The sequence below is a fragment of the Nerophis lumbriciformis genome, linkage group LG32, assembly GCF_033978685.3.
Source record: "Nerophis lumbriciformis linkage group LG32, RoL_Nlum_v2.1, whole genome shotgun sequence".
Lineage (NCBI taxonomy): Eukaryota > Metazoa > Chordata > Actinopteri > Syngnathiformes > Syngnathidae > Nerophis > Nerophis lumbriciformis.
This window is the reverse complement of record NC_084579.2, coordinates 22066217-22138305: the sequence shown is the minus strand read 5'-3', so window position 1 is coordinate 22138305 and position 72089 is coordinate 22066217.

The window sequence follows — 72089 nt, the reverse complement described above, 5'->3', positions numbered from 1 at the left end:
CCCAGTAAAACTCACAAAGATACATTTCAACAGTCATTATTAGCCATTTTGCATGTGTGGTTTAGAAGTTATGTTTAAATAACTGTCATATGGAGTGTGACCGTAAAGTCATAGTGAGTAAAACAAACTAACTTGTGTCTTTGCAAACTTTACAAAATATAATCATTCTAGTAAAACAAACAAAGATACATTTCTCCAAGCATTAATAGCCGTTTTGCATTTGTTGGTTAGGAGTTATGTTTAAATAACTGTCAAAGTAAATAAAACCTAATTTTGGTATTTGAAAACCTTACAAAAACAACTGATTCTAGTAAAACTCACACATCTACAATATTACAGGCATTTTTAGACATAACACATGTTTGGTTTTGGAGTAATGTTTGGCGCAGTGGAAGAATGGCCGTGCGCGACCCGAGGGTCCGTGGTTCAATCCCCACCTAGTGCCAACCTCGTCATGTCCGTTGTGTCCTGAGCAAGACACTTCACCCTTGCTCCTGATGGGTGCTGGTTAGCGCCTTGCATGGCAGCTCCCTCCATCAGTGTGTGAATGTGTGTGTGAATGGGTAAATGTGGAAGTAGTGTCAACGCGCTTTGAGTACCTTGAAGGTAGAAAAGCGCTATACAAGTACAACCCATTTATTTATTTATTTATTTATAGTAAGACATATACCGTTATATTGAGTAAAAAAAACAACTAACTTGTGTCTTTACAAACCTTACACAATATATTTTTCTAGTAAAACTCACAAAGAGACATTTCCCCAGGTATTATTAGCCATTGTGCATGTGTGGTTTAGGAGTTATGTTTAAATAAATGTCAAATTGAATGTGGCAGGTATACTGTCATGAGTAAAACCAAATTTTTGTAATTGTAAACCTTACCAAAATACCTGATTCTGGTAAAACTCACATAGATTCAATATTACATGCATTTTTAGACGGATTGCTTGTTTGGTTTTGGAGTTATGATTTTACAACTTTCATATTTAGTATGACAGTTATACTGTCATATTGAGTAAAAAGAACTAACTTGTGTCTTTGAAAACCTTACAAAAGAACATTATTCTGGTAAAGACTTAGACTTTCTTTTTATTGTCATTCAAATTTGAACTTTACAGCACAGATAACACAATTTCGTTACATAAGCTCATGGTAGTGCAGGATAAAAAAGCAATAAGGTGCATATATAAATAAATATAAATAATAAATAAATATACACATAAAATAAATAAATATACTTAAATATATATAAATAAATAAAAAGATTACTGTGCAGATAAATACATTGCACTTTTTCCACATGCGCCCACGTTTATGGGTGTATGTTATATTGGGTTTTTTTTTTTATTCCAGCGAGTTAATCCATTTTGAGGGGAGTTGAGGGGATAATTTAATTATAATGCGTTCAAGAGTCTTACGGCCTGAGGGAAGAAGCTGGAGGTTCTGCTTCAGAGGCTGCGGAACCTCTTTCTAGAGTCCAGCAGTGAAAACAGTCCTTGGTGGGGGTGGGAGGAGTCTTTGCAAATTTTCTGAGCCCTGGTCAGGCAGCGCTTTTTGCGATCTCCTGGATAGGAGGAAGAGGATTCCTGAAGATCTTTTCCGCCGTCCTCACCACTCTCTGGAGAGACTTCCAGTCTGAGGCACTGCAGGCTCCAGTCCAGACAGAGATACTGTTGGTCAGCAGGCTCTCTATAACAAAGATACAGTTCTCCAAGCATTATTAGCTATTTGCATTTGTTGTTTAGGATTTATGTTTAAATAACTGTCATAGTGAGTAAAACCTAAATTTTGTATTTGCAAACCTTACAAAAACAATTGATTCTAGTAAAACTCACAGATACAATATCACAGTCATTTTTAGACATAATCCATGTTTGGTTTTGGAGTTGTGTTTATATAACTTTGATATTTAGTATTACAGTAATACTGTCATATTGAGTAAAAAAAAACAAAAACTAACTTGTGTCTTTACAAACCTTACAAAATATTTTTCTCAGTAAAACTCAAAGATACATTTCTACAGACATTATTAGCCATTTTGCATGTGCGGTTTAGGATTTATGTTTAAATAACTGTCATATTGAGTGTGACAGTAAAGTCATAGTGAGTAAAACAAACTAACTTGTGTCTTTGCAATGCTTACAAAAGAAAATGTTACTAGTAAAACTCACAAAAGATACATTTCTTCATGCATTATTAGAAAATGTTCATGTGTAGTTTAGGAGTTATGTTTTATTAACTGTCAAATTGAGTGTGGCAGTTATACTGTCATTAAGTGTTAAACCTAATTTTTGTATTTGCAAACCTTACAAAACAACTGATTCTAGTAAAACTCACATAGATTCAATATTGCAGGCATTTTACACATTTAACATGTTTGGTTTAGGAGTTGTGTTTGAATACATTTTAATTGCTTTTTTCGTTAGGGCAAGTCCGACCGGCAGGAGGCCACGGGGAAGCCCCAGGACACATTGGGAAGACTATGTCAGCCGGCTGGCCTGGGAACGCTTCGGGATCTCCCGAGAAGAGCTGGACGAAGTGGCTGGGGAGAGGGAAGTCTGGGCTTCTCTGCTTAGGCTGCTGCCCCCGCAACCCGACCTCGGATAAGCGGAAGAAAATGGATACATTTAGTATGACAGTTATACTATTATATTGAGTAAAAAAAACTAACTTGTGTCTTTAAAAACCTTACAAATTATATGTTTTCTAGTAAAACTCACAAAGATACATCTCCAGGCATTATAAGCCATTTTGCATGTGGTTTAGGGGTTATGTTTAAATAACTGCCATATTGAATGTGGCAGTTATACTGTCATTATGAGTAAAACCTAATTTTTGTAATTGTAAACCTTACCAAAATACCTGATTCTGGTAAAACTCACATAGATTCAATATTACAGGAATTTTTAGACGGATTGCATGTGTAGTTTTGAAATTATGTTTATACAACTTTCCTATTTAGTATGACAGTGACACTATCATATTGTGTAAAAAAAACTAACTTGTGTCTTTGCAAACCTTACAAAAGAACATTTTAGTAAAACTCACAAAGATACATTTCTTCATGCATTATTACAAAATGTTCATGTGTAGTTTTGAAGTTATGTTTATATAACTTTCATATATAGTATGACAGTTATACTGTTATATTGAGTAAAAAAAACTAACTTGTGTCTTTACAAACCTTACAAAATATTGTTTCCCAGTAAAACTCACAAAGATACATTTCTACAGGCATTATTAGCCATTTTGTATGTGTGGTTTAGGAGTTATGTTTAAATAACTGAAATTGAGTGTGACAGTATACTGTCAAAGTGAGTAAAAAAAACTAACTCGTGTCTTTGCAAACCTTACAAAAGAAAATGTTACTAGTAAAACTCACAGAGATACATTTCTTCATGCATTATTAGAAAATGGTCATGTGTAGTTTAAGAGTTATGTTTAAATAACTGTCATTTTGAGTGTGGTAGTATAACTGCCACACATATTGAGTTATAAAGTTAAGTGTAAAACCTATTTTTTGTGTTTGCAAACCTTACAAATACAACTGATTCTTGTAAAACTCACATAGATTCAATATTAAAGGCATTTTAGAAATGTTACATGTTTTGTTTAGGAGTTGTGTTTGAATACATTAGTATTGCTTTTTTCGTTAAGGCAAGTCCAAACGGCAGGAAGCCACGGGGAAGACACAGGACACATTGGGAAGATTATATCAGCTGGCTGGCCTGGGAACGCCTCGGGATCCCCCGAGAAGAGCTGGACGAAGTAGCTGGGCTTCTCTGCTTAGGCTGCAGCCCCCGCAACACGACCTCGGATAAGCGGAAGGAAATGGATGGATTTAGTATGACAGTTATACTATCATATTGAGTAAAAACAAACAAACTTTTGTTTTTGTATACATTCAAAATATATTTTTTCTAGTAAAACTCACAAAGATACATAGAGTTTAAATAACTGTCATAGTAAGTAAAACCTTACAAAAACAACTGATTCTAGTAAAACTCACATGGATTCAATGTTACAGGCATTTTTACAAATGTTGCATGTTTGGTTTAGAAATTATGATGGAACACATTTTTATTGCTTTTTTCGCATTATCTCAGGATTTTAAGAATATTACTGTCACATTGAGTAAAAACTACTTTCTGTGTTTGCAAGGATTAAAAAAAGCATATTTTTCGAGTAAAACTCCTAAGGATGCATTATTTCAGGCATCATTAGCCATTTAGCATTTGTAGTTTAGGAGTTATGTTTAAATAACTGTCATATTAAATGTAACAGTATACTCTCATATAGAGTAAAACCTAATTTTTGTATTTGCAAACCTTACAAAAACATCTGATTCTAGTAAAACTCACATGAATTCAATATTACAGTTATTTTTAGACATTTTGCCTGTTTGGTTTAAAAATTATGATGGAAAACATTTTTATTGCTTTTTTCGCATTATCTCAGGATTTTAGGAATATTACTGTCATATTGAGTAAAAAACTACTTTTTGTGTTTGCAAGCCTTAAAAAAGCATATGTTTCGAGTAAAACTCACAATAATGCATTATTTCAGGCAATATTATCTCATTTTTATGTGTAGTTTAGGAGTTATGTTTATTTACTGTCATATTGAGTGTACATTGTCATGGTGAAAAAAACCTAATTTTTTTCATTTGCAAACATTTCAAACACAACCGATTCTAGTAAAACTCACATGGATTCAATATTACAGGCATTTTTACACATTTTGCATGTTTGATTTAGGAAATATGATTGAATATATTTTCATTGCTTTTTTTCGCATTATCTCAGGATTTTAGGAATATTACTGTCATATTGAGTAAAAAACTACTTTTTTTGTTTGCAAGATTTGAAAAGGATTTGTTTCGAGTAAAACTCTGTAGAATGCATTATTTGAGGCATCATTAGCCATTTTGCATGTGTAGTCAGGAGTTATTTTTAAATAACTGTCATATTGAGTGTGACAGTATACTGCCATAGTGAGTAAAACTTAATTTTTGTATTTGCAAACCTTATAAAAACAACTGATTCTAGTAAAACTCACATGGATTTAATATTACAGGCATTTTTAGACATTTTGCCTGTTTGGTTTAAAAATTATGATGGAAAACATTTTTATTGCTTTTTTCGCATTATCTCAGGATTTTAGGAATATTACTGTCATATTGAGTAAAAAACTACTTTTTGTGTTTGCAAGCCTTAAAAAAGCATATGTTTCGAGTAAAACTCACAATTATGCATTATTTCAGGCAATATTAGCTCATTTTTATGAGTAGTTTAGGAGTTATGTTTAAATAACTGTCATTTTGAGTGTGGTAGTATAACTGCCACACATATTGAGTTATAAAGTTAAGTGTAAAACCTATTTTTTGTGTTTGCAAACCCTACAAATACAACTGATTCTTGTAAAACTCACATAGATTCAATATTAAAGGCATTTTAGACATTTTACATGTTTTGTTTAGGACTTGCGATGAGGTGGCGACTTGTCCAGGGTGTACCCCGCCTTCTGCCCGATTGTAGCTGAGATAGGCTCCAGCGCCCCCCGCGACCCCAAAGGGAATAAGCGGTAGAAAATGGATGGATGGATGGATGTTTAGGACTTGTGTTTGAATACATTAGTATTGCTTTTTTCGTTAAGGCAAGTCCAAACGGCAGGAAGCCACGGGGAAGACACAGGACACATTGGGAAGATTATATCAGCTGGCTGGCCTGGGAACGCCTCGGGATCCCCCGAGAAGAGCTGGACCAAGTAGCTGGGCTTCTCTGCTTAGGCTGCAGCCCCCGCAACACGACCTCGGATAAGCGGAAGGAAATGGATGGATTTAGTATGACAGTTATACTATCATATTGAGTAAAAAAAAAACTAACTTTTGTTTTTGTAAACATTCAAAATATATTTTTTCTAGTAAAACTCACAAAGATACATAGAGTTTAAATAACTGTCATAGTAAGTAAAACCTTACAAAAACAACTGATTCTAGTAAAACTCACATGGATTCAATATTACAGGCATTTTTACAAATTTTGCATGTTTGGTTTAGAAATTATGATGGAACACATTTTTATTGCTTTTTTCGCATTATCTCAGGATTTTAAGAATATTACTGTCACATTGAGTAAAAACTACTTTCTGTGTTTGCAAGGATTAAAAAAAGCACATTTTTCGAGTAAAACTCCTAAGGATGCATTATTTCAGGCATCATTAGCCATTTAGCATTTGTAGTTTAGGAGTTATGTTTAAATAACTGTCATATTAAATGTAACAGTATACTCTCATATAGAGTAAAACCTAATTTTTGTATTTGCAAACCTTACAACTGATTCTAGTAAAACTCACATGAATTCAATATTACAGTTATTTTTAGACATTTTGCCTGTTTGGTTTAAAAATTATGATGGAAAACATTTTTATTGCTTTTTTCGCATTATCTCAGGATTTTAGGAATATTACTGTCATATTGAGTAAAAAACTCACAAGAATGCATTATTTCAGGCAATATTAGCTCTTTTTTAAGTGTAGTTTAGGAGTTATGTTTAATTTACTGTCATATTGAGTGTACATTGTCATGGTGAAAAAAACCAAATTTTTGTATTTGCAAAAATTTCAAACACAACCGATTCTAGTAAAACTCACATGGATTATATATTACAGGCATTTTTACACATTTTGCATGTTTGATTTAGGAAATATGATTAAATATATTTTCATTGCTTTTTTCGCATTATCTCAGGATTTTAGGAATATTACTGTCATATTGAGTAAAAAACTACTTTTTGTGTTTGCAAGATTTGAAAAGCATATGTTCAGAGTAAAACTCCGTAGAATGCATTATTTGAGGCATCATTAGCCATTTTGCATGTGTAGTTAGGAGTTATGATTAAAAAACGGTCATATTGAGTGTGACAGTTTACTTTCATAAAGAGTAAAACCTAATTTTTGTTTTGCAAACTTTACTAAAACAACTGATTCTAGTAAAACTCACATGGATTCAATAATACAGGCATTTTTACACATTTTGCATGTTTAGTTTAGAAATTATGATTGAATACATTTTTATTGCTTTTTTCGCATTATCTCAGAATTTTAAGACCATTACTGTCATATTGAGTAAAAAACTACTTTTTGTGTTTAAAAGCCTTAAAAAAGCATATGTTTCGAGTAAAACTCACAAGAATGCATTATTTCAGGCAATATTAGCTCTTTTTTAAGTGTAGTTTAGGAGTTATGTTTAATTTACTGTCATATTGAGTGTACATTGTCATGGTGAAAAAAACCTAATTTTTGTATTTGCAAAAATTTCAAACACAACCGATTCTAGTAAAACTCACATGGATTCAATATTACAGGCATTTTTACACATTTTGCATGTTTGATTTAGGAAATATGATTGAATATATTTTCATTGCTTTTTTCGCATTATCTCAGGATTTTAGGATTATTACTGTCATATTGAGTAAAAAACTACTTTTTGTGTTTGCAAGATTTGAAAAGCATATGTTTCGAGTAAAACTCTGTAGAATGCATTATTTGAGGCATCATTAGCCATTTTGCATGTGTAGTCAGGAGTTATTTTTAAATAACTGTCATATTGAGTGTGACAGTATACTGTCATAGTGAGTAAAACTTAATTTTTGTATTTGCAAACCTTATAAAAACAACTGATTCTAGTAAAACTCACATGGATTTAATATTACAGGCATTTTTAGACATTTTGCATTGTTGGTTTAGGAATTATGTTGGAATACATTTTTATTGCTTTTTTCGCATTATCTCAGGATTTTAAGACCATTACTGTCATATTGAGTAAAAAACTACTTTATGTGTTTAAAAGCCTTAAAAAAGCTTATGTTTCGAGTAAAACTCACAATAATGCATTAGTTCAGGCAATATTAGCTCATTTTTATGTGTAGTTTAGGAGTTATGTTTATTTACTGTCATATTGAGTGTACTTGTCATGGTGAAAAAAACAGAATTTTTTATTTTCAAAAATTTCAAACACAACCGAAAACTCACATGGATTCAATATTACAGGCATTTTTACAAATTTTGCATGTTTAGTTAAGAAATTATGATTGAATACATTTTTATTGCTTTTTTCGCATTATCTCAGGATTTTAGGGTTATAACTGTCATATTGAGTAAAAAACTACTTTTTGTGTTTGCAAGATTTAAAAAAGCATATGTTCAGAGTAAAACTCCGTAGAATGCATTATTTGAGGCATCATTAGCCATTTTGCATGTGTAGTTAGGAGTTATGATTACAAAACTGTCATATTGATTGTGACAGTTTACTTTCATAAAGAGTAAAACCTAATTTTTGTTTTTGCAAACCTTACTAAAACAACTGATTCTAGTAAAACTCACATGGATTTAATATTACAGGCATTTTTAGACATTTTGCATTGTTGGTTTAGGAATTATGTTGGAATACATTTTTATTGCTTTTTTCGCAATATCTCAGTATTTTAGGAATATTACTGTCATATTGAGTAAAAAACGACTTTTTGTGTTTGCAAGATTTGAAAAAGCATATGTTTCGAGTAAAACTCCGGAGAATGCATTATTTGAGGCATCATTAGACATTTTGCATGTGTAGTTTAGGAGTTATGATTAAATAAATGTCATATTGAGTGTGACAGTTTACTTTCATAAAGAGTAAAACGTAATTTTTGTTTTTGCAAACCTTACTAAAACAACTGATTCTAGTTAAACTCACATGGATTCAAAAATACAGGCATTTTTACACATTTTGCATGTTTAGTTTAGAAATTATGATTGAATACATTTTTATTGCTTTTTTCGCATTATCTCAGGATTTTAAGAACATTACTGTCATATTGAGTGAAAAAATACCTTTTGTGTTTGCAAGCCTTAAGAAAGCATATGTTTCGAGGAAAACTCCCAAGAATCCATTATTTCAAACATTATTAGCCATTTTGCATGAGTAGTTTAGGAGTTATGATTAAAAAACTGTCATATTGAGTGTGACAGTTTACTTTCATAAAGAGTAAAACCTAATTTTTGTTTTGCAAACTTTACTAAAACAACTGATTCTTGTAAATCTCACATGGATTCAATAATACAGGCATTTTTACACATTTTGCATGTTTAGTTTAGAAATTATGATTTAATACATTTTTATTGCTTTTTTCGCATTATCTCAGGATTTTAAGACCATTACTGTCATATTGAGTAAAAAACTACTTTTTGTGTTTGCAAGCCTTAAAAAAGCATATGTTTCGAGTAAAACTCACAAGAATGCATTATTTCAGGCAATATTAGCTCTTTTTTAAGTGTAGTTTAGGAGTTATGTTTAATTTACTGTCATATTGAGTGTACATTGTCATGGTGAAAAAAAACCAATTTTTGTATTTGCAAAAATTTCAAACACAACCGATTCTAGTAAAACTCACATGAATTCAATATTACAGGCATTTTTACACATTTTGCATGTTTGATTTAGGAAATATGATTGAATATATTTTCATTGATTTTTCGCATTATCTCAGGATTTTAAGAACATTACTGTCATATTGAGTAAAAATATACTTTTTGTGTTTGCAAGACTTAAGTAAAAGCACATGTTTCGAGGAAAACTCCCAAGGATCAATTATTTCAAACATTATTAGCCATTTTGCATTAGTAGTTTAGGAGTTATGATTAAAAAACTGTCATATTGATTGAGACAGTTTACTTTCATAAAGAGTAAAACCTAATTTTTGTTTTTGCAAACCTTACTAAAACAACTGATTCTATTACAACTCACATGGATATAGTATTACAGGCATTTTTAGACATATTGCATTGTTGGTTTAGGAAATATGTTGGAATACATTTTTATTGCTTTTTTCGCATTATCTCATAATTTTAAGAACATTACTGTCATATTGAGTAAAAAACTACTTTTTGTGTTTGCAAGCCTTAAAAAAGCATATGTTTCGAGTAAAACTCACAAGAATGCATTGTTTCAGGCAATATTAGCTCATTTTTATGAGTAGTTTAGGAGTTATGTTTAATTTACTGTTATTGAGTGTACATTATCATGGTGAAAAAAACTAATTTTTGTAATTGCAAACCTTTCAAACACAAGTGATTCTAGTAAAACATACATTGATTCAATATTACAGGCATTTTTACACATTTTGCATGTTTAGTTTAGAAATTATAATGGAATTTGCTTTTTTCGTATTATCTCAGGATTTTTAGAACATTACTGTCATATTGAGTAAAAGACTCCTTTTATGTTTGCAAGATTTAAAAAAGCATATGTTTTGAGTTAAACTCCCAAGATTGCATTATTTCAGGCATCAATCAATCGTAGGCTCTCCCAAGACAAATAGGTCCTAGGTGAGGGGTCAGACAAAGAGCAGCTCAAAGACCTTTATGAAAAGTACAAATCGAGGTCCTAGATTTTTCTTCGCCCGGACGTGGGTCACCGTGGCTCCCCGTGGAGCCAGCCCCAGAGGTGGGGCATGATGGCGAGCGCCTGTTGGCTGGCTCAGCTCAATGAAGCAACGTGGTTCCCTCCACCAATGGGCTCACCACTCATGGGCTGGGTTATAGAGGTCGGGTGCAGTGTGAGCTGAGCGGCAGCCGAAGGCAGGGCACTTGGCGGTCCGATCATTGGCTACATAAGCTAGCTCTTCTGACGTGAAATGTCACCTCGCTGGGAGGGAAGGAGCCTGAGCTGGTGTGCGAGGTGGAGAAGTTCCGGCTAGATATAGTTGGACTCTCTTCCACTATGGCGTTGCAAGCAATGAGAGGCTGGGGTGGCAATTCTTGTTGTCCCCCCGGCTCAAAGACAAGAGTATGGGGTATCGGACTGTCTGATTGTGGCGGGTCGCTCCCTGTATGATCAGTGTAGGACAGCCTTTTGTCACCGATTCTGTTGTTAACTTTTATGGACAGAATTGCAGTCATGGCGTTGAGGGGATCTGGTTTGGTGGTTGCAGGATTAGGTCTCTGCTTTTTGCAGTTGATGTGGTCCTGATGGCTTCAACTGGCCAGGATCTCCAGCTCTCATTGGATGGCCGAGTATGAAGCGACTGGGATGAGAATCAGCACCTCCAAGTCCGAGTCAATGGTTCTCACCCGGTAAAGGGTGGGGTGCCATTTCCAGGTTGAGGAGGCGATGGCACATACTAGATGGCCCCAAGTGGAGGAGTTCAAGTACCTAGGAGTCTTGTTCACGAGTGAGGGAAGAGTGGATCATGAGATCCACAGGCGGATCGGTGCGGCGTCTTCAGTAATGAGGACGCTATATCGATCCATTGTGGTGAAGAAGGAGCTGAGCCAGAATTAAAAGCTCTAAATTTACCGGTCGATCTACATTCTCATCCTGCACCTATGGTCATGGTTATGACCGAAAAGACAAGATCCCGGGTACAAGCGGCCAAATTGAGTTTCCTCCGCCGGGTGGCGGGTCTCTCCCTTAGAGATAGGATAAGAAGCTCTGTCATCCGGGAGGAACTCAGAGTAAAGCGCTGCTCCCCCAAGTTGAGAAGAGCCAGATGAGGTGGTTCGGGCATCTGCTCAGGATGCCACCCGAACGCCTCCCGAGGGAGGTGTTTAGGGCAAGTCCGACCGGCAGGAGGCCACGGGGAAGACCCAGGACACATTGGGAAGATTATGTCTCCCGGCTGGCCTGGGAACGCCTCAGGATCCCCCGAGAAGAGCTGGAAGAAGTGGCTGGGGAGAGGGAAGTCTGGGCTTCTCTGTTTAGGCTGCTGCCCCCGCAACCCGACCTCGGTTAAGCGGAAGAAAATGGATGGATTTAGTAACGACAACAAAAAATGCCCATCCATCCTTTTTTCTACCGCTTATTCCCTTTTGGGGTGGCAGGGGGCGCTGGAGCCTATCTCAGCTACAATCGGGCGGAAGGCGGGGTACACCTCAGTCGCCACCTCATCGCAAAAAATGATTCTAGTAAAACTCACATTGATACAATTTTACAGGTATTTTTAGACATAATGCATGTTTGGTTTTGGAATTATGTTTATATAACTTTCATATGTATTATGACAGTTATACTGTCATCTTGAGTAAAACTAACTTGTGTCTTTACAAACATTACAAACTATGTTTTTCCAGTAAAACTCACAAAAATAATGTTTTCCAGGCATTATTAGACATTTTTCATGTGTGGTTTAGGAAATATGTTTAAATAACTGTCATATTGAATGTGGCAGTTATACTGTTATTATGTGTAAAACCAAATTTTTGTATTTGCAAACCTTACAAAAACAACTGATTCTAGTAAAACTCACATAGATTCAATATTACAGGCATTTTTAGACATTTCACATGTTTGAATACATTTTTATTGCTTTTTTTCGTTAGGGCAAGTCCGATCGGCAGGAGGCCACGGGGAAGACCCAGGACACATTGGGAAGACTATGTCTCAGGCTGGCCTGGGAACGCCTCGGGATCCCCCGAGAAGAGCTGGACAAAGTGGCTGGGGCTTCTCTGCTTAGGCTGCTGCCCCCGCAACCCGACCTCGGATAAGCGGAAGAAAATGGATGGATTTAGTATGACAGTTATACTGTCATATTGAGTAAAAAAACTATTTTTCATAGATTCAATATTACAGGCATCTTTAGATGGATTGCATGTTTGGTTTTGGAGATATGTTTATACAACTTTCATATTTAGTATGACAGTTATACTGTCATATTGAGTAAAAAAAAAAAAACTTGTGTCTGCAAACCTTACAAAAGATTATTATTCTAGTAAAACTAACAAAGATACATTTTTCCAAGCATTATTAGCATTTGTTGTTTTGTAGTTATAATGCTTGCGTTGAGAGGCGACGGACTCGGGTGGCAATTCTTGTTGCCCCCCGGCTCAAAGCCTGCACGTTGGAGTTCAACCCAGTGGACCAGTGGGTAGCTTTCCTCCGCCTTCGGGTGGGGGGACGGGTCCTGACTGTTGTTTGGCCTTACGCGCCAAACGGCAGCTCAGAGTACCCACCCTTTTTGGATTCACTCGAGGGAGTACTGGAAAGTGCTCCACCGGGTGATTCCCTCGTTCTACTGGGGGCCTTCAACGCTCATCTTGGCAACAACAGTGAAACCTGGAGAGGCGTGATTGGGAAGAATGGCCGCCCGGATCTGAACCCGAGTGGTGTTTTGTTATTGGACTTTTGTGCTCGTCACAGATTGTCAATAACAAACACCAAGTTCAAACATAAGGGTGTCCATATGTGCACTTGGCACCAGGACACCCCAGGCCGCAGTTCCATGATCGATTTTGTAGTTGTGTCATCGGATTTGCGGTCTCATGTTTTGGACACTCGGGTGAAGAGAGGGGCGGAGCTTTCTACCGATCACCACCTGGTGGTGAGTTGGCTGCGATGGTGGGGGAAGATGCCACCATCGCATCGTGAGGGTTTGCTGGGAACGCCTCCGGAAGAACTTTGAACATGTCACGAGGGAGGCGCTGGACATTGAGTCTGAGTGGACCATGTTCCGTGCCTCTCTTGTCGAGCCGGCTGATTGGAGCTGTGGCCGCAAGGAGTTTGGTGCCTGTCGTGGCGGTAATCCTAGAACCCGCTGGTGGACACCAGCAGTGAGGGATGCCGTCAAGCTGAAGAAAGAGCCTATCGGGTCCTTTTGGCTCATGGGACTCCAGAGGCAGCCGACAGGCCAAGCGAAGTGCGACTTCAGCGGTCGCAGAGGCAAAAACTCGGACATGGGAGGAGTTTGGAGAAGCCATGGAAAACGACTTCCAGACGGCTTCGAAGCGATTCTGGACCACCATCCGCCGGCTCAAGGGGGAAACCATCCTCACCATCCTCACCGGTATGGTGAGGATGGTGCGCTGCTGACCTCTACTGCAACTGTTATTGATCGGTGGAGGGAATACTTCGAAGACCTCCTTAATCCCACCAACATGTCTTCCTATGAGGAAGCAGTGCCTGGGGAATCTGTGGTGGGCTCTCCTATTTCTGGGGCTGAGGATGCCAAGGTAGTTAAAAAGCTCCTCAATGGCAACGCCCTGGGGGTGGATGAGATCCGTCCGGAGTTCCTTAAGGCTCTGGATGCTGTGGGGCTGTCTTGGTTGACAAGACTCTGCAACATCGCGTGGACATCGGGGGCGGTACTTCTGGATTGGGAGACCGGGGTGGTGGTTCCTCTCTTTAAGAAGGGGAACCAGAGGGTGTGTTTCAACTATCGTGAGATCACACTCCTCAGTCTTCCCGGTAAGGTCTATTCATGTGTACTGGAGAAGAGGCAAGATAGATAGTCGAACCTCGGATTCAGGAGGAACAGTGTGGTTTACGTCCTGGTCGTGGAACTGCGGACCAGCTTTATACTCTCGGCAGGGTCCTTGAGGGTGCATGGGAGTTTGTGCTTTATGGACTTGGAGAAGGCATTCGACCATTTACCCCTGGAAGTCCTGTGGGGAGTGCTTAGAGAGTATGGGGTAATGGACTGTCTTATTGTGGCGGTTCGCTCCCTTTGCAAGAGTCAGAGCTTGGTCCGACAATGCGGACCCGTTTCCAGTGAGGGTTGGACTCCGCCAAGGCTGCCCTTTGTCACCGATTCTGTTCATAACCTTTATGGACAGAATTTCTAGGCGCAGTCAGGGCGTTGAGGGGATCCGGTTTGGTGTCTGCAGGATTAGGTCTCTGCTATTTGCAGATGATGTGGTCCTGATGGCTTCATCTGGCCAAGATCTTCAGCCCTCACTGGATCGGTTCACAGACGAGTGTGAAGTGACTGGGATGTGAATCAGCACCTCCAAGTCCGAGTCCATGGTTCTCGCCCGGAAAAGGGTGGAGTGCCATCTCCGGGTTGGGGAGGAGATCTTGCCCCAAGTGGAGGAGTTCAAGGACCTCAGAGTCTTGTTCACGAGTGAGGGAAGAGTGGATCGTGAGATTGACAGGCGGAACGGTGCGGCATCTTCAGTAATGCGGACGCTGTATTGATCCGTTGTGGTGAAGAAGGAGCTGAGCCGGAAGGCAAAGCTCTCGATTTACCGGTCGATCTACGTTCCCATCCTCACCTAAGGACAAAATCACGGGTACAAGCGGCCGAAATGAGTTTCCTCCGCCGGATGGCGGGGCTCTCCCTTAGAGATAGGGTGAGAAGCTCTGTCATCCGGGAGGAGCTCAAAGTAAAGCCATTGCTCCTCCATTTCGAGAGAAACCAGATGAGGTGGTTCGGTCATCTGGTCAGGATGCCACCCGAACGCCTCCCTAGGGAGGTGTTTCGGGCACGTCCGACCGTTAGGAGGCCCAGGAAGACCCAGGAAACGGGGAAGCTTATCTCTCCCGGCTGGCCTGGGAACGCCCCAGGATTCCCCGGGAGGAGCTGGACGAAGTAGCTGGGGAGAGGAAAGTCTGGGCTTCCCTGCTTAGGCTGCAGCCCCCGCGACCCGACCTCGGATAAGCGGAAGAAAATGGATGGCTGGATGGATGGAGTTATGTTTAAATAACTGTCATAAAGAGTAAAACCTCATTTTTGTATTTGTAAACCTTACCAAAACAACTGATTTTAGTAAAACTCACACAGATTCAATATTACAGGCATTTTTAGATATTTTGCTTATTTGGTGTAGGAATTATGATGGAATACATTGTTTTTGCTTATTTCGCATTATCTCAGGATTTTAAGAACTCTACTGTCATATTGAGGAAAACAAATACTTTTTGTGTTTGCAAGCCTTAAAAAAGCATATGTTTCGAGTAAAACTCACAAGAATGCCTTATTTCAGGCATTATTAGCCATTTTTTATGTGTAGTTTAGGCATACTTGCCAAGCCTCCTGGATTTTCCAGGAGACTCCCGAAATTCAGCGCCTCTCCCGAAAACCTCCCGGGACAAATTTTCTCCCGAAAATCTCCCGAAATTCAGGCTGATCTGAGTGAGGACAGCCTGTATTCAGGTCTGCTTTCCCACGATATAAACAGCATGCCTGACCAATCACGTTATAACTGTAGAATGATCGAGGGCGAGTTCTTGGTTTCTTATGTGGGTTTATTGTTAGGTAGTTTCATTCACGTCCTCCCAGCGCGGTAACAACACAAAACAACAGCAGTCACGTTTTCGTCTACCGTAAAGCAGTTTGTCTGCCGTAAACAGCAATGTTGTGACACTCTTTAAACAGGGCAATACTGCCATCTATTGTACATGCATATGTGACAATAACATACAGGGCTTTTAGAGAGTGCAGTGCACAACTGCGCACACAACAAGGAGACGAAGCAGAAGAACGCGGAAGAGACAGCCATGGCGACGCCGACGACGAGTAAGATGAAGAAACACGCTTATAAGTTCCAAGCCGCAGCTGCGATTGGACCTGGATAGCCTCCGGGAAGAAGTCTTCACTGCCAAGTGCTTGGCAGTGAAGATCTTCCTCAGGAAGCAAAGATTGACCGGTTTTTGGCCATGCTCGGGAGGGATGGAAAATTCCAGACTCTCGTGCATTTGATGAAAGCACTTTTGTGCGTGCCACACAGCAATGCATCATCAGAGAGGGTGTTCAGCATGGTTATAAAAATAGTGACAGAGAATAGAACAAGGATGGACAATTCAACCCTTAACTCAACAATGAGTAGATGAGTGTTATGTGTGTGTATATGTGTAAATAAATGAAAACTGAAATTCAAGTATTTATTTTATATATATATATATATATATATACATATATATATATATATATATATATATACATATATATATATATATGTCTTATATCTCCTGATGATTGAGAGAACCCCTCATGAAACAGGCCTGTAGAGATGAAGTAGTCTTGTGATTTTTTCCCCACACATACATATATATATATATATATATATATATATATATATATATATATATATATATATATATATATATATATATATATATATATAGCTAGAATTCACTGAAAGTCAAGATTTTTTTATATATGTGTGTATGTATATATATATATATATATATACATATATATATATATATATATATATATATATATATATATATATATATATATATATGTATTTTATATATATATACACACATATATAAAAAATCTTGACTTTATATATATATATATATATTATATATATATATATATATATATATATATATATATATATATATATATATATATATATATATATATATATATATATATATATATATATGAAATACTTGACTTAGTGAATTCTAGCTCTAAATATACTCCTCCCCTCTTAACCACGCCCCCACCCCACCCCCGACCATGCCTTCCCCACCCCCACCTCCTGAAATCGGAGGTCTCAATGTTGGCAAGTATGAGTTTAGGAGTTATGTTTAAATAACTGTCATAGTGAGTGTGGCAGTTACACTGTCATATTGAGTAAAAAAAACTAACTTGTGTCTTTGCAAACCTCACAAAAGAAAACGTTTCTAATAAAAATCACAAAGATACATTTCTTCACGCATTATTAGACATTTTTCATGTGTGGTTTAGGAGTTATGTTTAAATAACTGTCATATGAGTGTGGCAGTTATACTGTCATTATGTGTAAAACCTAATTTTGTATTTGCAAACCTTATGAAAACAATTGATTCTAGTAAAACATAGATTCAATTTTACAGGCATTTTTAGACATTTTACATGTTTGGTTTAGGAGTTGTGTTTGAATACATTTTTTATTGCTATTTTCGTTAGGGCAAGGCCGACCAGCAGGAGGCCACGGGGAAGACCCAGGACACATTGGGAAGACTATCATTCAAGTACCTTGGGGTGTGGGTGGACAATAAGCTGGACTAGACTGTTAACACAGACCACTTGTACAGGAAAGGACAGAGCTGTACTTCCTGAGGCGGCTGTCCTTTGTCCCACACCCCATTAGACTGTACAACTCTTCTCTGGGGGGAGGGGGGCTACTAGGATGACAGGGGATGCAAATCAATAAGAGTGCAATATTTTTTCAAAACATGGTCACTACTGCCTAGTTTCTCTTGTTATATTCTTATTTTACTGTTGTATTTTTATTCTCATTGTTGCTTTTTATTTTTATTCTATTGTAATATGTTTCTATTTTGTTTCAATTTATACCCCCATTATTTACTTTTCACTTTTTACAATTTTGTACACTACTGCTGGAATTTAAATTTTCCTGAGGGAACTCTCCTGAAGGAATCAATAAAGTACTATCTATGTATCTATCTATTTATGTCTCCTGGCTGGCCTGTAAATGCCTCGGGATCCCCCGAGAAGAGCTGGACAAAGTGGCTGGGGAGAGGAAAGTCTGGGCTTCTCTGCTTAGGCTGCTGCCCCCGCAACCTGACCTCGGATAAGCAGGAAGAAAATGGATGGATTTAGTATGACAGTAATACTGTCATATTAAGTAAAAAACTAACTTGGGTCTTTGCAAACATTACAAAATATATTTTTTCTAGTAAAACTCACAAAGATACATAACTCAAGGCATTATTAGCCATTTTGCATGTGCGGTTTAGGACTTATGTTTAAATAATCGTCAGATTGAGTGTGACAGTATACTGTCATAGTGAGTAAAACCCATATTTTGTAATTGCAAACCTTATGAAAACAAATGATTCTACTAAAACTCACATGGATACAATATTATAGGCATTTTTAGACATAATGCATGTTTGGTTTTGGAGTAATGTTTATATAACTTTCATATTTTGTATGACAGTAATACTGTCATATTGAATTAAAAAAACTAACTTGTATCTGTACAAACCTTAAAAAATGTTTTTTTTCCCAGTAAAACTCACAAAGAGACATTTCTCCAGGCATTATTAGCCATTGTGCACATGTGGTTTAGGAGTTATGTTTAAATAAATGTCAAATTGAACGTGGCAGTTATACTGTTATTATGAGTAAAACCTAATTTTTGTAAATGTTAACCATACCACAATACCTGATTCTGGTAAAACTCACATAGATTCAATATTACAGGCATTTGTAGACATTTTACATGTTTGGTTTAGAGTTGTGTTTGAATACATTTGTATTGCTTTTTTCATTAGGGCAAGTCCGACGGGCAGGAGGCCGCGGGGAAGACCCAGAACACATTGTGAGTGAAACCTAATTTTTGTAATTGTAAACCTTACCAAAATACCCGATTCTGGTAAAACTCACATAGATTCAATATTACATGCATTTTTAGACGGATTGCATGTTTGGTTTTGGAGTTATGATTATACACCTTTCATATTTAGTATGACAGTTATACTGTATATTACCATTGAGTAAAAAAAAAACTAACTTGTGTCTTTGCAAACCTTACAAAAGATCGTTATTCTAGTAAAGACTTAGACTTAGACTTAGACTTTCTTTTTATTGTCATTCAAATTTGAACTTTACAGCACAGATAAGAACGAAATGTCGTAGTGCAGGATAAAAAAGCAATAAGGTGCATATTTCGATAAATAAATATATAAATACTATATATGTATATATATATATATATATATATATATATATATATATATATATATATATATATATATATATATATATATATATATATATAAAATAAATAAATATATATAAATATATATAAATAGATAAATAGATTACTGTGCAGATAAATATATTGCACTTTTTCCACATGCGCCCACGTTTATGGGTGTATGTTATATTGTTTTTTTCATTCCAGCGAGTTAATTAATTTTGAGGGGAGTTGCGGAGATAATTTAATTATGATGCGTTCAAGAGTCTTACGGCCTGAGGGAAGAAGCTGTTACAGAAGCTGGAGGTTCTGCTTCGGAGGCTGCGGAACCTCTTTCTAGAGTCCAGAAGTGAAAACTGTCCTTGGTGGGGGTGGGAGGAGTCTCTGCAAATTTTCTGAGCCCTGGTCAGGCAGCACTTTTTGCGATCTCCTGGATAGGAGGAAGAGGAGTCCTGATGATCTTTTCCGCCGTCCTCACCACTCTCTGGAGATACTTCCAGTCTGAGGCACTGCAGGCTCCAGTCCAGACAGAGATGCTGTTGGTCAGCAGGCTCGCTATAACAAAGATACATCTCTCCAAGCATTATTAGCTATTTTGCATTTGTTGTTTAGGAGTTATGTTCAAATAACTGTCATAGTGAGTAAAACCTAAATTTTGTATTTGCAAACCTTTCAAAAACAACTGATTCTAGTAAAACTCACACAGATACAATATTGCAGGCATTTTTAGACATAATACATGTTTGGTTTTGGAGTTATGTTTCTATAACTTTCATATGTATGACAGCTATACTGTTATATTTAATAAAAAAACACTAACTTGTGTCTTTACAAACCTTACAAAATATTGTTTTCCCAGTAAAACACACAAAGATACATTTCAACAGTCATTATTAGCCATTTTGCATGTGTGGTTTAGAAGATATGTTTAAATAACTGTCATATGGAGTGTGACCGTAAAGTCATAGTGAGTAAAACAAACTAACTTGTGTCTTTGCAATCTTTACAAAATATAATCATTCTAGTAAAACAAACAAAGATACATTTCTCCAAGCATTATTAGCCGTTTTGCAATTGTTGGTTAGGAGTTATGTTTAAATAACTGTCAAAGTAAATAAAACCTAATTTTGGTATTTGAAAACCTTACAAAAACAACTGATTCTAGTAAAACTCACACAGATACAATATTACAGGCATTTTTAGACATAATACATGTTTGGTTTTGGAGTAATGTTTGGCGCAGTGGAAGAATGGCCGTGCGCGACCCGAGGGTCCCTGGTTCAATCCCCACCTAGTGCCAACCTCGTCATGTCCGTTGTGTCCTGAGCAAGACTTCACCCTTGCTCCTGATGGGTGCTGGTTAGCACCTTGCATGGCAGCTCCCTCCATCAGTATGTGAATGGGTAAATGTGGAAGTAGTGTCAAAGCGCTTTGAGTACCTTGAAGGTAGAAAAGCGCTATACAAGTACAACCCATTTATTTATTTATTTATATCTAGTAAGACAGCTCTACTGTTATATTGAGTAAAAAAAAAAAACTTGTGTCTTTACAAACCTTACACAATATATTTTTTCTAGTAAAACTCACAAAGAGACATTTCCCCAGGTATTATTAGCCATTGTGCATGTGTGGTTTAGGAGTTATGTTTAAATTAATGTCAAATTGAATGTGGCAGGTATACTGTCATGAGTAAAACCAAATTTTTGTAATTGTAAACCTTACCAAAATACCTGATTCTGGTAAAACTCACATAGATTCAATATTACATGCATTTTTAGACGGATTGCTTGTTTGGTTTTGGAGTTATGTTTTTACAACTTTCATATTTAGTATGACAGTTATACTGTCATATTGAGAAAAAAACCAACTAACTTGCGTCTTTGCAAACCTTACAAAAGATCATTATTCTGGTAAAGACTTAGACTTTCTTTTTATTGTCATTCAAATTTGAACTTTACAGCACAGATAACACAATTTCGTTACATAAGCTCATGGTAGTGCAGGATAAAAAAGCAATAAGTTGCATATATAAATAAATATAAATAATAAATAAATATATATATAAAATAAATAAATATACTTAAATATATATAAATAAATAAAAAGATTACTGTGCAGATAAATATATTGCACTTTTTCCACATGCGCCCACGTTTATGGGTGTATGTTATATTGGGGTTTTTTTTATTCCAGCGAGTTAATCCATTTTTAAGGGGAGTTGAGGGGATAATTTAATTATAATGCGTTCAAGAGTCTTACGGCCTGAGGGAAGAAGCTGGAGGTTCTGCTTCGGAGGCTGCGGAACCTCTTTCTAGAGTCCAGCAGTGAAAACAGTCCTTGGTGGGGGTGGGAGGAGTCTTTGCAAATTTTCTGAGCCCTGGTCAGGCAGCGCTTTTTGCGATCTCCTGGATAGGAGGAAGAGGGTTCCTGAAGATCTTTTCCGCCGTCCTCACCACTCTCTGGAGAGACTTCCAGTCTGAGGCACTGCAGGCTCCAGTCCAGACAGAGATGCTGTTGGTCAGCAGGCTCTCTATAACAAAGATACAGTTCTCCAAGCATTATTAGCTATTTGCATTTGTTGTTTAGGATTTATGTTTAAATAACTGTCATTGTGAGTAAAACCTAAATTTTGTATTTGCAAACCTTACAAAAACAATTGATTGTAGTAAAACTCACAGATACAATATCACAGTCATTTTTAGACATAATTGCATGTTTGGTTTTGGAGTTGTGTTTATATAACTTTCATATTTAGTATTACTGTCATATTGAGTAAAAAAAAAAAACTAACTTGTGTCTTTACAAACCTTACAAAATATTTTTCCCAGTAAAACTCAAAGATACATTTCTACAGGCATTATTAGCCATTTTGCATGTGCGGTTTAGGATTTATGTTTAAATAACTGTCATATTGAGTGTGACAGTAAAGTCATAGTGAGTAAAACAAACTAACTTGTGTCTTTGCAATGCTTACAAAAGAAAATGTTACTAGTAAAACTCACAAAAGATACATTTCTTCATGCATTATTAGAAAATGTTCATGTGTAGTTTAGGAGTTATGTTTTATTAACTGTCAAATTGAGTGTGGCAGTTATACTGTCATTAAGTGTTAAACCTAATTTTTGTATTTGCAAACCTTACAAAACAACTGATTGTAGTAAAACTCACATAGATTCAATATTGCAGGTATTTTAGACATTTCACATGTTTGGTTTAGGAGTTGTGTTTGAATACATTTTAATTGCTTTTTTCGTTAGGGCAAGTCCGACCGGCAGGAGGCCACGGGGAAGCCCCAGGACACATTGGGAAGACTATGTCAGCCGGCTGGCCTGGGAACGCTTCGGGATCTCCCGAGAAGAGCTGGACGAAGTGGCTGGGGAGAGGGAAGTCTGGGCTTCTCTGCTTAGGCTGCTGCCCCCGCAACCCGACCTCGGATAAGCGGAAGAAAATGGATACATTTAGTATGACAGTTATACTATTATATTGAGTAAAAAAAACTAACTTGTGTCTTTAAAAACCTTACAAATTATATGTTTTCTAGTAAAACTCACAAAGATACATCTCCAGGCATTATAAGCCATTTTGCATGTGGTTTAGGGGTTATGTTTAAATAACTGCCATATTGAATGTGGCAGTTATACTGTCATTATGAGTAAAACCTAATTTTTGTAATGTAAACCTTACCAAAATACCTGATTCTGGTAAAACTCACATAGATTCAATATTACAGGCATTTTTAGACGGATTGCATGTGTATTTTTGAACTTATGTTTATACAACTTTCTTATTTAGTATGACAGTGATACTATCATATTGAGTAAAAAAAACTAACTTGTGTCTTTGCAAACCTTACAAAAGAACATTTTAGTAAAACTCACAAAGATACATTTCTTCATGCATTATTACAAAATGTTCATGTGTAGTTTTGAAGTTATGTTTATATAACTTTCATATATAGTATGACAGTTATACTGTTATATTGAGTAAAAAAAACTAACTTGTGTCTTTACAAACCTTACAAAATATTGTTTCCCAGTAAAACTCACAAAGATACATTTCTACAGGCATTATTAGCCATTTTGTATGTGTGGTTTAGGAGTTATGTTTAAATAACTGAAATTGAGTGTGACAGTATACTGTCAAAGTGAGTAAAAAAAAAACTAACTTGTGTCTTTGCAAACCTTACAAAAGAAAATGTTACTAGTAAAACTCACAGAGATACATTTCTTCATGCATTATTAGAAAATGGTCATGTGTAGTTTAGGAGTTATGTTTAAATAACTGTCATTTTGAGTGTGGTACTATAACTGCCACACATATTGAGTTATAAAGTTAAGTGTAAAACCTAATTTTTGTATTTGCAAACCTTACAAATACAACTGATTCTTGTAAAACTCACATAGATTCAATATTAAAGGCATTTTAGACATTTTACATGTTTTGTTTAGGAGTTGTGTTTGAATACATTAGTATTGCTTTTTTCGTTAAGGCAAGTCCAAACGGCAGGAAGCCACGGGGAAGACACAGGACACATTGTGAAGATTATATCAGCTGGCTGGCCTGGGAACGCCTCGGGATCCCCCGAGAAGAGCTGGACGAAGTAGCTGGGCTTCTCTGCTTAGGCTGCAGCCCCCGCAACACGACCTCGGATAAGCGGAAGGAAATGGATGGATTTAGTATGACAGTTATACTATCATATTGAGTAAAAACAAACTAACTTTTGTTTTTGTAAACATTCAAAATATATTTTTTCTAGTAAAACTAACAAAGATACATAGAGTTTAAATAACTGTCATAGTAAGTAAAACCTTACAAAAAAAACTGATTCTAGTCAAACTCACATGGATTCAATATTACAGGCATTTTTACACATTTTGCATGTTTGGTTTAGAAATTATGATGGAACACATTTTTATTGCTTTTTTCGCATTATCTCAGGATTTTAAGAATATTACTGTCACATTGAGTAAAAACTACTTTCTGCGTTTGCAAGGATTAAAAAAAGCATATTTTTCGAGTAAAACTCCTAAGGATGCATTATTTCAGGCATCATTAGCCATTTAGCATTTGTAGTTTAGGAGTTATGTTTAAATAACTGTCATATTAAATGTAACAGTATACTCTCATATAGAGTAACACCTAATTTTTGTATTTGCAAACCTTACAAAAACAACTGATTCTAGTAAAACTCACATGAATTCAATATTACAGTTATTTTTAGACATTTTGCCTGTTTGGTTTAGAAAATATGATGGAATACATTTTTATTGCTTTTTTTGGCATTATCTCAGGATTTTAGGAATATTACTGTCATATTGAGTAAAAAACTACTTTTTGTGTTTGCAAGCCTTAAAAAAGCATATGTTTCGAGTAAAACTCACAATAATGCATTTTCAGGCAATATTATCTCATTTTTATGTGTAGTTTAGAAGTTATGTTTATTGACTGTCATATTGAGTGTACATTGTCATGGTGAAAAAAACCTAATTTTTTTCATTTGCAAAAATTTCAAACACAACCGATTCTACTAAAACTCACATGGATTCAATATTACAGGCATTTTTACACATTTTGCATGTTTGATTTAGGAAATATGATTGAATATATTTTCATTGCTTTTTTCGCATTATCTCAGGATTTTAGGAATATTACTGTCATATTGAGTAAAAAACTACTTTTTGTGTTTGCAAGATTTGAAAAGCATATGTTTCGAGTAAAATTCTGTAGAATGCATTATTTGAGGCATCATTAGCCATTTTGCATGTGTAGTCAGGAGTTATTTTTAAATAACTGTCATATTGAGTGTGACAGTATACTGTCATAGTGAGTAAAACTTAATTTTTGTATTTGCAAACCTTATAAAAACAACTGATTCTAGTAAAACTCACATGGATTTAATATTACAGGCATTTTTAGACATTTTGCATTGTTGGTTTAGGAATTATGTTGGAATACATTTTTATTGCTTTTTTCGCATTATCTCAGGATTTTAAGAACATTACCGTCATATTGAGTAAAAAAACTACTTTTTGTGTTTGCAAGCCTTAAAAAAGCATATTTTTCGAGTAAAACTCACAATAATGCATTAGTTCAGGCAGTATTAGCTCATTTTATGTGTAGTTTAGGAGTTATGTTTATTTACTGTCATATTGAGTGTACTTGTCATGGTGAAAAAAACGTAATTTTTTTATTTGCAAAAATTTCAAACACAACCGAAAACTCACATGGATTCAATTACAGGCATTTTTTTTTTTTTACAAATTTTGCATGTTTAGTTTAGAAATTATGATTGAATACATTTTTATTGCTTTTTTCGCATTATCTCAGAATTTTAAGAACATTACTGTCATATTGAATACAAACTACTTTTTGTGTTTGCAAGCCTTAAAAAAGCATATGTTTCGAGTAAAACTCACAAGAATGCATTATTTCAGGCAATATTAGCTCATTTTTAAGTGTAGTTTAGGAGTTATGTTTAATTTACTGTCATATTGAGTCATGGTGAAAAAAACCTAATTTTTGTATTTGCAAATATTTCAAACAACCTAATCTAATAAAACTCACATGGATTCAATATTACAGGCATTTTTACACATTTTGCATGTTTAATTTAGGAAATATGATTGGATATATTTTCATTGCTTTTTTCGCAATATCTCAGTATTTTAGGAATATTACTGTCATATTGAGTAAAAAACTACTTTTTGTGTTTGCAAGATTTAAAAAAGCATATGTTTCGAGTAAAACTCCGTAGAATGCATTATTTGAGGCATCATTAGACATTTTGCATGTGTAGTTTAGGAGTTATGATTAAATAAATGTCATATTGAGTGTGACAGTTTACTTTCATAAAGAGTAAAACCTAATTTTTGTTTTTGCAAACCTTACTAAAACAACTGATTCTAGTTAAACTCACATGGATTCAATAATACAGGCATTTTTACACATTTTGCATGTTTAGTTTAGAAAGTATGATTGAATACATTTTTATTGCTTTTTTCGCATTATCTCAGGATTTTAAGACCATTACTGTCATATTGAGTAAAAAAATACTTTTTGTGTTTGCAAGCCTTAAGAAAGCATATGTTTCAAGGAAAACTCCCAAGGATCCATTATTTCAAACATTATTAGCCATTTTGCATGAGTAGTTCAGGTGTTATGATTAAAAAACTGTCATATTGAGTGTGACAGTTTACTTTCATAAAGAGTAAAACCTAATTTTTGTTTTTGCAAACTTTACTAAAACAACTGATTCTAGTAAAACTCACATGGATTCAATAATACAGGCATTTTTACACATTTTGCATGTTTAGTTTAGAAATTATGATTGAATACATTTTTATTGCTTTTTTCGCATTATCTCAGGATTTTAAGAACATTACTGTCATATTGAGTAAAAAATTACTTTTTGTGTTTGCAAGCCTTAAAAAAGCATATGTTTCAAGTAAAACTCACAAGAATGCATTATTTCAGGCAATATTAGCTAATTTTTAAGTGTAGTTTAGGAGTTATGTTTAATTTACTGTCATATTGAGTGTACATTGTCATGGTGAAAAAGACCTAATTTTTGTATTTGCAAAAATTTCAAACACAACCGATTCTAGTAAAACTCACATGGATGCAATATTACAGGCATTTTTACACATTTTGCATGTTTGATTTAGGAAATATGATTGAATATATTTTCATTGCTTTTTTTGCATTATCTCAGGATTTTAAGAATATTACTGTCATATTGAGTAAAAATATACTTTTTGTGTTTGCAAGCCTTAAAAAAAAGCACATGTTTCGAGGAAAACTCCCAACGATCAATTATTTCAAACATTATTAGCCATTTTACATTAGTAGTTTAGGAGTTATGATTAAAAAACTGTCATATTGATTGTGACAGTTTACTTTCATAAAGAGTAAAACCTAATTTTTGTTTTTGCAAACCTTACTAAAACAACTGATTCTATTACAACTCACATGGATATAGTATTACAGGCATTTTTAGACATTTTGCATTGTTGGTTTAGGAAATATGTTGGAATACATTTTTATTGCTTTTTTCGCATTATCTCAGAATTTTAAGAACATTACTGTCATATTGAGTAAAAAACTACTTTTTGTGTTTGCAAGCCTTAAAAAAGCATATCTTTCGAGTAAAATTCACAAGAATGCATTATTTCAGGCAATATTAGCTCATTTTTATGTGTAGTTTAGGAGTTATGTTTAATTTACTGTCATATTGAGTGTACATTGTCATGGTGAAAAAAAACTAATTTTTGTAATTGCAAACCTTTCAAACACAACTGATTCTAGTAAAACATACATTGATTCAATATTACAGGCATTTTTACACATTTTGCATGTTTGGTTTAGGAATTATAATGGCATACATTTGTTTTTGCTTTTTTCGTATTATCTCAGGATTTTAAGAACATTACTGTCATATTGAGTAAAAAACTCCTTTCATGTTTGCAAGATTTAAAAAAGCATATGTTTTGAGTAAAACTCCCAAGATTGCATTATTTCAGGCATCAATCAATCGTAGGCTCTCCCGAGACAAATAGGTCCTAGGTGAGGGATCAGACAAAGAGCAGCTCAAAGACCTTTATGAATGGTACAAATCGAGGTCCTAGATTTTTCCTCGCCCGGACGCGGGTCACCGTGGCTCCCCTGTGGAGCCAGGCCCAGAGGTGGGGCATGATGGCGAGCGCCTGTTGGCTGGCTCAGCTCAATGAAGCAACGTGGTTCCCTCCACCAATGGGCTCACCACTCATGGGCTGGGTTATAGAGGTCGGGTGCAGTGTGAGCTGAGCGGCAGCCGAAGGCAGGGCACTTGGCAGTCCGATCATCGGCTACATAAGCTAGCTCTTCTGACGTGAAATGTCACCTCGCTGGGAGGGAAGGAGCCTGAGCTGGTGTGCGAGGTGGAGAAGTTCCGGCTGGATATAGTTGGACTCACTTCGACGCACAGGAACCTGTTCCATCGAGAGGGGCTGGACAGTCTTCCACTATGGCGTTGCAAGCAATGAGAGGCTGGGGTGGCAATTCTTGTTGTCCCCCCGGCTCAAAGACAAGAGTATGGGGTATCGGACTGTCTGATTGTGGCGGGTCGCTCCCTGTATGATCAGTGTAGGGCAGCCTTGGTCCGCCAAGGCTGCCCTTTGTCACCGATTCTGTTGTTAACTTTTATGGACAGAATTGCAGTCATGGCGTTGAGGGGATCCGGTTTGGTGGTTGCAGGATTAGGTCTCTGCTTTTTGCAGTTGATGTGGTCCTGATGGCTTCAACTGGCCAGGATCTCCAGCTCTCATTGGATGGCCGAGTATGAAGCGACTGGGATGAGAATCAGCACCTCCAAGTCCGAGTCAATGGTTCTCGCCCGGTAAAGGGTGGGGTGCCATTTCCAGGTTGAGGAGGCGATGGCACATACTAGATGGCCCCAAGTGGAGGAGTTCAAGTACCTAGGAGTCTTGTTCACGAGTGAGGGAAGAGTGGATCATGAGATCCACAGGCGGATCGGTGCGGCGTCTTCAGTAATGAGGACGCTATATCGATCCATTGTGGTGAAGAAGGAGCTGAGCCAGAATTAAAAGCTCTAAATTTACCGGTCGATCTACATTCTCATCCTGCACCTATGGTCATGGTTATGACCGAAAAGACAAGATCCCGGGTACAAGCGGCCAAATTGAGTTTCCCCCGCCGGGTGGCGTGTCTCTCCCTTAGAGATAGGATAAGAAGCTCTGTCATCCGGGAGGAACTCAGAGTAAAGCGCTGCTCCTCCACATTTAGAAGAGCCAGATGAGGTGGTTCGGGCATCTGCTCAGGATGCCACCCGAACGCCTCCCGAGGGAGGTGTTTAGGGCAAGTCCGACCGGCAGGAGGCCACGGGGAAGACCCAGGACACATTGGGAAGATTATGTCTCCCGGCTGGCCTGGGAACGCCTCAGGATCCCCCGAGAAGAGCTGGAAGAAGTGGCTGGGAGAGGGAAGTCTGGGCTTCTCTGTTTAGGCTGCTGCCCCCGCAACCCGCGGGGTCAGCGGAAGAAAATGGATGGATTTAGTAACGACAACAAAAAATGCCCATCCATCATTTTTTCTACCGCTTATTCCCTTTTGGCGTGGCAGGGGGCGCTGGAGCCTATCTCAGCTACAATCGGGCGGAAGGCGGGGTACACCCCGGACAAGTTGCCATCTCATCGCAAAAAATGATTCTAGTAAAACTCACATTGATACAATTTTACAGGTATTTTTAGACATAATGCATGTTTGGTTTTGGAATTATGTTTATATAACTTTCATATGTATTATGACAGTTATACTGTCATCTTGAGTAAAACTAACTTGTGTCTTTACAAACATTACAAACTATGTTTTTCCAGTAAAACTCACAAAAATAATGTTTTCCAGGCATTATTAGACATTTTTCATGTGTGGTTTAGGAAATATGTTTAAATAACTGTCATATTGAATGTGGCAGTTATACTGTTATTATGTGTAAAACCAAATTTTTGTATTTGCAAACCTTACAAAAACAACTGATTCTAGTAAAACTCACATAGATTCAATATTACAGGCATTTTTAGACATTTCACATGTTTGAATACATTTTTATTGCTTTTTTCGTTAGGGCAAGTCCGATCGGCAGGAGGCCACGGGGAAGACCCAGGACACATTGGGAAGACTATGTCTCAGGCTGGCCTGGGAACGCCTCGGGATCCCCCGAGAAGAGCTGGACAAAGTGGCTGGGGCTTCTCTGCTTAGGCTGCTGCCCCCGCAACCCGACCTCGGATAAGCGGAAGAAAATGGATGGATTTAGTATGACAGTTATATTGTCATATTGAGTAAAAAAAACTATTTTTCATAGATTCAATATTACAGGCATCTTTAGATGGATTGCATGTTTGGTTTTGGAGATATGTTTATACAACTTTCATATTTAGTATGACAGTTATACTGTCATATTGAGTACAAAAAACAACTTGTGTCTGCAAACCTTACAAAAGATTATTATTCTAGTAAAACTAACAAAGATACATTTTTCCAAGCATTATTAGCATTTGTTGTTTTGGAGTTATAATGCTTGCGTTGAGAAACGACGTGCTCGGGTGGCAATTCTTGTTGCCCCCCGGCTCAAAGCCTGCATGTTGGAGTTCAACCCAGTGGACCAGTGGGTAGCTTTCCTCCGCCTTCGGGTGGGGGGACGGGTCCTGACTGTTGTTTGGCCTTACGCGCCAAACGGCAGCTCAGAGTACCCACCCTTTTTGGATTCACTCGAGGGAGTACTGGAAAGTGCTCCACCGGGTGATTCCCTCGTTCTACTGGGGGCCTTCAACGCTCATCTTGGCAACAACAGTGAAACCTGGAGAGGCGTGATTGGGAAGATTGGCCGCCCGGATCTGAACCCGAGTGGTGTTTTGTTATTGGACTTTTGTGCTCGTCACAGATTGTCAATAACAAACACCAAGTTCAAACATAAGGGTGTCCATATGTGCACTTGGCACCAGGACACCCCAGGCCGCAGTTCCATGATCGATTTTGTAGTTGTGTCATCGGATTTGCGGTCTCATGTTTTGGACACTCGGGTGAAGAGAGGGGCGGAGCTTTCTACCGATCACCACCTGGTGGTGAGTTGGCTGCGATGGTGGGGGAGGATGCCTGACAGACCTGGCATTGTGAGGGTTTGCTGGGAACGCCTCCGGAAGAACTTTGAACATGTCACGAGGGAGGCGCTGGACATTGAGTCTGTGTGGACCATGTTCCGTGCCTCTCTTGTCGAGCCGGCTGATTGGAGCTGTGGCAGCAAGGAGTTTGGTGCCTGTCGTGGCGGTAATCCTAGAACCCGCTGGTGGACACCAGCAGTGAGGGATGCCGTCAAGCTGAAGAAAGAGCCTATCGGGTCCTTTTGGCTCATGGGACTCCAGAGACAGCCGACAGGCCAAGCGAAGTGCGGCTTCAGCGGTCGCAGAGGCAAAAACTCGGACATGGGAGGAGTTTGGAGAAGCCATGGAAAACGACTTCCAGACGGCTTCGAAGCGATTCTGGACCACCATCCGCCGGCTCAAGGGGGCGCAGCAGTGCACTGTAACACCGTGTATGGTGAGGATGGTGCGCTGCTGACCTCTACTGCAGCTGTTATTGATCGGTGGAGGGAATACTTCGAAGACCTCCTTAATCCCACCAACATGTCTTCCTATGAGGAAGCAGTGCCTGGGGAATCTGTGGTGGGCTCTCCTATTTCTGGGGATGAGGATGCCAAGGTAGTTAAAATGCTCCTCAATGGCAACGCCCTGGGGGTGGATGAGATCCGTCCGGAGTTCCTTAAGGCTCTGGATGCTGTGGGGCTGTCTTGGTTGACAAGACTCTGCAACATCGCGTGGACATCGGGGGCGGTACTTCTGGATTGGGAGACCGGGGTGGTGGTTCCTCTCTTTAAGAGGAGAGATCACACTCCTCAGTCTTCCCGGTAAGGTCTATTCATGTGTACTGGAGAAGAGGCTACGCCGGATAGTCGAACCTCGGATTCAGGAGGAACAGTGTGGTTTACGTCCTGGTCGTGGAACTGCGGACCAGCTTTATACTCTCGGCAGGGTCCTTGAGGGTGCATGGGAGTTTGCCCAACCAGTTTACATGTGCTTTATGGACTTGGAGAAGGCATTCGACCATTTACCCCTGGAAGTCCTGTGGGGAGTGCTTAGAGAGTATGGGGTAACGGACTGTCTTATTGTGGCGGTTCGCTCCCTTTGCAAGAGTCAGAGCTTGGTCCGACAATGCGGACCCGTTTCCAGTGAGGGTTGGACTCCGCCAAGGCTGCCCTTTGTCACCGATTCTGTTCATAACCTTTATGGACAGAATTTCTAGGCGCAGTCAGGGCGTTGAGGGGATCCGGTTTGGTGTCTGCAGGATAAGGTCTCTGCTATTTGCAGATGATGTGGTCCTGATGGCTTCATCTGGCCAAGATCTTCAGCCCTCACTGGATCGGTTCGCAGACGAGTGTGAAGTGACTGGGATGTGAATCAGCACCTCCAAGTCCGAGTCCATGGTTCTCGCCCGGAAAAGTTTTCGTCTACCGTAAAGCAGTTTGTCTGCCGTAAACAGCAATGTTGTGACACTCTTTAAACAGGGCAATACTGCCATCAACTGTACATGCATATGTGACAATAACATCCAGGGCTTTTAGAGAGTGCAGTGCACAACTGCGCACACAACAAGGAGACGAAGCAGAAGAACGCGGAAGATACAGCCATGGCGACGCCGACGACGAGTAAGATGAAGAAACACGCTTATAAGTTCCAAGCCGCAGCTGCGATTGGACCTGGATAGCATCCGGGAAGAAGTAGTGGAATACCAAGTGCTTGGCAGTGAAGATCTTCCTCAGGAAGCAAAGATTGACCGGTTTTTGGCCATGCTCGGGAGGGATGGAAAATTCCAGACTCTCGTGCATTTGATGAAAGCACTTTTGTGCGTGCCACAAAGCAATGCATCATCAGAGAGGGTGTTCAGCATGGTTATAAAAATTGTGACAGAGAATAGAACAAGGATGGACAATTCAACCCTTAACTCAACAATGAGTAGATGAGTGTTATGTGTGTGTATATGTGTAAATAAATGAAAACTGAAATTCAAGTATTTATTTTTATATATGTATATATATATATATATATATATATATATATATATATATATATATATATATATATATATATATATATATATATATATATATATATGTCTTATATCTCCTGATGATTGAGGGAACCCCTCATGAAACAGGCCTGTAGAGATGAAGTAGTCTTGTGATTTTTTTCCCCCACACATACATATATATATATATATATATATATATATATATATATATATATATATATATATATATATATATATATATATATATATATATATATATATATATACCTAGAATTCACTGAAAGTCAAGTTTTTTTTATATATGTGTGTATATATATATATATTATATATATATATATATATATATATATATAATATATATATATATATATATATATATATATATATATATATATATATATATATATATATATATATATATATATATGTATATATATATGTATATATATATGAAATACTTGACTTTGTGAATTCTAGCTCTAAATATACTCCTCCCCTCTTAACCACGCCCCCACCCCACCCCCGACCATGCCTTCCCCACCCCCACCTCCTGAAATCGGAGGTCTCAATGTTGGCAAGTATGAGTTTAGGGGTTTTGTTTAAATAACTGTCATAGTGAGTTTGGCAGTTACACTGTCATATTGAGTAAAAAAAAACTAACTTGTGTCTTTGCAAACCTCACAAAAGAAAACATTTCTAATAAAAATCACAAAGATACATTTCTTCATGCATTATTAGACATTTTTCATGTGTGGTTTAGGAGTTATGTTTAAATAACTGTCATATTGAGTGTGGCAGTTATACTGTCATTATGTGTAAAACCTAATTTTGTATTTGCAAACCTTATAAAAACAACTGATTCTAGTAAAACATAGATTCAATTTTACAGGCATTTTTAGACATTTTACATGTTTGGTTTAGGAGTTGTTTTTGAATACATTTTTTATTGCTATTTTCGTTAGGGCAAGGCCGACCGGCAGGAGGCCACGGGGAAGACCCAGGACACATTGGGAAGACTATCATTCAAGTACCTTGGGGTGTGGGTGGACAATAAGCTGGACTAGACTGTTAACACAGACCACTTGTACAGGAAAGGACAGAGCTGTACTTCCTGAGGCGGCTGTCCTTTGTCCCACACGCCATTAGACTGTACAACTCTTCTCTGGGGGACACGGGCTACTAGGATGACAGGGGATTCAAATCAATAAGAGTGCAATATTTTTTCAAAACATGGTCACTACTGCCTAGTTTCTCTTGTTATATTCTTATTTTACTGTTATATTTTTATTCTCATTGTTGCTTTTTATTTTTATTCTATTGTAATATGTTTCTATTTTGTTTCAATTTATACCCCCATTATTTACTTTTCACTTTTTACAATTTTGTACACTACTGCTGGAATTTAAATTTTCCTGAGGGAACTCTCCTGAAGGAATCAATAAAGTACTATCTATGTATCTATCTATTTATGTCTCCTGGCTGGCCTGTAAATGCCTCGGGATCCCCCGAGAAGAGCTGGACAAAGTGGCTGGGGAGAGGAAAGTCTGGGCTTCTCTGCTTAGGCTGCTGCCCCCGCAACCTGACCTCGGATAAGCAGGAAGAAAATGGATGGATTTAGTATGACAGTTATACTGTCATATTAAGTAAAAAACTAACTTGTGTCTTTGCAAACATTACAAAATATATTTTTTCTAGTAAAACTCACAAAGATACATAACTCAAGGCATTATTAGCCATTTTGCATGTGTGGTTTAGGACTTATGTTTAAATAATCGTCGGATTGAGTGTGACAGTATACTGTCATAGTGAGTAAAACCCATATTTTGTAATTGCAAACCTTATGAAAACAAATGATTCTACTAAAACTCACATGGATACGATATTACAGGCATTTTTAGACATAATGCATGTTTGGTTTTGGAGTAATGTTTATATAACTTTCATATTTTGTATGACAGTAATACTGTCATATTGAATAAAAAAAACTAACTTGTATCTGTACAAACCTAAAAAAATATTTTTTTTTCCAGTAAAACTCAAAAAGAGACATTTCTCCAGGCATTATTAGCCATTGTGCACATGTGGTTTAGGAGTTATGTTTAAATAAATGTCAAATTGAATGTGGCAGTTATACTGTTATTATGAGTAAAACCTAATTTTTGTAAATGTTAACCTTACCACAATACCTGATTCTGGTAAAACTCACATAGATTCAATATTACAGGCATTTTTTTAGACATTTTACATGTTTGGTTTAGAGTTGTGTTTGAATACATTTGTATTGCTTTTTTCATTAGGGCAAGTCCGACGGGCAGGAGGCCGCGGGGAAGACCCAGGACACATTGGGAAGACTATGTCTCCCGGCTGGGCTGTTGAACGCCTCGGGATCCCCCAAGAAGAGCTGGACGAAGTGGTTGGGGATAGGGAAGTCTGGGCTTCTCTGCTTAGGCTGCTGCCCCTGCAACCGGACCTCGGATAAGCGGAAGAAAATGGATGGATTTAGTATGACAGTTATACTGTCATATTAAGTAAAAAAAACTAACTTACAAAATATATTTTTTCTAGTAAATCTAACAAAGATACATTTCTCCAAGCATTATTAGTCATTTTGCATTTGTTGTTTAGGAGTTATGTTTAAATAACTGTCATAGTGAGTAAAACCTAATTTTTGTATTTGCAAAAACCTTACAAAAACAACTGATTCTAGTAAAACTCACATGGATTCAATATTGCAGGCATTTTTAGACATGATGCATGTTTGATTTTGGAGTTGTGTTTATATAACTTTCATATTTAGTATTACAGTAATACTGTCATATTGAGTAATAAAAACTAACTTGTGTCTTTACAAACCTTACAAAATATTTTTTTTCCTGCAAAACTCACAAAGAGACATTTCTCCAGGCATTATTAGCCATTTGGCATGTGTGGTTTAGGAGTTATGTTTAAATAACTGTCAGATTGAGTGTGACAGTATACTGTGAGTAAAACCCATTTTTTGTATTTGCAAACCTTACAAAAACAACTGATTCTAGTAAAACTCACATGGATACAAAATTACAGGCATTTTTAGAGATAATGCATGTTTGGTTTTGGAGTTATGTTTATATAACTTTCATATTTAGTATGACAGTAACACTGTCATATTGAGTAAAAAAAAATAACGTGTCGGTACAAACATTACGAAATATTTTTTTTCCAGTAAAACTCACAAAGAGACATTTCTCCAGGCATTAATAGCCATTGTGCATGTGTGGTTTAGGAGTTATGTTTAAATAGATGTCAAATTGAATGTGGCAGTTATACTGTCATTATGAGTGAAACCTAATTTTTGTAATTGTAAACCTTACAAATACCTGATTCTGGTAAAACTCACATAGATTCAATATTACATGCATTTTAGACGGATTGCATGTTTGGTTTTGGAGTTTTGATTATACAACTTTCATATTTAGTATGACAGTTATACTGTATATTACCATTGAGTAAAAAAAAACCTAACGTGTGTCTTTGCAAACCTTACAAAAGGTCGTTATTCTAGTAAAGACTTAGACTTAGACTTAGACTTTCTTTTTATTGTCATTCAAATTTGAACTTTACAGCACAGATAAGAACGAAATGTCGTAGTGCAGGATAAAAAAGCAATAAGGTGCACATTTCGATACATAAATATATATAAATAATATATAAATACTATATATATATATATATATATATATATATATATATATATATATATATATATATATATATATATATATATATATATATATATATATATATATATATATATACACATATATATATATAATAAATAAATATATATAAATATATATGAATAGATAAATAGATTACTGTGCAGATAAATATATTGCACTTTTTCCACATGCGCCCACGTTTATGGGTGTATGTTATATTGTTTATTTCATTCCAGCGAGATATTTCATTTTGAGGAGAGTTGAGGAGATAATTTAATTATGATGCGTTCAAGAGTCTTACGGCCTGAGGGAAGAAGCTGCTACAGAAGCTTCTGAGGCTGCGGAACCTCTTTCTAGAGTTCAGCAGTGAAAACTGTCCTTGGTGGGGGTGGGAGGAGTCTTTGCAAATTTTCTGAGCCCTGGTCAGGCAGCACTTTTTGCGATCTCCTGGATAGGAGGAAGAGGAGTCCTGATGATCTTTTCCGCCGTCCTCACCACTCTCTGGAGATACTTCCAGTCTGAGGCACTGCAGGCTCCAGTCCAGACAGAGATGCTGTTGGTCAGCAGGCTCGCTATAACAACGATACATCTCTCCAAGCATTATTAGCTATTTTGTTTTTGTTGTTTAGGAGTTATGTTTAAATAACTGTCAAAGTAAATAAAACCTAATTTTGGTATTTGAAAACCTTACAAAAACAACTGATTCTAGTAAAACTCACACAGATACAATATTACAGGCATTTTTAGACATAATACATGTTTGGTTTTGGAGTGATGTTTGGCGCATTGGAAGAATGGCCGTGCGCGACCCGAGGGTCCCTGGTTCAATCCCCACCTAGTACCAACTTCGTCAAGTCCGTTGTGTCCTGAGCAAGACACTTCACCCTTGCTCCTGATGGGTGCTGGTTAGCGCCTTGCATGGCAGCTCCCTCCATCAGTGTGTGATGGGTAAATGTGGAAGTAGTGTCAAAGCGCTTTGAGTACCTTGAAGGTAGAAAAGCGCTATACAAGTACAACCCATTTATTTATTTATTTATTTATTTATATATAGTATGACAGCTATACTGTCATATTGAGTAACAAAACTAACTTGTGTCTTTACAAACCTTACACAATATATTTTTTCTAGTAAAACTCACAGAGAGACATTTCCCCAGGTATTATTAGCCATTGTGCATGTGTGGTTTAGGAGTTATGTTTAAAGAAATGTCAAATTGAATGTGGCAGGTATACTGTCATGAGTAAAACCTAATTTTTGTAATTGTAAACCTTACCAAAATACCTGATTCTGGTAAAACTCACATAGATTGAATATTACATGCATTTTTAGATGGATTGCTTGTTTGGTTTTGGAGTTATGTTTTTACAACTTTCATATTTAGTATGACAGTTATACTGTCATATTGAGTAAAAAGAAACAACTAACTTGCGTCTTTGCAAACCTTACAAAAGATCATTATTCTGGTAAAGACTTAGACTTTCTTTTTATTGTCATTCAAATTTGAACTTTACAGCACAGATAACACAATTTCGTTACATAAGCTAATGGTGTGCAGGATAAAAAAGCAATAAGGTGCATATATAAATAAATATAAATAATAAATAAATATATATATAAAATAAATAAATATACTTAAATATATATATATAAATAAAAAGATTACTGTGCAGATAAATATATTGCACTTTTTCCACATGCGCCCACGTTTATGGGTGTATGTTATATTGTTTTGTTTTTTTATTCCAGCGAGTTAATCCATTTTGAGGGGAGTTGAGGGGATAATTTAATTATAATGCGTTCAAGAGTCTTACGGCCTGAGGGAAGAAGCTGGAGGTTCTGCTTCGGAGGCTGCGGAACCTCTTTCTAGAGCCCAGCAGTGAAAACAGTCCTTGGTGGGGGTGGGAGGAGTCTTTGCAAATTTTCTGAGCCCTGGTCAGGCAGCGCTTTTTGCGATCTCCTGGATAGGAGGAAGAGGATTCCTGAAGATCTTTTCCGCCGTCCTCACCACTCTCTGGAGAGACTTCCAGTCTGAGGCACTGCAGGCTCCAGTCCAGACAGAGATGCTGTTGGTCAGCAGGCTCTCTATAACAAAGATACAGTTCTCCAAGCATTATTAGCTATTTGCATTTGTTGTTTAGGATTTATGTTTAAATAACTGTCATAGTGAGTAAAACCTAAATTTTGTATTTGCAAACCTTACAAAAACAATTGATTCTAGTAAAACTCACAGATACAATATCACAGGCATTTTTAGACATAATGCATGTTTGGTTTTGGAGTTGTGTTTATATAACTTTCATATTTAGTATTACAGTAATACTGTCATATTGAGTAAAAAACAACAACTAACTTGTGTCTTTACAAACCTTACAAAATATTTTTCCCAGTAAAACTCAAAGATACATTTCTACAGGCATTATTAGCCATTTTGCATGTGCGGTTTAGGATTTATGTTTAAATAACTGTCATATTGAGTGTGACAGTAAAGTCATAGGGAGTAAAACAAACTAACTTGTGTCTTTGCAATGCTTACAAAAGAAAATGTTACTAGTAAAACTCACAAAAGATACATTTCTTCATGCATTATTAGAAAATGTTTATGTGTAGTTTAGGAGTTATGTTTTAATAACTGTCAAATTGAGTGTGGCAGTAATACTGTCATTAAGTGTTAAACCTAATTTTTGTATTTGCAAACCTTACAAAAACAACTGATTCTAGTAAAACTCACATAGATTCAATATTGCAGGCATTTTAGACATTTCACATGTTTGGTTTAGGAGTTGTGTTTGAATACATGTAATTGTTTTTTTCGTTAGGGCAAGTCCGACTGGCAGGAGGCCACGGGGAAGCCCCAGGACACATTGGGAAGACTATGTCAGCCGGCTGGCCTGGGAACGCTTCGGGATCCCCCGAGAAGAGCTGGACGAAGTGGCTGGGGAGAGGGAAGTCTGGGCTTCTCTGCTTAGGCTGCTGCCCCCGCAACCCGACCTCGGAAAAGCGGAAGAAAATGGATACATTTAGTATGACAGTTATACTATTATATTGAGTAAAAAAAACTAACTTGTGTCTTTAAAAAACCTTACAAATGATATGTTTTCTAGTAAAACTCACAAAGATACATCTCCAGGCATTATAAGCCATTTTGCATGTGGTTTAGGGGTTATGTTTAAATAACTGCCATATTGAATGTGGCAGTTATACTGTCATTATGAGTAAAACCCAATTTTTGTAATTGTAAACCTTACCAAAATACCTGATTCTGGTAAAACTCACATAGATTCAATATTACAGGCATTTTTAGACGGATTGCATGTGTAGTTTTGAAATTATGTTTATACAACTTTCTTATTTGGTAGGACAGTGATACTATCATATTGAGTAAAAAAAACTAACTTGTGTCTTTGCAAACCTAACAAAAGAACATTTTAGTAAAACTCAAAGATACATCTCCAGGCATTATTAGTCATTTTGCATTTGTTGTTTAGGAGTTATGTTTAAATAACTGTCATATTAAATGTAACAGTATACTCTCATATAGAGTAAAACCTAATTTTTGTATTTGCAAACCTTACAATAAAACTGATTCTAGTAAAACTCACATGGATTCAATATTACAGGCATTTTCACACATTTTGCATGTTTGATTTAGGAAATATGATTGAATATATTTTCATTGCTTTTTTCGCATTATCTCAGGATTTTAGGAATATTACTGTCATATTGAGTAAAAAACTACTTTTTGTGTTTGCAAGATTTGAAAAAGCATATGTTTCGAGTAAAACTCCGTAGAATGCATTATTTGAGGCATCATTAGCCATTTTGCATGTGTAGTTAGGAGTTATTTTTAAATAACTGTCATATTAATTGTAACAGTATACTCTCATATAGAGTAAAACTTAATTTTTGTTTTTGCAAACCTTATAAAAACAACTGATTCTAGTAAAACTCACATGGATTTAATATTACAGGCATTTTTAGACATTTTGCATTGTTGGTTTAGGAAATATGTTGGAATACATTTTTATTGCTTTTTTCGCATTATCTCAGGATTTTAAGAACATTACTGTCATATTGAGTAAAAAACTACTTTTTGTGTTTGCAAGCCTTAAAAAAGCATATGTTTCGAGTAAAACTCACAATAATGCATTATTTCAGGCAATAGTAGCTCTTTTTTTTGTGTAGTTTATTTATTACTCTTATATTGAGTGTACTTGTCATGGTGAAAAAAACCTAATTTTTTTATTTGCAAAAATTTCAAACACAACCGATTCTAGTAAAACTCACATGGATTCAATATTACAGGCATTTTTACAAATTTTGCATGTTTAGTTTAGAAATTATGATTGAATACATTTGTATTGCTTTTTTCGCATTATCTCAGGATTTTAAGAACATTACTGTCATATTGTGTAAAAAAAATACTTTTTGTGTTTGCAAGCCTTAAGAAAGCATATGTTTCGAGGAAAACTCCCAAGAATCCATTATTTCAAACATTATTAGCCATTTTGCATGAGTAGTTTAGGAGTTATGATTAAAAATATTCAGTGTGACAGTTTTCATAAAGAGTAAAACCTAATTTTTGTTTTTGCAAACTTCACTAAAACAACTGATTCTAATAAAACTCACATGGATTTAATATTACAGGCATTTTTAGACATTTTGCATCGTTGGTTTAGGATTTATGTTGGAATACATTTTTATTGCTTTTTTCGCATTATCTCAGAATTTTAAGAACATTACTGTCATATTGAATAAAAACTACTATTTGTGTTTGCAAGCCTTAAAAAAGCATATGTTTCGAGTAAAACTCACAAGAATGCATTATTTCAGGTAACATTAGCTCATGTTTAAGTGTAGTTTAGGAGTTATGTTTAATTTACTGTCATATTGAGTGTACATCGTCATGGTGAAAAAAAACCTAATTTTTGTATTTGCAAAAATTTCAAACACAACCTAATCTAGTAAAACTCACATGGATTCAATTTTACAGGCATTTTTACACATTTTGCATGTTTGATTTAGGAAATATGATTGAATATATTTTCATTGCTTTTTTCGCATTATCTCAGTATTTTAGGAATATTACCGTCATATTGAGTAAAAAGTTACTTTTTGTTTGCAAGATTTGAAAAAGCATATGTTTCGAGTAAAACTCCGTAGAATGTATGATTTGAGGCATCATTAGACATTTTGCATGTGTAGTTTAGGAGTTATGATTAAATAAATGTCATATTGAGTGTGACAGTTTACTTTCATAAAGAGTAAAACATAATTTTTGTTTTTGCAAACCTTACTAAAACCACTGATTCTAGTTAAACTCACATGGATTCAATATTACAGGCATTTTTACTTATTTTGCAGGTTTAGTTAAGAAATTATGATTGAATACATTTTTATGGCTTTTTTCGCATTATCTCAGGATTTTAAGAACATTAGTCATATTGAGTAAAAGAAATACTTTTTGTGTTTGCAAGCCTTAAGAAAGCATATGTTTCGAGGAAAACTCCCAAGGATACATTATTTTAAACATTATTAGCCATTTTGCATGAGTAGTTTAGGAGTTATGATTAAAAAACTGTCATATTCAGTGTGACAGTTTACTTTCATAAAGAGAAAAACCTAATTTTTCTTTTTGCAAACTTTACTAAAACAACTGATTCTAGTAAAACTCACATGGATTCAATAATACAGGCATTTTTGCACATTATGATTGAATACATTTTTATTGCTTTTTTCGCATTATCTCAGGATTTTAAGAACATTACTGTCATTTTGAGTAAAAAAATACTTTTTGTGTTTGCAAGCCTTAAGAATGCATATGTTTCGAGGAAAACTCCCAAGGATCCATTATTTCAAACATTATTAGCCATTTTGCATGAGTGGTTTAGGAGTTATGATTTAAAAATTGTCATATTGAGTGTGACAGTTTACTTTCATATAGAGTAAAACCTAATTTTTGCTTTTGCAAACCTTACTAAAACAACTGATTCTAGTGAAACTCACAAGGATATAATCTTACTGGCATTTTTAGACATTTTGCATTGTTGGTTTAGGAATTATGTTGGAATACATTTTTATTGCTTTTTTCGCATTATCTCAGAATTTTAAGAACATTACTGTCATATTGAGTAAAAACTACTTTTTGTGTTTGCAAGCCTTTAAAAAGCATATGTTTCGAGTAAAACTCACAACAATGCATTATTTCAGGCAATATTAGCTCATTTTTAAGTGTAGTTTAGGAGTTATGTTGAGTGTACATTGGGCAGCACGGTGGAAGAGGGGTTAGTGCGTCTGCCTCACAATACGAAGGACCTGAGTAGTCCTTGGTTCAATCCCAGGCTCGGGATCTTTCTGTGTGGAGTTTGCATGTTCTCCCCGTGACTGCGTGGGTTCCCTCCGGGTACTCCGGCTTCCTCCCACCTCCAAAGACATGCACCTGGGGATAGGTTGATTGGCAACACCAAATTGGCCCTAGTGTGTGAATGTGAGTGTGAATGTTGTCTGTCTATCTGTGTTGGCCCTGCGATGAGCTGGCGACTTGTCCAGGGTGTACGCCGCCTTCGGCACGATGGCGAGCGCCTGTTGGCTGGCTCAGCTCAATGAAGCAACGTGGTTCCCTCCACCAATGGGCTCACCACTCATGGGCTGGGTTATAGAGGTCGGGTGCAGTGTGAGCTGAGCGGCAGCCGAAGGCAGGGCACTTGGCGGTCCGATCATCGGCTACATAAGCTAGCTCTTCTGACGTGAAATGTCACCTCGCTGGGAGGGAAGGAGCCTGAGCTGGTGTGCGAGGTGGAGAAGTTCCGGCTAGATATAGTTGGACTCACTTCGAGAGGGGCTGGACTCTCTTCCACTATGGCGTTGCAAGCAATGAGAGGCTGGGGTGGCAATTCTTGTTGTCCCCCCGGCTCAAAGACAAGAGTATGGGGTATCGGACTGTCTGATTGTGGCGGGTCGCTCCCTGTATGATCAGTGTAGGGCATCCTTTTGTCACCGATTCTGTTGTTAACTTTTATGGACAGAATTGCAGTCATGGCGTTGAGGGGATCTGGTTTGGTGGTTGCAGGATTAGGTCTCTGCTTTTTGCAGTTGATGTGGTCCTGATGGCTTCAACTGGCCAGGATCTCCAGCTCTCATTGGATGGCCGAGTATGAAGCGACTGGGATGAGAATCAGCACCTCCAAGTCCGAGTCAATGGTTCTCACCCGGTAAAGGGTGGGGTGCCATTTCCAGGTTGAGGAGGCGATGGCACATACTAGATGGCCCCAAGTGGAGGAGTTCAAGTACCTAGGAGTCTTGTTCACGAGTGAGGGAAGAGTGGATCATGAGATCCACAGGCGAATCGGTGCGGCGTCTTCAGTAATGAGGACGCTATATCGATCCATTGTGGTGAAGAAGGAGCTGAGCCAGAATTAAAAGCTCTAAATTTACCGGTCGATCTACATTCTCATCCTGCACCTATGGTCATGGTTATGACCGAAAAGACAAGATCCCGGGTACAAGCGGCCAAATTGAGTTTCCTCCGCCGGGTGGCGGGTCTCTCCCTTAGAGATAGGATAAGAAGCTCTGTCATCCGGGAGGAACTCAGAGTAAAGCGCTGCTCCTCCACATTGAGAAGAGCCAGATGAGGTGGTTCGGGCATCTGCTCAGGATGCCACCCGAACGCCTCCCGAGGGAGGTGTTTAGGGCAAGTCCGACCAGCAGGAGGCCACGGGGAAGACCCAGGACACATTGGGAAGATTATGTCTCCCGGCTGGCCTGGGAACGCCTCAGGATCCCCCGAGAAGAGCTGGAAGAAGTGGCTGGGGAGAGGGAAGTCTGGGCTTCTCTGTTTAGGCTGCTGCCCCCGCAACCCGACCTCGGTTAAGCGGAAGAAAATGGATGGATTTAGTAACGACAACAAAAAATGCCCATCCATCCTTTTTTCTACCGCTTATTCCCTTTTGGGGTGGCAGGGGGCGCTGGAGCCTATCTCAGCTACAATCGGGCGGAAGGCGGCGTACACCTCAGTCGCCACCTCATCGCAAAAAATGATTCTAGTAAAACTCACATTGATACAATTTTACAGGTATTTTTAGACATAATGCATGTTTGATTTTGGAATTATGTTTATATAACTTTCATATGTATTATGACAGTTATACTGTCATCTGGAGTAAAACTAACTTGTGTCTTTACAAACATTACAAACTATGTTTTTCCAGTAAAACTCACAAAAATAATGTTTTCCAGGCATTATTAGACATTTTTCATGTGTGGTTTAGGAAATATGTTTAAATAACTGTCATATTGAATGTGGCAGTTATACTGTTATTATGTGTAAAACCTGGAGAAGTTCCGGCTAGATATAGTCGGACTCACTTCGACGCACAGCAAGGGCTCTGGAACCACTTCTCTTGAGAGGGGCTGGACTCTCTTCCACTCTGGCGTTGCCGGCAGTGAGAGGCGACGGGCTGGGGTGGCAATTCTTGTTGCCCCTCGGCTCAAAGCCTGCACGTTGGAGTTCAACCCGGTGGACGAGAGGGTAGCTTCCCTCCGCCTTCGGGTGGGGGGACGGGTCCTGACTGTTGTTTGCGTTTACGCGCCAAACAGCAGCTCAGAGTACCCACCCTTTTTGGATTCACTCGAGGGAGTACTGGAGAGTGCTCCCCCGGGTGATTCCCTCGTTCTACTGGGGGACTTCAACGCTCATGTTGGCAGCGACAGTGAAACCTGGAGAGGTGTGATTGGGAAGAATGGCCGCCCGGATCTGAACCCGAGTGGTGTTCTGTTATTGGACTTTTGTGCTCGTCACAGATTGTCGATAACAAACACCATGTTCAAACATAAGGGTGTCCATATGTGCACTTGGCACCAGGACACCCTAGGCCGCAGTTCCATGATCGACTTTGTAGTTGTGTCATCGGATTTGCGGCCTCATGTTTTGGACACTCGGGTGAAGAGAGGGGCGGAGCTTTCTACCGATCACCACCTGGTGGTGAGTTGGCTGCGATGGTGGGGGAGGATGCCGGACAGACCTGGCAGGCCCAAACGCATTGTGAGGGTTTGCTGGGAACGCCTGGCAGAGTCTCCTGTCAGAGAGAGTTTCAATTCCCACCTCCGGAAGAACTTTGAACATGTCACGAGGGAGGTGCTGGACATTGAGTCCGAGTGGACAATGTTCCGTACCTCTATTGTCGAGGCGGCCGATTGGAGCTGTGGCCGCAAGGTGGTTGGTGCCTGTCGTGGCGGTAATCCTAGAACCCGTTGGTGGACGCCGGCGGTGAGGGATGCCGTCAGGCTGAAGAAGGAGTCCTATCGGGTTCTTTTGGCTCATGGGACTCCTGAGGCAGCAGACAGGTACCGACAGGCCAAGCGGTGTGCGGCTTCAGCGGTCGCGGAGGCAAAAACTCGGACATGGGAGGAGTTCGGGGAGGCCATGGAAAAAGACTTCCGGACGGCTTCGAAGCAATTCTGGACCACCATCCGCCGCCTCAGGAAGGGGAAGCAGTGCAGTGTCAACACCGTGTATGGTGGGGATGGTGCTCTGCTGACCTCGACTGCGGATGTTGTGGATCGGTGGAGGGAATACTTCGAAGACCTCCTCAATCCTACCAGCACGTCTTCCTATAAGGAAGCAGGGCCTGGGGAATCTGTGGTGGGCTCTCCTATTTCTGGGGCTGAGGTTGCCGAGGTAGTTAAAAAGCTCCTCGGTGGCAAGGCCCCGGGGGTGGATGAGATCCGCCCGGAGTTCCTTAAGGCTCTGGATGTTGTGGGGCTGTCTTGGTTGACAAGACTCTGCAACATCGCGTGGACATCGGGGGCGGTACCTCTGGATTGGCAGACCGGGGTGGTGGTTCCTCTCTTTAAGAAGGGGAACCGGAGGGTGTGTTCCAACTATCGTGGGATCACACTCCTCAGCCTTCCCGGTAAGGTCTATTCAGGTGTACTGGAGAGGAGGCTACGCCGGATAGTCGAACCTCGGATTCAGGAGGAACAGTGTGGTTTTCGTCCTGGTCGTGGAACTGTGGACCAGCTCTATACTCTCGGCAGGGTCCTTGAGGGTGCATGGGAGTTTGCCCAACCAGTCTACATGTGCTTTGTGGACTTGGAGAAGGCATTCGACCGTGTACCCCGGGAAGTCCTGTGGGGAGTGCTCAGAGAGTATGGGGTAACGGACTGTCTTATTGTGGCAGTTCGCTCCCTGTATAATCAGTGTCAGAGCTTGGTCCGCATTGCCGGCAGTAAGTCGGACACGTTTCCAGTGAGGGTTGGACTCCGCCAAGGCTGCCCTTTGTCACCGATTCTGTTCATAACCTTTATGGACAGAATTTCTAGGCGCAGTCAGGGCGTTGAGGGGATCTGGTTTGGTGGCTGCAGGATTAGGTCACTGCTATTTGCAGATGATGTGGTCCTGATGGCTTCCTCCGGCCAAGATCTTCAGCTCTCACTGGATCGGTTCGCAGCCGAGTGTGAAGCGACTGGGATGGGAATCAGCACCTCCAAGTCCGAGTCCATGGTTCTCTCCCGGAAAAGGGTGGAGTGCCATCTCCGGGTTGGGGAGGAGATCTTGCCCCAAGTGGAGGAGTTCAAGTACCTCGGAGTCTTGTTCACGAGTGGGGGAAGAGTTGATCGTGAGATCGACAGGCGGATCGGTGCGGCGTCTTCAGTAATGCGGACGCTGTATCGATCCGTTGTGGTGAAGAAGGAGCTGAGCCGGAAGGCAAAGCTCTCGATTTACCGGTCGATCTACGTTCCCATCCTCACCTATGGTCAAGAGCTTTGGGTCATGACCGAAAGGACAAGATCGCGGGTACAAGCGGCCGAAATGAGTTTCCTCCGCCGAGTGGCGGGGCTCTCCCTTAGAGATAGGGTGAGAAGCTCTGTCATTCGGAGGGAGCTCAAAGTAAAGCCGCTGCTCCTCCACATCGAGAGGAGCCAGATGAGGTGGTTCGGGCATCTGGTCAGGATGCCACCCGAACGCCTCCCTAGGAAGGTGTTTCGGGCACGTCCGACCGGTAGGAGGCCACGGGGAAGACCCAGGACACGCTGGGAAGACTATCTCTCCCGGCTGGCCTGGGAACGCCTCGGGATCCCCCGGGAGGAGCTGGACGAAGTGGCTGGGGAGAGGGAAGTCTGGGCTTAACTGCTTAAGCTGCTGCCCCCGCGACCCGACCTCGGATAAGCGGAAGAAGATGGATGGATGGATGGATGTGTAAAACCAAATTTTTGTATTTGCAAACCTTACAAAAACAACTGATTCTAGTAAAACTCACATAGATTCAATATTACAGGCATTTTTAGACATTTCACATGTTTGAATACATTTTTATTGCTTTTTTTCGTTAGGGAAAGTCCGATCGGCAGGAGGCCACGGGGAAGACCCAGGACACATTGGGAAGACTATGTCTCAGGCTGGCCTGGGAACGCCTCGGGATCCCCCGAGAAGAGCTGGACAAAGTGGCTGGGGCTTCTCTGCTTAGGCTGCTGCCCCCGCAACCCGACCTCGGATAAGCGGAAGAAAATGGATGGATTTAGTATGACAGTTATACTGTCATATTGAGTAAAAAAACTATTTTTCATAGATTCAATATTACAGGCATCTTTAGATGGATTGCATGTTTGGTTTTGGAGATATGTTTATACAACTTTCATATTTAGTATGACAGTTATACTGTCATATTGAGTAAAAAAAAGCAAACTTGTGTCTGCAAACCTTACAAAAGATTATTATTCTAGTAAAACTAACAAAGATACATTTTTCCAAGCCTATTAGCATTTGTTGTTTTGTAGTTATAATGCTTGCATTGAGAGGCGACGGGCTCGGGTGGCAATTCTTGTTGCCCCCCGGCTCAAAGCCTGCACGTTGGAGTTCAACCCAGTGGACCAGTGGGTAGCTTTCCTCCGCCTTCGGGTGGGGGGACGGGTCCTGACTGTTGTTTGGCCTTACGCGCCAAACGGCAGCTCAGAGTACCGTATTTTCCGCACCATTAGCCGCACCTAAAAACCACAAATTTACTCAAAAGCTGACAGTGCGGCTTTTAACCCGGTGCGCTTTATATATGGATTAATATTAAGATTCATTTTCATAAAGTTTCGGTCTCGTAACTACGGTAAACAGCCACCATCTTTTTTCCCGGTAGAACAGGAAGCGCTTCTTCTTCTACGCAAGCAACCGCCAAGGTAAGCACCCGCCCCCATAGAACAGGAAGCGCTTCTTCTTCTACTGTAAGCAACTACCCGCCCGCGTAGAAGAAGAAAAAGCGCGCGGATATTACCGTACGTTTCATTTCCTGTTTACATCTGTAAAGACCACAAAATGGCTCCTACTAAGCGACAAGGATCCGGTTCATGAAAAGACGCAATCTCTCCATCCGCACACGGATTACTATTTCACAGCAACTGATATTCCTGTGAACCGCACTGTGGATACTGTGGATACAACGGGAGCACGTACGGTGAATATTCGCACCACAGGGAAGTCGTCCTTCACTGTGGTTCTAGCTTGCCATGCTAATGGCCTGAATCTTCCACCCATAGTGATATTCAAAAGGAAGACCTTGCCAAAAGAGACCTTTCCAGCCGGCGTCATCATAAAAGCTAACTCGAAGGGATGGATGGATGAAGAAAAGATGAGCGAGTGGTTAAGGGAAGTTTACGCGAAGAGGCCGGGTGGCTTTTTTCACACAGCTCCGTCCATGTTGATATACGACTCTATGCGCGCCCACATCACAGATGGTGTCAAAAAACAAGTGAAGCACACAAATACAACACTCGCCGTCATTCCGGGTGGATTAACCAAATAACTCCAACCGCTGGATATTGGTGTCAACAGGGCATTCAAATCACGACTGCGAACGGCGTGGGAACAATGGATGACCGAAGGCGAACACACCTTCACTAAGACAGGCAGACAGCGCCGGACGACATACGCCAACATTTGCCAGTGGATCGTAAATGCCTGGGCAGATATTTCGGTCACAACTGTGGTCCGAGCTTTCCGGAAGGCAGGATTCACAGAACTGCTGAACAGTGACACTGACTCCGATGACTTCGACGAGACGGAACCGGCCATTTTGGATCCCACATTTGCCCAACTTTTCAATTCGGACACCGAAGACGAAGAATTCGAAGGATTTACGAATGAAGAATAACTTCAGAAGGTGAGCGCTATGTTTATTTTGTGTGTTGTGACATTAACGTTCGAGCAACATTATGTTGCTATTGCTCTGCACTATTTTGAATTGTACTATGTTTGTGATTGCACATTTGCGTACATTTTGGGACAGAGTTGTTAGAACACTGGTTTTTAATATATTATTAAAGTTTGACTGACCTATCTGACTGTTTTTTTTGACATTCCCTTTAGCGCAGCGTAGGCGCGGCTTATAGTCCGGGGCGGCTTATAGGTGGACAAAGTTTTGAAATATGCCATTCATTGAAGGTGCGGCTAATAATCCGGTGCGCCTTATAGTGCGGAAAATACGGTACCCACCCTTTTTGGATTCACTCGAGGGAGTACTGGAAAGTGCTCCACCGGGTGATTCCCTCGTTCTACTGGGGGCCTTCAACGCTCATCTTGGCAACAACAGTGAAACCTGGAGAGGCGTGATTGGGAAGAATGGCCGCCCGGATCTGAACCCGAGTGGTGTTTTGTTATTGGACTTTTGTGCTCGTCACAGATTGTCAATAACAAACACCAAGTTCAAACATAAGGGTGTCCATATGTGCACTTGGCACCAGGACACCCCAGGCCGCAGTTCCATGATCGATTTTGTAGTTGTGTCATCGGATTTGCGGTCTCATGTTTTGGACACTCGGGTGAAGAGAGGGGCGGAGCTTTCTACCGATCACCACCTGGTGGTGAGTTGGCTGCGATGGTGGGGGAGGATGCCTGACAGACCTGGCAGGCCCAAACGCATTGTGAGGGTTTGCTGGGAACGCCTCCGGAAGAACTTTGAACATGTCACGAGGGAGGCGCTGGACATTGAGTCTGAGTGGACCATGTTCCGTGCCTCTCTTGTCGAGCCGGCTGATTGGAGCTGTGGCCGCAAGGAGTTTGGTGCCTGTCGTGGCGGTAATCCTAGAACCCGCTGGTGGACACCAGCAGTGAGGGATGCCGTCAAGCTGAAGAAAGAGCCTATCGGGTCCTTTTGGCTCATGGGACTCCAGAGGCAGCCGACAGGCCAAGCGAAGTGCGACTTCAGCGGTCGCAGAGGCAAAAACTCGGACATGGGAGGAGTTTGGAGAAGCCATGGAAAACGACTTCCAGACGGCTTCGAAGCGATTCTGGACCACCATCCGCCGGCTCAAGGGGGGGGGAGCAGTGCACTGTAACACCGGTATGGTGAGGATGGTGCGCTGCTGACCTCTACTGCAGCTGTTATTGATCGGTGGAGGGAATACTTCGAAGACCTCCTTAATCCCACCAACATGTCTTCCTATGAGGAAGCAGTGCCTGGGGAATCTGTGGTGGGCTCTCCTATTTCTGGGGCTGAGGATGCCAAGGTAGTTAAAAAGCTCCTCAATGGCAACGCCCTGGGGGTGGATGAGATCCGTCCGGAGTTCCTTAAGGCTCTGGATGCTGTGGGGCTGTCTTGGTTGACAAGACTCTGCAACATCGCGTGGACATCGGGGGCGGTACTTCTGGATTGGGAGACCGGGGTGGTGGTTCCTCTCTTTAAGAAGGGGAACCAGAGGGTGTGTTTCAACTATCGTGAGATCACATTCCTCAATCTTCCCGGTAAGGTCTATTCATGTGTACTGGAGAAGAGGCTAGATAGATAGTCGAACCTCGGATTCAGGAGGAACAGTGTGGTTTACGTCCTGGTCGTGGAACTGCGGACCAGCTTTATACTCTCGGCAGGGTCCTTGAGGGTGCATGGGAGTTTGTGCTTTATGGACTTGGAGAAGGCATTCGACCATTTACCCCTGGAAGTCCTGTGGGGAGTGCTTAGAGAGTATGGGGTAACGGACTGTCTTATTGTGGCGGTTCGCTCCCTTTGCAAGAGTCAGAGCTTGGTCCGCATTGCCGGCAGTAAGTCGGACCCGTTTCCAGTGAGGGTTGGACTCCGCCAAGGCTGCCCTTTGTCACCGATTCTGTTCATAACCTTTATGGACAGAATTTCTAGGCGCAGTCAGGGCGTTGAGGGGATCCGGTTTGGTGTCTGCAGGATTAGGTCTCTGCTATTTGCAGATGATGTGGTCCTGATGGCTTCATCTGGCCAAGATCTTCAGCCCTCACTGGATCGGTTCGCAGACGAGTGTGAAGTGACTGGGATGTGAATCAGCACCTCCAAGTCCGAGTCCATGGTTCTCGCCCGGAAAAGGGTGGAGTGCCATCTCCGGGTTGGGGAGGAGATCTTGCCCCAAGTGGAGGAGTTCAAGGACCTCAGAGTCTTGTTCACGAGTGAGGGAAGAGTGGATCGTGAGATTGACAGGCGGAACGGTGCGGCGTCTTCAGTAATGCGGACGCTGTATTGATCCGTTGTGGTGAAGAAGGAGCTGAGCCGGAAGGCAAAGCTCTCGATTTACCGGTCGATCTACGTTCCCATCCTCACCTAAGGACAAAATCACGGGTACAAGCGGCCGAAATGAGTTTCCTCCGCCGGATGGCGGGGCTCTCCCTTAGAGATAGGGTGAGAAGCTCTGTCATCCGGGAGGAGCTCAAAGTAAAGCCATTGCTCCTCCATTTCGAGAGGAGCCAGATGAGGTGGTTCGGGCATCTGGTCAGGATGCCACCCGAACGCCTCCCTAGGGAGGTGTTTCGGGCACGTCCGACCAGTAGGAGGCCCAGGAAGACCCAGGAAACGGGGAAGCTTATCTCTCCCGGCTGGCCTGGGAACGCCCCAGGATCCCCCGGGAGGAGCTGGACGAAGTAGCTGGGGAGAGGAAAGTCTGGGCTTCCCTGCTTAGGCTGCAGCCCCCGCGACCCGACCTCGGATAAGCGGAAGAAAATGGATGGCTGGATGGATGGAGTTATGTTTAAATAACTGTCATAAAGAGTAAAACCTCATTTTTGTATTGGTAAACCTTACCAAAACAACTGATTTTAGTAAAACTCACACAGATTCAATATTACAGGCATTTTTAGATATTTTGCTTATTTGGTGTAGGAATTATGATGGAATACATTGTTTTTGCTTATTTCGCATTATCTCAGGATTTTAAGAACTTTACTGTCATATTGAGGAAAACAAATACTTTTTGTGTTTGCAAGCCTTAAAAAAGCATATGTTTCGAGTAAAACTCACAAGAATGCCTTATTTCAGGCATTATTAGCCATTTTTTATGTGTAGTTTAGGCATACTTGCCAAGCCTCCTGGATTTTCCAGGAGACTCCCGAAATTCAGCGCCTCTCCCGAAAACCTCCCGGGACAAATTTTCTCCCGAAAATCTCCCAAAATTCAGGCTGATCTGAGTGAGGACAGCCTGTATTCAGGTCTGCTTTCCCAGGATATAAACAGCATGCCTGACCAATCCCGTTATAACTGTAGAATGATCGAGGGCGAGTTCTTGGTTTCTTATGTGGGTTTATTGTTAGGTAGTTTCATTCACGTCCTCCCAGCGCGGTAACAACACAAAACAACAGCAGTCACGTTTTCGTCTACCGTAAAGCAGTTTGTCTGCCGTAAACAGCAATGTTGTGACACTCTTTAAACAGGGCAATACTGCCATCTATTGTACATGCATATGTGACAATAACATCCAGGGCTTTTAGAGAGTGCAGTGCACAACTGCGCACACAACAAGGAGACGAAGCAGAAGAACGCGGAAGATACAGCCATGGCGACGCCGACGACGAGTAAGATGAGGAAACACGCTTATAAGTTCCAAGCCGCAGCTGCGATTGGACCTGGATAGCCTCCGGGAAGAAGTAGTGGAATACCAAGTGCTTGGCAGTGAAGATCTTCCTCAGGAAGCAAAGATTGACCTGTTTTTAGACATGCTCGGGAGGGATGGAAAATTCCAGACTCTCGTGCATTTGATGAAAGCACTTTTGTGCGTGCCACACAGCAATGCATCATCAGAGAGGGTGTTCAGCATGGTTATAAAAATAGTGACAGAGAATAGAACAAGGATGGACAATTCAACCCTTAACTCAACAATGAGTAGATGAGTGTTATGTGTGTGTATATGTGTAGATAAATGAAAACTGAAATTCAAGTATTTATTTTATATATATATATATATATATATATATATATATATATATATATATATATATATATATATATATATATATATATATATATATATGTCTTATATCTCCTGATGATTGAGGGAACCCCTCATTAAACAGGCCTGTAGAGATGAAGTAGTCTTGTGATTTTTTCCCCCACACATACATATATATATATATATATATATATATATATATATATATATATATATATATATATAGCTAGAATTCACTGAAAGTCAAGATTTTTTTATATATGTGTATATATATATATATATATATATATTTATTACATATATATATACACACATATATAAAAAAATCTTGACTTTATATATATATATATATATTATATATATATATATATATATATATATATATATATATATATATATATATATATATATATATATATATATATATGAAATACTTGACTTAGTGAATTCTAGCTCTAAATATACTCCTCCCCTCTTAACCACGCCCCCACCCCACCCCCGACCATGCCTTCCCCACCCCCACCTCCTGAAATCGGAGGTCTCAATGTTGGCAAGTATGAGTTTAGGAGTTATGTTTAAATAACTGTCATAGTGAGTGTGGCAGTTACACTGTCATATTGAGTAAAAAAAACTAACTTGTGTCTTTGCAAACCTCACAAAAGAAAACGTTTCTAATAAAAATCACAAAGATACATTTCTTCACGCATTATTAGACATTTTTCATGTGTGGTTTAGGAGTTATGTTTAAATAACTGTCATATTGAGTGTGGCAGTTATACTGTCATTATGTGTAAAACCTAATTTTGTATTTGCAAACCTTATGAAAACAACTGATTCTAGTAAAACATAGATTCAATTTTACAGGCATTTTTAGATATTTTACATGTTTGGTTTAGGAGTTGTGTTTGAATACATTTTTTATTGCTATTTTCGTTAGGGCAAGGCCGACCAGCAGGAGGCCACGGGGAAGACCCAGGACACATTGGGAAGACTATCATTCAAGTACCTTGGGGTGTGGGTGGACAATAAGCTGGACTAGACTGTTAACACAGACCACTTGTACAGGAAAGGACAGAGCTGTACTTCCTGAGGCGGCTGTCCTTTGTCCCACACGCCATTAGACTGTACAACTCTTCTCTGGGGGGAGGGGGGCTACTAGGATGACAGGGGATGCAAATCAATAAGAGTGCAATATTTTTTCAAAACATGGTCACTACTGCCTAGTTTCTCTTGTTATATTCTTATTTTACTGTTGTATTTTTATTCTCATTGTTGCTTTTTATTTTTATTCTATTGTAATATGTTTCTATTTTGTTTCAATTTATACCCCCATTATTTACTTTTCACTTTTTACAATTTTGTACACTACTGCTGGAATTTAAATTTTCCTGAGGGAACTCTCCTGAAGGAATCAATAAAGTACTATCTATGTATCTATCTATTTATGTCTCCTGGCTGGCCTGTAAATGCCTCGGGATCCCCCGAGAAGAGCTGGACAAAGTGGCTGGGGAGAGGAAAGTCTTGGCTTCTCTGCTTAGGCTGCTGCCCCCGCAACCTGACCTCGGATAAGCAGGAAGAAAATGGATGGATTTAGTATGACAGTAATACTGTCATATTAAGTAAAAAACTAACTTGGGTCTTTGCAAACATTACAAAATATATTTTTTCTAGTAAAACTCACAAAGATACATAACTCAAGGCATTATTAGCCATTTTGCATGTGTGGTTTAGGACTTATGTTTAAATAATCGTCAGATTGAGTGTGACAGTATACTGTCATAGTGAGTAAAACCCATATTTTGTAATTGCAAACCTTATGAAAACAAATGATTCTACTAAAACTCACATGGATACAATATTACAGGCATTTTTTGACATAATGCATGTTTGGTTTTGGAGTAATGTTTATATAACTTTCATATTTTGTATGACAGTAATACTGTCATATTGAATAAAAAAAACTAACTTGTATCTGTACAAACCTTAAAAAATATTTTTTTTTCCAGTAAAACTCACAAAGAGACATTTCTCCAGGCATTATTAGCCATTGTGCACATGTGGTTTAGGAGTTATGTTTAAATAAATGTCAAATTGAATGTGGCAGTTATACTGTTATTATGAGTAAAACCTAATTTTTGTAATTGTAAACCTTACCAAAATACCTGATTCTGGTAAAACTCACATAGATTCAATATTACAGGCATTTTTTAGACATTTTACATGTTTGGTTTAGAGTTGTGTTTGAATACATTTGTATTGCTTTTTTCATTAGGGCAAGTCCGACGGGCAGGAGGCCGCGGGGAAGACCCAGGACACATTGGGAAGACTATGTCTCCGGGCTGGGCTGTCGAACGCCTCGGGATCCCCCGAGAAGAGCTTCTCTGCTTAGGCTGCTGCCCCTGCAACCGGACCTCGGATAAGCGGAAGACAGTTATACTGTCATATTAAGTTAAAAAAACTAACTTACAAAATATATTTTTTTCTAGTAAATCTAACAAAGATACATTTCTCCAAGCATTATTAGCCATTTTGCATTTGTTGTTTAGGAGTTATGTTTAAATAACTGTTATAGTGAGTAAAACCTAATTTTTGTATTTGCAAAAACCTTACAAAAACAACTGATTCTAGTAAAACTCACATGGATTCAATATTGCAGGCATTTTTAGACATGATGCATGTTTGATTTTGGAGTTGTGTTTGTATAACTTTCATATTTAGTATTACAGTAATACTGTCATATTGAGTAATAAAAACTAACTTGTGTCTTTACAAACCTTACAAAATATTTTTTTTCCTGCAAAACTCACAAAGAGACATTTCTCCAGGCATTATTAGCCATTTGTCATGTGTGGTTTAGGAGTTATGTTTAAATAACTGTCAGATTGAGTGTGACAGTATACTGTGAGTAAAACCCATATTTTGTATTTGCAAACCTTACAAAAACAACTGATTCTAGTAAAACTCACATGGATACAAAATTACAGGCATTTTTAGAGATAATGCATGTTTGGTTTTGGAGTTATGTTTATATAACTTTCATATTTAGTATGACAGTAACACTGTCATATTGAGTAAAAAAAACTAACTTGTGTCGGTGCAAACATTACGAAATATTTTTTTTCCAGTAAAACTCACAAAGAGACATTTCTCCAGGCATTAATAGCCATTGTGCATGTGTGGTTTAGGAGTTATGTTTAAATAGATAGAATGTGGCAGTTATACTGTCATTATGAGTGAAACCTAATTTTTGTAATTGTAAATCTTACCAAAATACCTGATTCTGGTAAAACTCACATAGATTCAAGATTACATGCATTTTAGACGGATTGCATGTTTGGTTTTGGAGTTTTGATTATACAACTTTCATATTTAGTATGACAGTTATACTGTATATTACCATTGGGGAAAAAAAAAACCTAACTTGAGTCTTTGCAAACCTTACAAAAGATCGTTATTCTAGTAAAGACTTAGACTTAGACTTAGACTTTCTTTTTATTGTCATTCAAATTTGAACTTTACAGCACAGATAAGAACGAAATGTCGTAGTGCAGGATAAAAAAGCAATTAGGTGCATATTTCGATACATAAATATATATAAATAACATATAAATACGATATATATATATATATATATATATATATATATATATATATATATATATATATATATATATATATATATATATAATAAATAAATATATATAAATATATATGAATAGATAAATAGATTACTGTGCAGATAAATATATTGCACTTTTTCCACATGCGCCCACGTTTATGGGTGTATGTTATATTGTTTATTTCATTCCAGCGAGATAATTCATTTTGAGGGGAGTTGAGGAGATAATTTAATTATGATGCGTTTAAGAGTCTTACGGCCTGAGGGAAGAAGCTGCTACAGAAGCTTCGGAGGCTGCGGAACCTCTTTCTAGAGTCCAGCAGTGAAAACAGTCCTTGGTGGGGGTGGGAGGAGTCTTTGCAAATTTTCTGAGCCCTGGTCAGGCAGCACTTTTTGCGATCTCCTGGATAGGAGGAAGAGGAGTCCTGATGATCTTTTCCGCCGTCCTCACCACTCTCTGGAGATACTTCCAGTCTGAGGCACTGCAGGCTCCAGTCCAGACAGAGATGCTGTTGGTCAGCAGGCCCGCTATAACAACGATACATCTCTCCAAGCATTATTAGCTATTTTGCATTTGTTGTTTAGGAGTTATGTTTAAATAACTGTCAAAGTAAATAAAACCTAATTTTGGTATTTGAAAACCTTACAAAAACAACTGATTCTAGTAAAACTCACACAGATACAATATTACAGGCATTTTTAGACATAATACATGTTTGGTTTTGGAGTGATGTTTGGCGCAGTGGAAGAATGGCCGTGCTCGACCCGAGGGTCCCTGGTTCAATCCCCACCTAGTACCAACCTCGTCATGTCCGTTGTGTCCTGAGCAAGACACTTCACCCTTGCTCCTGATGGGTGCTGGTTAGCGCCTTGCATGGCAGCTCCCTCCATCAGTGTGTGATGGGTAAATGTGGAAGTAGTGTCAAAGCGCTTTGAGTACCTTGAAGGTAGAAAAGCGCTATACAAGTACAACCCATTTATTTATTTATTTATTTATTTATAGATAGTATGACAGCTATACTGTTATATTGAGTAAAAAAAACTAACTTGTGTCTTTACAAACCTTACACGATATATTTTTTCTAGTAAAACTCACAGAGAGACATTTCCCCAGGTATTATTAGCCATTATGCATGTGTGGTTTAGGAGTTATGTTTAAATAAATGTCAAATTGAATGTGGCAGGTATACTGTCATGAGTAAAACCTAATTTTTGTAATTGTAAACCTTACCAAAATACCTGATTCTGGTAAAACTCACATAGATTGAATATTACATGCATTTTTAGATGGATTGCTTGTTTGGTTTTGGAGTTATGTTTTTACAACTTTCATATTTAGTATGACAGTTATACTGTCATATTGAGTAAAAAAAAAAAAACTAACTTGCGTCTTTGCAAACCTTACAAAAGATCATTATTCTGGTAAAGACTTAGACTTTCTTTTTATTGTCATTCAAATTTGAACTTTACAGCACAGATAACACAATTTCGTTACATAAGCTCATGGTAGTGCAGGATAAAAAAGCAATAAGGTGCATATATAAATAAATATAAATAATAAATAAATATATATATAAAATAAATAAATATACTTAAATATATATAAATAAATAAAAAGATTACTGTGCAGATAAATATATTGCACTTTTTCCACATGCGCCCACGTTTATGGGTGTATGTTATATTGTTTTTTTTTTTATTCCAGCGAGTTAATCCATTTTGAGGGGAGTTGAGGGGATAATTTAATTATAATGCGTTCAAGAGTCTTACGGCCTGAGGGAAGAAGCTGGAGGTTCTGCTTCGGAGGCTGCGGAACCTCTTTCTAGAGTCCAGCAGTGAAAACAGTCCTTGGTGGGGGTGGGAGGAGTCTTTGCAAATTTTCTGAGCCCCGGTCATGCAGCGCTTTTTGCGATCTCCTGGATAGGAGGAAGAGGATTCCTGAAGATCTTTCCCGCCGTCCTCACCACTCTCTGGAGAGACTTCCAGTCTGAGGCACTGCAGGCTCCAGTCCAGACAGAGATGCTGTTGGTCAGCAGGCTCTCTACAACAAAGATACAGTTCTCCAAGCATTATTAGCCATTTGCATTTGTTGTTTAGGATTTATGTTTAAATAACTGTCATAGTGAGTAAAACCTAAATTTTGTATTTGCAAACCTTACAAAAACAATTGATTCTAGTAAAACTCACAGATACAATATCACAGGCATTTTTAGACATAATGCATGTTTGGTTTTGGAGTTGTGTTTATATAACTTTCATATTTAGTATTACAGTAATACTGTCATATTGAGTAAAAAAAACAACTAACTCGTGTCTTTACAAACCTTACAAAATATTTTTCCCAGTAAAACTCAAAGATACATTTCTACAGGCATTATTAGCCATTTTGCATGTGCGGTTTAGGATTTATGTTTAAAAAACTGTCATATTGAGTGTGACAGTAAAGTCATAGTGAGTAAAACAAACTAACTTGTGTCTTTGCAATGCTTGCAAAAGAAAATGTTACTAGTAAAACTCACAAAAGATACATTTCTTCATGCACTATTAGAAAATGTTCATGTGTAGTTTAGGAGTTATGTTTTAATAACTGTCAAATTGAGTGTGGCAGTTATACTGTCATTAAGTGTTAAACCTAATTTTTGTATTTGCAAACCTTACAAAAACAACTGATTCTAGTAAAACTCACATAGATTCAATATTGCAGGTATTTTAGACATTTCACATGTTTGGTTTAGGAGTTGTGTTTGAATACATTTTAATTGTTTTTTTCGTTAGGGCAAGTCCGACCGGCAGGAGGCCACGGGGAAGCCCCAGTACACATTGGGAAGACTATGTCAGCCGGCTGGCCTGGGAACGCTTCGGGATCCCCCGAGAAGAGCTGGACGAAGTGGCTGGGGAGAGGGAAGTCTGGGCTTCTCTGCTTAGGCTGCTGCCCCCGCAACCCGACCTCGGAAAAGCGGAAGAAAATGGATACATTTAGTATGACAGTTATACTATTATATTGAGTAAAAAAAACTAACTTGTGTCTTTAAAAAACCTTACAAATGATATGTTTTCTAGTAAAACTCACAAAGATACATCTCTAAGCATTATAAGCCATTTTGCATGTGGTTTAGGGGTTATGTTTAAATAACTGCCTTATTGAATGTGGCAGTTATACTGTCATTATGAGTAAAACCTAATTTTTGTAATTGTAAACCTTACCAAAATACCTGATTCTGGTAAAACTCACATAGATTCAATATTACAGGCATTTTTAGACGGATTGCATGTGTAGTTTTGAAATTATGTTTATACAACTTTCTTATTTAGTATGACAGTGATACTATCATATTGAGTTTAAAAAAAACTAACTTGTGTCTTTGCAAACCTAACAAAAGAACATTTTAGTAAAACTCAAAGATACATCTCCAGGCAATTAGTCATTTTGCATTTGTTGTTTAGGAGTTATGTTTAAATAACTGTCATATTAAATGTAACAGTGTACTCTCATATAGAGTAAAACCTAATTTTTGTATTTGCAAACCTTACAAAAACAACTGATTCTAGAAAAACTCACATGCATTCAATATTACAGTTATTTTTAGACATTTTGCCTTTTGGTTTAGAAATTATGATGGAATACATTTGTATTGCTTTTTTCGCATTATCTCAGGATTTTAGGAATATTACTGTCATATTGAGTAAAAAACTACTTTTTGTGTTTGCAAGCCTTAAAAAAGCATATGTTTCGAGTAAAACTAACAATAATGCATTATTTCAGGCAATAATAGCTCATTTTTATGTGTAGTTTAGGAGTTATGTTTATTTACTGTCATATTGACTGTACATTGTCATGGTGAAAAAAAACCTATTTTTTTTATTTTCAAAAATTTCAAACACAACCGATTCTAGTAAAACTCACATGGATTCAATATTACAGGCATTATCTCAGGATTTTAAGAACATTACTGTCATATTGAGTAAAAAACTACTTTTTGTGTTTGCAAGCCTTAAAAAAGCATATGTTTCGAGTAAAACTCACAATAATGCATTATTTCAGGCAATAGTAGCTCATTTTTATTTGTAGTTTAGGAGTTATGTTTATTTACTCTTATATTGAGTGTACTTGTCATGGTGAAAAAAAAACATAATTTTTTTATTTGCAAAAATTTCAAACACAACCGATTCTAGTAAAACGCACATGGATTCAATATTACAGGCATTTTTTACAAATTTTGCATGTTTAGTTTAAAAATTATGATTGAATACATTTGTATTGCTTTTTTCGCATTATCTCAGGATTTTAAGCACATTACTGTCATATTGAGTAAAAAAAATACTTTTTGTGTTTGTAAGCCTTAAGAAAGCATATGTTTCGAGGAAAACTCCCAAGAATCCATTATTTCAAACATTATTAGCCATTTTGCATGAGTAGTTTAGGAGTTATGATTAAAAATATTCAGTGTGACAGTTTACTTTCATAAAGAGTAAAACCTAATTTTTGTTTTTGCAAACTTCACTAAAACAACTGATTCTAGTAAAACTCACATGGATTTAATATTACAGGCATTTTTAGACATTTTGCATTGTTGGTTTAGGATTTATGTTGGAATACATTTTTATTGCTTTTTTCGCATTATCTCCGAATTTTAAGAACATTACTGTCATATTGAATAAAAACTACTATTTGTGTTTGCAAGCCTTAAAAAAGCATGTTTCGAGTAAAACTCACAAGAATGCATTATTTCAGGCAACATTAGCTCATTTTTAAGTGTAGTTTAGGAGTTATGTTTAATTTACTGTCATATTGAGTGTACATCGTCATGGTGAAAAAAAACCTAATTTTTGTATTTGCAAAAATTTCAAACACAACCGATTCTAGTAAAACTCACATGGATTCAATTTTACAGGCATTTTTACACATTTTGCATGTTTGATTTAGGAAATATGATTGAATATATTTTCATTGCTTTTTTCTCATTATCTCAGTATTTTAGGAATATTACCGTCATATTGAGTAAAAAGTTACTTTTTGTTTGCAAGATTTGAAAAAGCATATGTTTCGAGTAAAGTCCGTAAAATGCATTATTTGAGGCATCATTAGACATTTTGCATGTGTAGTTTAGGAGTTTTGATTAAATAAATGTCATATTGAGTGTGACAGTTTACTTTCATAAAGAGTAAAACCTAATTTTTGTTTTTGCAAACCTTACTAAAACCACTGATTCTAGTTAAACTCACAAGGATTCAATAATACAGGCATTTTTTCTTATTTTGCATGTTTAGTTAAGAAATTATGATTGAATACATTTTTATGGCTTTTTTCGCATTATCTCAGGATTTTAAGAACATTACTGTCATATTGAGTAAAAAAAATACTTTTTGTGTTTGCAAGCCTTAAGAAAGCATATGTTTCGAGGAAAACTCCCAAGGATCCATTATTTCAAACATTATTAGCCATTTTGCATGAGTAGTTTAGGAGTTATGATTAAAAAACTGTCATATTGAGTGTGACAGTTTACTTTCATAAAGAGTAAAACCTAATTTTTGTTTTTGCAAACTTCACTAAAACAACTGATTCTAGTAAAACTCACATGGATTCAATAATACAGGCATTTTTACACATTTTGCATGTTTAGTTTGGAAATTATGATTAAATACATTTTTATGGCTTTTTTCGCATTATCTCAGGATTTTAAGAACATTACTGTCATATTGAGTAAAAAACTACATTTTGTGTTTGCAAGCCTTAAAAACATATGTTTCGAGTAAAACTCACAAGGATGCATTATTTCAGGCAATATTAGCTCATTTTTAAGTGTAGTTTAGGAGTTATGTTTAATTTACTGTCATTTGGGTGTACATTGTCATGATGAAAAAAACCTAATTTTTGTATTTATAAAAATTTCAAACACAACCTAATCTAGTAAAACTCACATGGATTTAATGTTACAGGCATTTTTACACATTTTGCACGTTTGTTTTAGGAAATATGATTGAATATATTTTAATTGCTTTTTTTTTGCATTATCTCAGTATTTTAGGAATTTACTGTCATATTGAGTAAAAAACTACTTTTTGTGTTTGCAAGATTTGAAAAAGTATATGTTCCGTAAAACTCCGTAGAATGCATTATTTGAGGCATCATTAGACATTTTGCATGTGTAGTTTAGGAGTTATGATTAAATAAATATCATATTGAGTGTGACAGTTTACTTTCATAAAGAGTAAAACCTAATTTTTGTTTTTGCAAACCTTACTAAAACAACTGATTCTAGTTAAACTCACATGGATTCAATAATACAGGCATTTTTACACATTTTGCATGTTTAGTTTAGAAATTATGATTGAATACATTTTTATTGCTTTTTTCGCATTATCTCAGGATTTTAAGAACATTACTGTCATATTGCGTAAAAAAAATACTTTTTGTGTTTGCAAGCCTTAAGAAAGCATATGTTTCGAGGAAAACTCCCAAGAATACATTATTTTAAACATTATTAGCCATTTTGCATGAGTAGTTTAGGAGTTATGATTAAAAAACTGTCATATTGAGTGTGACAGTTTACTTACATAAAGAGTAAAACCTAATTTTTGTTTTTGCAAACTTTACTAAAACAACTGATTCTAGTAAAACTCACTTGGATTCAATAATACAGGCATTTTTACACATTTTGCATGTTTAGTTTAGAAATTATGATTGAATACATTTTTATGGCTTTTTTCGCATTATCTCAGGATTTTAAGAACATTACTGTCATATTGAGTAAAAAAATACTTTTTGTGTTTGCAAGGCTTAAGAAAGCATATGTTTCGAGGTAAACTCCCAAGAATCCATTATTTCAAACATTATTAGCCATTTTGAAAGAGTAGTTTAGGAGTTATGATTAAAAAACTGTCATATTGAGTGAGACAGTTTACTTTCATAAAGAGTAAAACCTAATTTTTGTTTTTGCAAACTTCACTAAAACAACTGATTCTAGTAAAACTCACATGGATTCAATATTACAGGCATTTTTACACATTTTGCATGTTTAGTTTGGAAATTATGATTAAATACATTTTTATGGCTTTTTTCGCATTATCTCAGGATTTTAAGAAAATTACTGTCATATTGAGTAAAAAACTACATTTTGTGTTTGCAAGCCTTAAAAAAAACATATGTTTCGAGTAAAACTCACAAGGATGCATTATTTCAAACATTATTAGCCATTTTGCAAGAGTAGTTTAGGAGTTATGATTAAAAAACGGTCATATTGAGTGAGACAGTTTACTTTCATAAAGAGAAAAACCTAATTTTTGTTTTTGCAAACTTTACTAAAACAACTGATTCTAGTAAAACTCACATGGATTCAATATTACAGGCATTTTTACACATTTTGCATGTTTAGTTTAGAAATTATGATTGAATACACTTTTATTGCTTTTTTCGCATTATCTCAGGATTTTAAGAACATTACTGTCATTTTGAGTAAAAAAAATACTTTTTGTGTTTGCAATCCTTAAGAAAGCATATGTTTCAAGGAAAACTCCCAAGGATCCATTATTTCAAACATTATTAGCCATTTTGCATGAGTGGTTTAGGAGTTATGATTAAAAAATTGTCATATTGAGTGTGACAGTTTACTTTCATAAAGAGTAAAACCTAATTTTTGCTTTTGCAAATCTTACTAAAACAACTGATTCTAGTGAAACTCACAAGGCTATAATATTACTTGCATTATTAGCCATTTTGCATAAGTAGTTTAGGAGTTATGATTAAAAAACTGTCATATTGAGTGAGACAGTTTACTTTCATAAAGAGAAAAACCTAATTTTTGTTTTTGCAAACTTTACTAAAACAACTGATTCTAGTAAAAGTCACATGGATTCAATAATACAGGCATTTTTACACATTTTGCATGTTTAGTTTAGAAATTATGATTGAATACACTTTTATTGCTTTTTTCGCATTATCTGAGGATTTTAAGAACATTACTGTCATTTTGAGTAAAAAATAATACTTTTTGTGTTTGCAAGCCTTAAGAAAGCATATGTTTCGAGGAAAACTCCCAAGGATCCATTATTTCAAACATTATTAGCCATTTTGCATGAGTGGTTTAGGAGTTATGATTAAAAAATTGTCATATTGAGTGTGACAGTTACTTTCATAAAGAGTAAAACCTAATTTTTGCTTTTGCAAATCTTACTAAAACAACTGATTCTAGTGAAACTCACAAGGCTATAATATTACTTGCATTTTTAGACATTTTGCATTGTTGGTTTAGGAATTATGTTGGAATACATTTTTATTGCTCATTTCGCATTATCTCAGGATTTTAAGAACATTACTGTCATATTGAGTAAAAAAAAATACGTTTTATGTTTGCAAGCCTTAAGAAAGCATTTGTTTCAAGGAAAACTCCCAAGGATCCATTATTTCAAACATTATTAGCCATTTTGCATGAGTAGTTTAGGAGTTATGATTAAAAAACTGTCATATTGAGTGTGACAGTTTACTTACATAAAGAGTAAAACCTAATTTTTGTTTTTGCAAACTTCACTAAAACAACTGATTCTAGTAAAACTCACATGGATTCAATAATGCAGGCATTTTTACACATTTTGCATGTTTAGTTTAGAAATTATGATTGAATACATTTTTATGGCTTTTTTCGCATTATCTCAGGATTTTAAGAACATTACTGTCATATTGAGTAAAAAAATACTTTTTGTGTTTGCAAGGCTTAAGAAAGCATATGTTTCGAGGTAAACTCCCAAGACTCCATTATTTCAAACATTATTAGCCATTTTGCAAGAGTAGTTTAGGAGTTATGATTAAAAAACTGTCATATTGAGTGAGACAGTTTACTTTCATAAAGAGTAAAACCTAATTTTTGTTTTTGCAAACTTCACTAAAACAACTGATTCTAGTAAAACTCACATGGATTCAATATTACAGGCATTTTTACACATTTTGCATGTTTAGTTTAGAAATTATGATTGAATACACTTTTATTGCTTTTTTCGCATTATCTCAGGATTTTAAGAACATTACTGTCATTTTGAGTAAAAAAAATACTTTTTGTGTTTGCAAGCCTTAAGAAAGCATATGTTTCGAGGAAAACTCCCAAGGATCCATTATTTCAAACATTATTAGCCATTTTGCATGAGTGGTTTAGGAGTTATGATTAAAAAATTGTCATATTGAGTGTGACAGTTACTTTCATAAAGAGTAAAACCTAATTTTTGCTTTTGCAAATCTTACTAAAACAACTGATTCTAGTGAAACTCACAAGGCTATAATATTACTTGCATTTTTAGACATTTTGCATTGTTGGTTTAGGAATTATGTTGGAATACATTTTTATTGCTCATTTCGCATTATCTCAGAATTTTAAGAACATTACTGTCATATTGAGTAAAAAAAAATACGTTTTATGTTTGCAAGCCTTAAGAAAGCATTTGTTTCAAGGAAAACTCCCAAGGATCCATTATTTCAAACATTATTAGCCATTTTGCATGAGTAGTTTAGGAGTTATGATTAAAAAACTGTCATATTGAGTGTGACAGTTTACTTACATAAAGAGTAAAACCTAATTTTTGTATTTGCAAACTTCACTAAAAACAACTGATTCTAGTAAAAATCACATGGATTCAATAATGCAGGCATTTTTACACATTTTGCATGTTTAGTTTAGAAATTATGATTGAATACATTTTTATGGCTTTTTTCGCATTATCTCAGGATTTTAAGAACATTACTGTCATATTGAGTAAAAAAATACTTTTTGTGTTTGCAAGGCTTAAGAAAGCATATGTTTCGAGGTAAACTCCCAAGACTCCATTATTTCAAACATTATTAGCCATTTTGCAAGAGTAGTTTAGGAGTTATGATTAAAAAACTGTCATATTGAGTGAGACAGTTTACTTTCATAAAGAGTAAAACCTAATTTTTGTTTTTGCAAACTTCACTAAAACAACTGATTCTAGTAAAACTCACATGGATTCAATATTACAGGCATTTTTACACATTTTGCATGTTTAGTTTGGAAATTATGATTAAATACATTTTTATGGCTTTTTTCGCATTATCTGAGGATTTTAAGAACATTACTGTCATATTGAGTAAAAAACTACATTTTGTGTTTGCAAGCCTTAAAAAAACATATGTTTCGAGTAAAACTCACAAGGATGCATTATTTCAAACATTATTAGCCATTTTGCAAGAGTAGTTTAGGAGTTATGATTAAAAAACTGTCATATTGAGTGAGACAGTTTACTTTCATAAAGAGAAAAACCTAATTTTTGTTTTTGCAAACTTTACTAAAACAACTGATTCTAGTAAAACTCACATGGATTCAATATTACAGGCATTTTTACACATTTTGCATGTTTAGTTTAGAACTTATGATTGAATACACTTTTATTGCTTTTTTCGCATTATCTCAGGATTTTAAGAACATTACTGTCATTTTGAGTAAAAAAAATACTTTTTGTGTTTGCAAGCCTTAAGAAAGCATATGTTTCGAGGAAAACTCCCAAGGATCCATTATTTCAAACATTATTAGCCATTTTGCATGAGTGGTTTAGGAGTTATGATTAAAAAATTGTCATATTGAGTGTGACAGTTTACTTTCATAAAGAGTAAAACCTAATTTTTGCTTTTGCAAATCTTACTAAAACAACTGATTCTAGTGAAACTCACAAGGCTATAATATTACTTGCATTATTAGCCATTTTGCATGAGTAGTTTAGGAGTTATGATTAAAAAACTGTCATATTGAGTGTGACAGTTTACTTTCATAAAGAGTAAAACCTAATTTTTGTTTTTGCAAACTTCACTAAAACAACTGATTCTAGTAAAACTCACATGGATTCAATATTACAGGCATTTTTACACATTTTGCATGTTTAGTTTAGAAATTATGATTGAATACACTTTTATTGCTTTTTTCGCATTATCTCAGGATTTTAAGAACATTACTGTCATTTTGAGTAAAAAAAATACTTTTTGTGTTTGCAAGCCTTAAGAAAGCATATGTTTCGAGGAAAACTCCCAAGGATCCATTATTTCAAACATTATTAGCCATTTTGCATGAGTGGTTTAGGAGTTATGATTAAAAAATTGTCATATTGAGTGTGACAGTTTACTTTCATAAAGAGTAAAACCTAATTTTTGCTTTTGCAAATCTTACTAAAACAACTGATTCTAGTGAAACTCACAAGGCTATAATATTACTTGCATTATTAGCCATTTTGCATGAGTAGTTTAGGAGTTATGATTAAAAAACTGTCATATTGAGTGTGACAGTTTACTTTCATAAAGAGTAAAACCTAATTTTTGTTTTTGCAAACTTCACTAAAACAACTGATTCTAGTAAAACTCACATGGATTCAATAATGCAGGCATTTTTACACATTTTGCATGTTTAGTTTAGAAATTATGATTGAATACATTTTTATGGCTTTTTTCGCATTATCTCAGGATTTTAAGAACATTACTGTCATATTGAGTAAAAAAATACTTTTTGTGTTTGCAAGGCTTAAGAAAGCATATGTTTCGAGGTAAACTCCCAAGACTCCATTATTTCAAACATTATTAGCCATTTTGCATGAGTGGTTTAGGAGTTATGATTAAAAAATTGTCATATTGAGTGTGACAGTTTACTTTCATAAAGAGTAAAACCTAATTTTTGCTTTTGCAAATCTTACTAAAACAACTGATTCTAGTGAAACTCACAAGGCTATAATATTACTTGCATTATTAGCCATTTTGCAAGAGTAGTTTAGGAGTTATGATTAAAAAACTGTCATATTGGGTGAGACAGTTTACTTTCATAAAGAGTAAAACCTAATTTTTGTTTTTGCAAACTTCACTAAAACAACTGATTCTAGTAAAACTCACATGGATTCAATATTACAGGCATTTTTACACATTTTGCATGTTTAGTTTAGAAATTATGATTGAATACATTTTTATGGCTTTTTTCGCATTATCTCAGGATTTTAAGAACATTACTGTCATATTGAGTAAAAAAATACTTTTTGTGTTTGCAAGGCTTAAGAAAGCATATGTTTCGAGGTAAACTCCCAAGACTCCATTATTTCAAACATTATTAGCCATTTTGCAAGAGTAGTTTAGGAGTTATGATTAAAAAACTGTCATATTGAGTGAGACAGTTTACTTTCATAAAGAGTAAAACCTAATTTTTGTTTTTGCAAACTTCACTAAAACAACTGATTCTAGTAAAACTCACATGGATTCAATATTACAGGCATTTTTACACATTTTGCATGTTTAGTTTGGAAATTATGATTAAATACATTTTTATGGCTTTTTTCGCATTATCTCAGGATTTTAAGAACATTACTGTCATATTGAGTAAAAAACTACATTTTGTGTTTGCAAGCCTTAAAAAAACATATGTTTCGAGTAAAACTCACAAGGATGCATTATTTCAAACATTATTAGCCATTTTGCAAGAGTAGTTTAGGAGTTATGATTAAAAAACTGTCATATTGAGTGAGACAGTTTACTTTCATAAAGAGAAAAACCTAATTTTTGTTTTTGCAAACTTTACTAAAACAACTGATTCTAGTAAAACTCACATGGATTCAATATTACAGGCATTTTTACACATTTTGCATGTTTAGTTTAGAACTTATGATTGAATACACTTTTATTGCTTTTTTCGCATTATCTCAGGATTTTAAGAACATTACTGTCATTTTGAGTAAAAAAAATACTTTTTGTGTTTGCAAGCCTTAAGAAAGCATATGTTTCGAGGAAAACTCCCAAGGATCCATTATTTCAAACATTATTAGCCATTTTGCATGAGTGGTTTAGGAGTTATGATTAAAAAATTGTCATATTGAGTGTGACAGTTTACTTTCATAAAGAGTAAAACCTAATTTTTGCTTTTGCAAATCTTACTAAAACAACTGATTCTAGTGAAACTCACAAGGCTATAATATTACTTGCATTATTAGCCATTTTGCATGAGTAGTTTAGGAGTTATGATTAAAAAACTGTCATATTGAGTGTGACAGTTTACTTTCATAAAGAGTAAAACCTAATTTTTGTTTTTGCAAACTTCACTAAAACAACTGATTCTAGTAAAACTCACATGGATTCAATAATGCAGGCATTTTTACACATTTTGCATGTTTAGTTTAGAAATTATGATTGAATACATTTTTATGGCTTTTTTCGCATTATCTCAGGATTTTAAGAACATTACTGTCATATTGAGTAAAAAAATACTTTTTGTGTTTGCAAGGCTTAAGAAAGCATATGTTTCGAGGTAAACTCCCAAGACTCCATTATTTCAAACATTATTAGCCATTTTGCATGAGTGGTTTAGGAGTTATGATTAAAAAATTGTCATATTGAGTGTGACAGTTTACTTTCATAAAGAGTAAAACCTAATTTTTGCTTTTGCAAATCTTACTAAAACAACTGATTCTAGTGAAACTCACAAGGCTATAATATTACTTGCATTATTAGCCATTTTGCAAGAGTAGTTTAGGAGTTATGATTAAAAAACTGTCATATTGGGTGAGACAGTTTACTTTCATAAAGAGTAAAACCTAATTTTTGTTTTTGCAAACTTCACTAAAACAACTGATTCTAGTAAAACTCACATGGATTCAATATTACAGGCATTTTTACACATTTTGCATGTTTAGTTTAGAAATTATGATTGAATACACTTTTATTGCTTTTTTCGCATTATCTCAGGATTTTAAGAACATTACTGTCATTTTGAGTAAAAAAAATACTTTTTGTGTTTGCAAGCCTTAAGAAAGCATATGTTTCGAGGAAAACTCCCAAGGATCCATTATTTCAAACATTATTAGCCATTTTGCATGAGTGGTTTAGGAGTTATGATTAAAAAATTGTCATATTGAGTGTGACAGTTTACTTTCATAAAGAGTAAAACCTAATTTTTGCTTTTGCAAATCTTACTAAAACAACTGATTCTAGTGAAACTCACAAGGCTATAATATTACTTGCATTATTAGCCATTTTGCATGAGTAGTTTAGGAGTTATGATTAAAAAACTGTCATATTGGGTGAGACAGTTTACTTTCATAAAGAGTAAAACCTAATTTTTGTTTTTGCAAACTTCACTAAAACAACTGATTCTAGTAAAACTCACATGGATTCAATATTACAGGCATTTTTACACATTTTGCATGTTTAGTTTAGAAATTATGATTGAATACACTTTTATTGCTTTTTTCGCATTATCTCAGGATTTTAAGAACATTACTGTCATTTTGAGTAAAAAAAATACTTTTTGTGTTTGCAAGCCTTAAGAAAGCATATGTTTCGAGGAAAACTCCCAAGGATCCATTATTTCAAACATTATTAGCCATTTTGCATGAGTGGTTTAGGAGTTATGATTAAAAAATTGTCATATTGAGTGTGACAGTTTACTTTCATAAAGAGTAAAACCTAATTTTTGCTTTTGCAAATCTTACTAAAACAACTGATTCTAGTGAAACTCACAAGGCTATAATATTACTTGCATTTTTAGACATTTTGCATTGTTGGTTTAGGAATTATGTTGGAATACATTTTTATTGCTCATTT